This window comes from Zeus faber (assembly GCF_960531495.2).
Source record: "Zeus faber genome assembly, chromosome: 17".
NCBI classification, from domain to species: Eukaryota; Metazoa; Chordata; class Actinopteri; order Zeiformes; family Zeidae; genus Zeus; species Zeus faber.
In genome coordinates, this window is record NC_137204.1 from 7426947 (window position 1) to 7499035 (window position 72089).

Here is a 72089-nt window from a genome sequence, read left to right on the forward strand (position 1 = left end):
TACTCGAGGGGTAGAAACTTGACGTCCACCAGGAAATCATCCGCCACTTTGAGTTCCCGGGAGCGCATTCTGTAGGTGTTTAACTGCACCTTTCCCTTCACTCTCATGAAGCTCTTGTTCTAAATGCACGTGCAGAGGGTAATGAGTTGAAAAATTAAAAATATTCTTAATATTGTATTCTAAATATTCTTCTCCATTCTTAATTGTTTCAAATGAATCCATACATTAATCGTAGCGTCGTCGATAATATCTTTAATCATTTTCTTCTTCTCATAGTCTGCCTCGACTCCCACTTGTCCAGACACAGATGATCCCTTGGCTTTAGACTGCTCGGTGGGGCTGAACTTGAAGGAGAGTTCAGCCTTAAGGCTAAAAGTGCTTTCCCTGAGAATTTCATTGAGCAGGCTGTGCGTGTTCTCGTAGATTTCTCTGGAAACAGTTTCCTCTACCAGGGTCTTGGAAAAACATGGGAGTTGAACATTTTTTTAAATGCAAACAGGGAATCAGAAAGCCTGTGTGAAATGTGTATTTCAGCAAAGAAATGTTACACACACATGCACTTCTTACCTCGTAATTAAACACGGCGACATTCCAGGGAAGTCTGTCCAAGTTCCCGCTGCTTGGGTTGCGCACACGTTCACACCTCCCATTAAAGAAATCATTGTTGAAGGGGATCATCCGAGGATCTGAGCCCAAGATGTTGATTCTGGTGCATGTAAATAATATAACATTATAATATACATATGTAATACATAGATAGATAATAAAGACAAATAATAAACCAAGAAAAAAACATTGAACAATAACAATTTAGCAACATACACAAAACCTAAAATTAACTAGAAGGTAGAAAAGATTCATATACATCCACAGGCCATATACGAAAAAACTAACAACAAATTTTGATTTGATTTATTAAACATGTGAAGAATATTGACAGGTCAGGTCAATATTCTTCTTCCGTGACAAATAAATGTTAATTGAAAATGTCCAGGATAACACAATAATGTTAAAGGATAACTTATTTATATTTTGGTCCTCTTTCCAGGAAGACAAAGATAGCAGGTCAAGTCACAGATGACCTGGTACCCTGTACCATTACATACAGTAGGCTACATTAAAAATAATATTACCTTAAATGTAAAACTCCAAAGCAAAGACAAAAGAAAATAAATATCTCTCTATCTACGTTTATTTTATTGTTTTTTTTTGTCCATCTATAGGTCTATATTTGTTTTTTATCCATCAGTTCATTGTATATTATCATTTTTTTACTGTTCATTGTATAGTTTTCGGGGTATTTTATTGTTAACTTCTTACTTTTATTGTACATGGCAAATATATCCATCTAGTTAGTGTTCGGATGTATGTACATCTATCTATCTATCTATCTATATATATATCAATATGCATACATCAACACACTTTCTGTACATACACACTTACATACATACCTACACACTTTCCCAAATAATTACACCGCTATATATGCACAAAAATACTTACACACATTCCTCCTGACATACACCCACATACATTTTGAATTCATTCTCTCATTTGGTCAAATAACCATTTCCCAAAATCATGTTGTGGCAGGCCAAGAGGTCGTGGTCAAGCCGCCGCGGCAGACAGGCGGTAATAGCCATATCCCTAACCAGCATAAAATAATTCTTAAAATACCATGGACCATTGCAGTACCTTGCAAGATCTAATGTGCAAGTCTCAATTTCAGCTTTGTTGCCCTATTTTCTATTTTAAACCATTTTAGTTCTTTGAATTGGGAAGGAGAAACGTGAGTCAAAGGGATAAAGTTCAATACCACCACTAGTTTATTCTGAGCTATTTGAAGTTTAGTTTTAATTCCTTTGGCAGTGCTACTGTACTGTACCATGTAGTACAGGCAGGGTCAAAGTGAGACTGAATTAAAACTGATGCTGGCATTTTCAGGGTTTCCTTATCCAAAAATTTAGCCTTACGCGGCAGACAATTTGATTTTCAGGTTCACCTTGTTAATAACTTTTTGTCCTGCAATCTCTCCACTCTGGGATCTGTCCAAATCAGAGCCAAAGTATTAAACACATGTTTTGACAGCAATCAGAGTATTACAGTCTCCCACTATTTTTTTGAACCAAATAATATATATTCAGTTTTCTAAAGATGCAAAGTCTGTTTGTTTTCAGACAGCCAGTGCAGTACTGATGTTTTTCAATTCGTCACTTAACTAGCTCTCAACAACGTTGTTGTCCTTGTGGGAGACCAAAAAAGCTGAGTCGTGTGCCTATAGAAAGAGACTAAATTTGCAAACAGATTTCATGTCATTAGAGTCCCTGTAAAGTGAATTCCCTAAACACATTATACATGTTAGAAAGTAATTTCTGAAAACACGTGAAATGACTGAACAATGTCGTACGGTGGTGACGGTGGTGGTGCAGGACGTCGAGTGGGCCGTCAAGTAACCAGAGGTTTCCTAATTTGATCCCCGGCTCTTCCTGGCAGCACGTCGAAGTATCCTTGAACAACACACTGAACCCTTTGCGGCTCTCGATGGCCTGGTGTGCCCCGGTTGCCGCTGCCGTCGATGTATGAATGGGTGAATGTGAGGCATGCACTGTAAAGCGCTTTGAGTGGTCGCAAGATTAGAAAAGTGCAATATGAATGCCGTCCATTTACTATTTACCATTAACTGAATTGTGGACCGTAAAACTGTTGGTACGTGGTACGGGTTTTTTGGGCTAAATCATGAATCGATGACATGGAGCGGTCAGACTCGCCATGGCCCATCCATGGTCACATTTGGGATAAAACGTTGTTTTGGGAATAAACACCTGGAGTCAGGGAGACCGTCAACGCATCCCAGAGACGCCCAGAACAAAAAAGAACCGCCCCGTTGGTTTGTTTATATATTATCACACAGTGAATGCGATTGCGCGTATTTATCACACGTCACCAGGTGTTCTAAATAGAATCTTCCTCCATCTGTGCACGCCTGGAGTGCGACCAGACCCACTAGCATCGGAGCTAAGAGATAATTATGGGAACCACAGAGACCAGCACAAATCTTTTAAAAGAAAGAGGTTAATACTGACTGTGAAAATACTGCAGACGCTGGAAATGTAAGTATTTGCTGTGTGTTTCTTTCTTTGTGTGTGTGTGTGTGTGTGTGTGTGTGTGTTGTGTGTGTGTGTGTGTGTGTGTGTGTGTGTGTGTGTGTGTGTGTGTGTGTGTGTGTGTGTGAGTGTGTGTTTGTGTTTGTGTTTGTGTTTGTGTTTGTGTTTGTGTATGTGATTGTGTTTGTGTATGTTTCTTTCTGTGTGTATGTGTATGTGCTTGTCTGCGGTAGGTTGACTGTACTGTAGGAACAAACTTTTAAATTAAGCCTTGTAGATCTTATATGAGTGAAGATTCAGCAACTGGATTGCTTATTACTCGTCTCAAATGCATTCAGAAGCAGATTTTAGTGTACTGATGAGGTTAAATCAGTTAAAGTTTACAGAGGGAATCCGGAGTAAAGCTCAAACCCTATTGCCTCACAGAACTAGGGGCCTCGGGAGGGTGGTTCCTCCCACTGAAACAGCCCGTTTTTAAATGTGGTGGATTGGAGGCATGTTAGAATGGATCTAATGCATAAAGTGAGTGGTATTTTCAGCAAAAAAAAGTTAAAAACATGTTTTGGGGACCTCAGAGACCATATTAACTTGGCGAAAAGGAGCATAATAAGTCCAGAAAGAACAAAGGACCTTGGCCCTGTGGCACACCACATTTGATTTCTCGGGCCTCAGATAAAGTGGCACTTTATACTTGGCACAGACACTTTGATACCTATCAGTCAAATATAACCGAATCCATTCACAAGCCATGCTATTGAAACCCACAGCTTTCAGTTTAGTGAGCAGAATCTGATGGTCAGCAGTGTCAAAGGCTTTCTGGAGGGCTAATAGTACCGTGCCACAGAATTTGCCCAAATCAATCTCTTTCCTAATAAAATCAGACATAAATAATAAACATGTATCTGTTGAGTGTGACTCTCCAAAACCAGAATGCATTTCATACAGCAAATCAGTTTTGCAAATGTAGCTGTTAATTTGCTCATGTATTAAGGAATCCAAAGTGGAAACTGGTCGATAATTTTCCCCTTCCAATTTGCTTCCTTCCTAATACGAAGGAATGACCCTGGCCAGTGTCAAATCTTGTGGGACCCTACCATACTCAGAAGAGAGATTAAAAACATGAGGGAGATATGGTGTAATATGTTCAGCAGCATTATTTAGAAATCTGGCAGGCATTAACAATTAACAATAAAAATAAATAAACCAGAAAAATAACCCCAAAAAATATATAAACAAGAAACAAGAAAAAAAAATGGCAATAATATCATATTATAATGATAAATAATACTAATACTAATAAATAATACTCATAATATAATATGGAAACACAATAAATATGTTCTCATCATACGGCAAAGGAGATATGAAAAAGCAGGAAAACTGTCGTGTTTTATCTGTTCGTCAATCACTTGATACATGGGGATGGGGGGGGTTGAAAAGTAGTCTATTGCACTTTCAAGCTTGTTATTGTCGTAGCTACAAATTGCATACTATTCTCACCCGTAACCTGCTGTCCTGCTCTGTTCGTTATTTTCTAGGACTTTGGCCTGGCACGGTGGCTGGGAAAGAGTTTCATCACACACCTCATCTGACTGGTCCTCACAGTCATAGTCCCCGTTGCATGACAGGCTACTCTTGATACAGGAACCTGGGGAGAGAGAAGAAAGGGAGAGCGGAGGGAGACGGGAAATATAACATATATAGACATTATACAATATACATCTCTGGTGTGGGGATGGTGTGGTTTGAGCAGTCACACCTGTCCTGGGTCTAGTTAATTGGGGCAGAGAGTGGCTGCATACCTGTTGCTCCTTGGTTGGTCTAACTCGCAGGTAACAGGTAAACTCTAACAGGTAAAACCCCCAAACCCCACACACTCAGGAGAGGAGCCCTTGTCATGACACATCTCCATCTGCTCCTGGGCTTATTCCAAGTAGCCCACTCTCTACAAAAAACGGGTGTGTCTACAACCCTGTCATCTCTGTCTCTGTGCCGGAAGGCCCTGTATACACCACTTGGCTAGCGTGTGGTAGGCAAAACTGCCACAACAATTTTTTCATATACAAGGAATCTGTTGTGGTAAGGATCCGTGCAATGCTGTATTTGCACGATTTGCATAAAAGCAACCTAGATCCGTCCATGAGATGGGTGCAATTTGGCCTTTTGATTTTCAGAATTATTAATAACAATGAATCATTTTCTTTGACATTTCATCATTAAATATATGTACTGTATATATATGTTAAACTTCCCAGAAAACATATTATCCCACCTCAGGCACAAAAAAATCATTTACATTGCACATGTATTCATTTTTAGAATTTCTTTAGAAACGCTTTTCCTATATTTACTTTCAATGACGTGGTGGATAGGTTATGATAGGTTATGGTGGTTAGGTTTTAATAACTTTTAAAGACTGTAATTAAAATAGGATCATTTATTTATGTTTTGCTCCTGTCATGTCCACTTATTTTCCCTCCAAAACGAATGAGCTGTTGCTTTAAGTGACAGCATAAAGAGGACGCAACATCGTTTAAGCCTTCAGAGGACAAGTATAACCTATCCACCCCGTCACTGATAATTGATATACTGTATAAAGCAGTTTTTAAATACATTCATTGTGATATTTATGGAAAAGAAATTGTTTGATGAAATGTTCCACCCTGTCACATTCCATCACAAGCATTGCATGTGTAATGGATGATAAAAAATAAGGCTTCTGTGCCTGAGGTGGGAAAATATGTTTTCTGGGAAGGTAAACATGTACATTAAATTATGAAATGTAAAAAAATAATCTTTGCTATTAAAGATTCTGATAATGGAAAGGCCAAATGGCACCTGTCAGAACAGTGTTTTTTTCAAATAGGGGTATTCGTACCCTAGAGATAGTTTGAGGTACTGCAGGGGATACTCTGAAATAAAAATAAATATGTTAAGAATATTAGTTATACGTTTAAAAAACACATACTACTGTTAATTTTTTTTTATTTTTTCTACAAATGCCAATGAAGGGGGTACTCAGCGGAAAAAAAGATCTGCGTACGTAAAAAAAAATTACGTTTGAGAACCACTGTTTTAGAACATGGCAATAACATTTAGTGAAAATACGTATTTACCTGATTTGTAAAAGAATAAAACTCTGTACCTGATTCACACTGGAACTGTGTGGCAGAGCACACAGGGGGTGGCTGCTGCTCGCACGGTGCGTCCGTCCTGCACAAGTCACTTTGCCCCAGCGCACCGGTGCAGGCCTCACCCCGAAACTGGCCAAACGCCTCAATTCCCCGAGAACGTCTCTGGGTGAGATACGATCAGATCAGATCAGATCAGATCAGTTCAGGTGAGACAATGCTGCTATTCAATCAACCACTTACAAGCATACGTACTGATATTATTAATTGATACAAATTACAAAACTGATTCTATTTGCTTGGACCCCAAAATGTAACCACCACCACCAACAACCAAATCCTGATGTAATTTGAATGCTTTTTTTGTAAGATACTCTTGTTGTTATTTTTATTTTTTATCAAAACTTATAAAAACTCACTTTTTTCAGTGCTTCTGTACATACATTTTGGTCTCTGATGGGCCTACTAACACACAAACTGAAATACTGTAAGACAACCCAGTCAGGTTTTGTTTTTTATTTTTTGTTTGTTTTTTCACTTTTTCTGCCCCAATCTCCCAAGCCTACGTCGCGTTGATGGGTCTCCTTAGAATTAGAAACGCACCCCATCCACCTACGTCTTGAGCGTCCCCGCGAGCAGGTCTGGTGGCTAAGAGCTAAGCATGAGAAGTGCTCTGTTGTTGGCTGCACAGACCAACACAAATCTTTTCCAAAAAGTGTAATTAATACCAACTGTTTGTGACAAAACTGCAGACGATGGAAATGTAAGTATTTAAAAAATAATTGTGTTTTATTGGTAACGTTGATCTGTTGTGCGGATTTCTCAATGTCAGAACAACTTTTAAATGAGGCCTTGTAGATCTAATATCAGTGAAGCTTCAGCAACTGGATTGTACATTTTTCAACTCAAGTTTGTTCTGAAACTGATTTTGGTGGACTGATTGGACTGAAGGTGGATTCAGTGAAAGTTTAGGTAACTTCATACAACTGACCCTGGAACTCGTTCTCAAATCCTATTGGCTCACAGAACTAAGAGCCCCAGGAGTGAGGCACCACCCCCAGAAACAGACTGTCAGGAACACGATGGATTTAGAGGTGTGTAAGAATGGCAAGAATACATAATTTGAGTGGTATTTTTAGCTAAATAATGTGTGTACTTTGGGGAGCAGGGTCTCCTCTCGCGCTCTGGGACTGCTATATGCTCCTCGGGGCTGTGCCTTGGTGTTTCTCCACAGGCTCCTGGCTTCTCTGGGAGCTGGGGGGTCTTCTGTGGCTGCAGAGCATGGTGCTCAGAGCTTTCATGTGGTCGTGGAGTGTCTATACGGCTGCAGCACTCTGGGGTGGCTGTGGAGGCCTTTTCTGCTGCTTGGAGGTGATAAAATTCAGACCTCATACTCCAGAACTAATAGGGACAAGTCCCTTGCTCACACACACACCACCAGCACCTGCTTTAAACACACCCCCGAAAACCCTCCTGATTACATCCTTCACGTGCCGAATTGCTGTCCCAGTTTTCCTGGACTTAATTAACTCTGTTTTGTCAATAGATGTTGTCGCCTGATGTTTCCATGTTCACGTTTTTCCATGTAGATGTTGTTTTGTTGTTTTGTTTGTTGTTTTGTTTGTTGTTGTTTTGTTTATTTGTTGTTTCTACGTTTATTTGATGTTTCTGGCTTTATTTTCCTCACCCGTTGTGACTCTCCCCCTCTAGGAGTAGTAATGATGATTAGTTGTTTAAAAACAAAACATGGTAAGATCATTCTCCAAAGAGGGGGATTGGTGGTGGTATTGTCTAATAAAAAGTGTTGCTCTTGTCATCCAACAGGTCCTCCACAGGACAGAGTTGTTGCAGCAGTTCTTGATGATTAATGAATATAGTGGCATTGCAGGTTGAGAAGTTGAACTTCACTTGCAGACTACGACAGATTTAGTCTACAAGTGGAGTTCAACTTCTCAACATACTGTATGTATGTGACAAATAATCTCTTGAACTTGAACCTGCAATGCCACTCTTTATTCATATGCACATATGCACATACGCACATACATATAACTCCGCTAGTTTTAAAATTGTAATTATTAATTATTATCATTATTTTTTATTGTTATTAGTATTGTAATTATTATTGTATAGTATATTTATGATTTTCTCATATGTATTTATTTAGTATTATATATAATTTCATATTTAATTCAGAATTTATTGCCAAGACTCACCTTGGTCTTGGTGCATGGATCACATGGGCTCCACTCCGACCAGCGGCTCCATTGACAATCTATACCCACTGGATCAGGCAACTGGACCCCCCTAAATATCAGAATATGAAATAAGGTTTGAAAAATAAAGTTGTCCTCTTTCTCCTCAATTCAGTCATACTGTAAATAACACACACACACACACACACATACAAACACACACACACACACACACACATATATATATATATATATATATATATATATATAGCCTACTTACATGCCTACATCAAAGAGAGTCACAATAAGAGACAAGCCACATAAGGCTATTTGTAAAATAATCTCAGTCCTCATGTTGAAGCTGTAGAAAGAAAATGATCAAAATGATGAGGTAAAACTGTCTCTGCTGCCTATACACGGTTGCTCTGTTATTTATTATCTAATTTACAGAGGCCTTTGTTTGACTTAAAAATCAGTTGCGTGATCAATCAGGTGAAGCAATATTGACACATTCTCTGGAAACTCTCAAATCAGAATTGAAACCTGTTTTCTTCAAATGATATGAATAGAATAGAAGTTTGAGTTCTGAGACTATTTCGGTATTCCCAGTGTTATGCAATGTGACAAATATTCTCAACTTGAACTTGAACTTGAACTTGAACTTGGAGTAATCAGAATGGAATTACGTGAATACAAGGCAAATATTGCGGGACGTAGATCATGTTCGTCAAGTTTGTCGAGTTTACAGCAAGTCAAGGATTAGTTGATCGGTTTATTTTAGCTTGTTAATGATTAATTTCAATAGCACCCCATGGTGGATTTGCTAAAGAGTTTTTTCATATAATTTTATTTCCTTGTTTGTTTGCTCTTGAAGGTATATTAAAAGCAAAGCAAGCTCGTGCAGCAATTAAAAACAACAAACTTCAAATATATATAATATATAAATACAGCATGTAGCTTCTTTTTACAAAAAAAATGGACCTAGCTAGATAGAAAATGTTAAACCACTTAATGGAGCATTATGGAATGTTGTTTTTTTTTTTTTACTTTAGCTCAAAATGACCTCCATTCTAGCCTCTTCGCACCTATTTCGTAATGGTATTTGATAGTCGGATCCTCCACCTAGTGGCTGTACAACAAAATATTTCAATGAAATCGATAGTTAACTTACTCTAACTCAAGTTCTATGATCATAAGCGAAGCCAGTAAACTGGCCAACCGATATGCATAATAACTCCAAAATATAACAGAGCAGTGGGAAACAGCGTTATATTCAAACACGGTTTCCACTTTAAAATATCATGTTGACTCATCTCAACAGGGAATGTCTGCGATATATCTTGAACAGTGCTTGAAGTGGTCTGGTACTCACCAGTACGCAGTACCCAAACTCCTATGTTTTACTCTTTGGCGTACCAGAATGTTTTCTTGTGCACCAGCACTTCTCACAAGCTGCCGGTAATCGTTCTGCTCTCTCAAGTGGAAAAATCAAGTGGACATAATGAAAGATTTCATATTTTATCAAGCCGGAGCGCACTATTTTATATTATCATAATGGACAAGCTGCGAGCTCCGGCCATCGCATCATTGACCATATATGGACACGGATGGGATATTTCTTTAGATTGTGGGCGTAGTTGTTTGCGTTTTCGTTAACTTTTTGATGTAAACAGCTGGTTTCACTTATTATCTATTCCAGCAGTTCTGTTCCATCATTGGAAAGGCTGCTGCCTGTGCTCTGGCTCAGGTGGATAAGAACCTCCAAGTTTGCATCAGGTCGAGAGGCAGCAGGAAGTGATGCTGTGTTCCATGGGAACTTGGAAATCTGTCATTCAAGTCTATGGTCCCCATGTTAACATAACATAAGAACTATAGTAGTTCAAAATTATAGTGGATGTGTTTTAATATCCATCCAAAGGAAACGTTGTTCACCATCAGCGGTGCATGCCACCATTTTGTTGTGGCGTCAGGTGTGTTATCTTGGTAAACTGGGGTGCAAGCGTTCGGCTCTGAAAGTCCAACATAAATATCACAACTTTATACAAATATCGCCCGACGTTAGGGATTAAAACAGGAGGCCGGCAAGTCACTGTTCGAGGGGTTTTGACGGGCATTTATGACGACACAAAGGACACTGACGACGGGGAACCGAGAAGGCAGAAAAGGGGAGGGATGATCAGAGCCCACGAAGGGGCGGTGACAGTGACGGACGGCTCCTCCCAGGAGGGCAGTTCCGATGACGACGCAGAGGACGAGGAAACTTAAGGTGTTAAGGGAAATAGCGGACTTGGAAAAAAAGACGTCGCACAAACACATGCCCACCACGCGACCCGACGAAAGTGATACCACCCGACGACAGGCCGAACATGGCTCTTACCCGACATCAAACCGGGGGAGCGACCAGTCCGGTCCACACTCGTACCGGACTACCCTACGGGCCCGAAGGCCCACAGTCCCGCTTAATGTTACCCCTAATGCAGGAAAGTGGGATCGTACGGGCTTAGTGACCTCCAGGCCCTAGCGGACAAATTACCGCCGATATACGAGGGCGACATGGTGTGGCTGGAAAAATTAAGCGGCCTAACGGCAGGCCACACCCTGGCCCTGGGCGATTACCGCGGGGTGGCATCTTGGTGTATGACTCCAGGGGAGGCGCGAGAGATTGAACACGACGCCGAAACCACGCTCACGGCTGATCAGGTACCGTTACACATGATTGCCCTACCACTTAATGACGCCATAGGCAAGCGGTTTCCCCCTACTGTGGCCTTCACCATCCCTAAGTTTCCCTGGAAGGAAGGACGGTCCCCCAGAGAGCACCTGACGGCATGTAAGGACGAATGGACCCGTTTAACCGGTAGTCATCCTGAAAAGGAACGAACATCGATCGAATGGTATCGGAGGGCGGTGTTAGAGGGGGCCCCGGGGACAGTAAAGGATGCCATGATGGCCAATCCTGACATCCCGGGATGCCCCTCCATGACCTGGGAAAGACATTTTGTACACCAAATGCAGAGAGCGCTCGACTCCAAGGAGGAGGAGGCCTCCGCGGTCAAGGACCTGCAGCTCCAACTACTAAAATTAGAACTAGAAAAGGCCCGACGGACTGCGACCGATAAAAAGAAGGCGGGGGCTGCCAAACAAATGTCCGCGCAGGCCGGCCCACCGGGTCCAGCCACTCCAGATTTGTACCCGATCCCACTATGGGAGGAACAGGGCCCCTACCCTCCAGGGCCTCAAGGGCGTGGGTGGGGCCAGGGGCGGGGCTATAGGGCTCGACCATGGGGACAGCGAGGTATGAGAGGGGGACCTCCGGGGCGTCCGATGCAAGGCAGATGCTACGCGTGTGGAGAGGGGGGCCATCAGGCAAGGAGATGTCCCTACCAAGGGCAGGAGCCCCAACACCCGCGGGGAATGCGTGGGTCCAGAGGACCTTACCAAGGGGGTTGAGTGGCCCCTAACCCCCATCTGGCACCTGGCCCTTCGGCAGGAGCCTTCCCGATCCGGGACTACGGATGGGAAGACCCTGAGCACCAGCAGTGACACACACCACAGAGAAAGCCGGCGGCAGGGGGACAGGCAGACCCAATGCTCCCAATGGGAGTGCTCGGCGAATCGCTGCCTTTCTTGGTAGAGACAGGGGCCACCCATTCGACTATTGATATATGAGCCTTTTATAGGACGTTTATAAATTTAATTGATACAGGACATCTATACATTTGATAAAACATATATGAGAAACGAGGAACTTGGCCTTTTTGTCCGCGTTGCGGAGGATTGGGGGTCTCTCGTTTGCGCGTGCCTGCGGGCGTAGCACGGATGTATGGTTGGACTTGGCCTTTTTGTCCGCATTGCAGAGAATATGGGGTCTCTCAAACCTCGGCCGGGTGACTATATTAAATAAGCAGGCGTAGGACTGTAAAAATTTGGATTAAATAATCAGGCCTAGGACTGTAAAATTTGGATTAAATAAGCAGGCCTAGGACTGTAAAATTTGGATTAAATAAGACAGGCGGCGGACTGTCACAATTAGGATTAAATAAAACAGGTGGTGAACTGTTAAATAAGACAGGCGGCCGTGTGTCTGTGTGGCGATCGAGTGCGTGTGTGTGGGTGGAGGACCCCTGGTTTTCTGTGGAGAGGATAAAAAAGGTTAAGTTTAACACAGTTTTATTTGGATGTTTCTGAAAAAAGGGGGCGTGGCAAATGCTGCCCTTTTTTCAGAAAAAGGGGGAGATACACTAGTCCTATGTCACAGCTCCAACTGAACTCAGTAGAAAAGGCCAACCGCCACGCACATGATTTGCAGCTGCAGTAGCAAAAGCATTAACGAAAACAGCCCACATGGTTATGTGACTAGTATAATTGGAATGGGTATAACAATAATGATTATAATAATTGGAATAATAAAAATAATTATAGCGGATCATATGGATTTAAATTGTCTAAAGTCAAAGAAATTCTGATTCTTTCTTTACCCCTAGAAAGGGCAAATAGTACAATTAAGGCCAAATTGGCCAGGATTTGTGCGGACTCAAAGCTAACTAGGGTAGAAGCCCTTCCGATAGCTCTTATGTCAATAAGGGCATCCACTAACAGCGACACAGGTTTCTCCTTTTGAATTATGCACAGGAAGGAGGTTCGAGAGTCTGGCCACGGTGGGTCTGAGGGGGACGCCCCTGGATCTCACCCATAACCTAACTGTTCTGGAAGTCTCTCTCTCGCTCTCTCCTCAAAAACACAGGACAACGCTGGAGAAGCGAATCAACCCATCGTCGGGTAAGGCTGTAAGAGTCTCCGACTGGGTCTGGTTGAAAGCGGTGAAAAAGATGTGGACGGAGGCCAGGTGGACCGGACCGTTATGATTAACCAATGTGTTGCTGCGAGCTCGTTTCCAGTTTTGTCTCACAGGTGGAGGAGACGAGGGGAGGCCCGGGTAACTCCGAACTACCCACGGCCGAGTGGGTCTTGCTGAGGGAAAGTAGGCGGACCCCCGGTGGACGGGACCACATCGGGTCACCGAGCGCACCTCCCGCGTCGTTCGGCTCGAGGAAGAAGGGGACAAACGGTATCACTGGAGTCAGTGCGCCACAGCCTCTAACCCCGACTGCCAATGACCAGATCTTTACAGCACCACGACACGCCCGACCCATGAGGAACGGGTGGCAGCCGCCGATTCAGGGCACTCACTGTTAGCTGCGAGGGTGAATGTGCTAGTAACCTCTCCCCTCTAGGTCATAGAGGAGCGAGGCGGGACGATCACCATTCCCCGCCCAGAAGCAGACTGTCCACCTCGACGGGACCCAAGGCGTTACCCTCCTGATTTGTTTATGGTTTATTTTAGATGATTATCTGGGAAGAAGTTCAATGTTTTATATTTTATTTTTCGTGTTAGGGTAAGATTCAATTAGGTAGGGAAAGGTCCAGCTATAGGAACCGGTGGGTTGACCAGTCTGTGTTGGACACTTTTATGTTTTAGTTACCTTCTTCCCCTTTAACTGTTTTAGCTCATCTAGTTGACCAGGGTTCAAGAGAGAAAGATCAAAACAGCTGAGTAAGCACACCTTGCATGAGGTAAAGAGCAGAAAAGCTGCAAGATCCAGTATCACACCCAGGGAGACACTGCTCCTAAGAAATCACCCTGTACTTTTGTTTGCTCAAAATTTTTATGTTTAGTATAAGGTTTAAAAAAAGTTTAAGTTTAGTATAAGGTTAATAAATGTTTAAGTTTGGTAGACGGTTAATAAATGTTTAAGTTTAGTATAAGGTGTAAAAAAAAAAAAAGTTTGTTTAAGTATAAGGTTAGTAATGGTTAAGTTTAAGTTTAAGGTTAGAAATGGTTAAGTTTAGTATAAAGATAGTACTGGTTAAGTAAAAGGTTAGAGAGAGTTAGGTCTGTGCAGTTTGTTGACGATTTTGTTATTGTTAATGGTCCAGGTGGTGAGTGAATGCCATCCTCACGTTCAGTAATACGGATGTTGGTAGGTTTTCCCGCTAAAAACAAATGGGGTTTTTCCGGCCAATCAGTCCTGGTCCAATGCACTGTCAAGAATTGTTTATTGTTGGTTTTATGTTTCATTTACCTTCCCCTTGATTAATATATGTTGTGATAACTGTTTTAGAGTGACCTCATATTTGATAAGGTCAAAAGGGGGATTGTTGGATGTAGTATAGCGCTCAAAATGGCGCCTGATAGCAATGACAGGGCGTTTTGCTCCAAATAAAGCAGTTTGGAGGTCTGTCTGAGCCTTGATGCCAGTGGCAGAACTTGACCAGTTTTCGTGTCGGCTTATGAGATGTCGTGACATAACCAATGAGAAAGCCGCTGTTTGACAGAGGTTTTTTTTTTTTGTAACCTAGGGAAACATACAGCTGAGTTGTGCTCCTCCTTGCCACTGTATGCCGGACATATGTATCCAGAGCATGAATAGGGCATAAAAGATGGAACATTGGTCCTGCATACATCTAAGGAGATAAATGGAGATATGACTGGAGATAGGGAAGTATGAGTTCCACACGGCATGAGGTGGGAATGACATTCTGTCCTTCGCCCCAGTGAGATTTCCACTTCTCACCAGTGAGATCTCCACTTCTCAGCATAGAGTCTAGGTAGAAGCTGCCCTGGTACTCTGTATCATATGAACTATCGCAGATTGTAGCCGCTCAAGGCCGAGAATAGGACGCTGTTTTATCATCTTGTGCCTGAGACATGGTACCCAGGAACCATGGTTCGTCGGCAAAGTAACTGGACCACCGAAAGCAAGGTATGGACATGTGCTCTGGGGCTACTAGAACGAGGCACCCTCTCTCTGCTCTCACCCTTGTTGGCAGGTGGTCTACGAGGTGGATCGGAGGGAGTCGTTTGCGGGCCAGGGGGCGTGGGCGAAAGCATCCACTCCCAGGGGCGGTTTGTCCTCACAGTGAATGGAGAGCCAGAATGGGCACTGAGTTTTCTCCCTGGTTGCAAACAGGTCCACTTGCGCTTCTCCAAAGCAGAGCCAGATCTGCCGAACTATGCCCGGGTTCAGGCGCCACTCACTCTCCGATTGTCCCCCACGGGACATCAGAACGACCCCTACATTCTGTATTCCGGGAATGTAGAGTGCTCTCAGGTTCATCGACCTCCGTCTGCCCTGTCAGTTGATATAAGCCACTGCTGATTGATTGTTTATCCTCACTAGAACATTGCGGTTCCTTAAAAAGGAGGGGAACTGTTGTAGCACCAGGAGGTCTGCGTTCCATTCCAACACAAAAAAAGACTGCTCTTCTTCCAGTTGATGGCGAAACCCAGGTGGAAGAGATGCATCACCAGGGACTTGGTGTGTGCTCTCCCTACCCCTGGGAAGTGAGACAGCACAAGAATAACATCTCAAAAGAACAGTATTCTCATATCCCTCTCTCCCATCGTTCACTGGATTTAACTCACACATTAAGTCGGGCAAATCAATGACTCCTTTTGCTCAGTGACTGTCAAGAACCAAATCTCACCAGTTGCCGCTTGCGGAAACCATACACCCCTCGTGAACAATTTACAATTTCCTGCCCTGTTGATGTTTGTTTTTATCTTGCTTATGGTGATACTATACCACTGCAGTTGACAACAACTGATTGCCCTTATAATTCATGAAGATTTCATTCATTGCTGTGTCATTTTTTCTTGATGAGATTGTGCCTCACCTAAATTTCTGTATTTTTTATGTGCAAACTAAAGCGCTCCTTTACTAAAAGTCTTATTATTGTTATTGTTACTAGAGGCTGAATATTATTATGGTCAACTACAAATTATTTTGCCTGTATTTTATTTGTCAAAACCTGTGCAATTTCCTCTCAATATACATATAACTGGAGAAAAAAAAAAAAAAAAAAAAAAAAAAATATATATATATATATATATATATATATATATATATATATATATATATATACACAGTATAATACAGTATAATGATAAAAATGCACACGTGTGTGTCTGTGTGAACGTGCGTGCGTGCGTGCGTGTTTATGACAATAAAACTGCTGTTCAGGACGTCACAAAGCACTATGTCCACTAGAGGGCGACTCCATACTATTAAAGCAGGACAATTGGAAACGAAGCGACGACTAAGACATGGCCACAGTTTATATCTGCACATTGTCGTTTGTCTGACATGGAAAAAACGACACTCATCTTCAAATGACAATTACCAAGTAACTGTGTGATTGTTTCCCTTTCATGCGTAGCACGGAATTCCACATTAAAGCAGGCGTTGCACAATGTCCAGGAAGTGCCGGACCGTTGTACTTAAAACAGCTTGCCATGTGATTGTGGTGCTGAGTCTGCATTATGTCTAACTTCAAAAGGAGGAAGTGCAGTCCCAATAAGTTGGCCAAAGGGGAAAACAAGAACACATTGTAAAGGATAGAGTGCAGAAGAAAACAAACAGCACTCCAGATAAAATTCCAGATCACAAATAAAATGTTTCTGCATCCAAATCTGGAGTCACTGCTGAGGAAGTAAATTGCACGACAGAGAGGCTTTCAAGTTCGAAATAATACCTAAATGACTTTTTGACATATTTTAGTGATAGAACATATAGATTAACGCTATCTCCAGAATGCAGTAGCCCCGAGATATAACAGCGCTGCAGTTATTTGGTCACGTCCCGCTTGCGGGGCTAACTATGTGCTGAGGTCATGTTTTTGAACGTTTGGCAGTTTCCTCCCGACTTCTCTCTCAGGAAACTGGAGGGGGTGCTGAGGTCCTTGGCTAATATTTCTCCTGACTAGAAAGACTTCCTGTTTTTGAGGGATGATGGAACTGCATGTGGGCTATACTTCTGTGACAGGCTACAAGCCTTGGTCCACGCCGCTTGACAAATAATTACCAGAACGCTCCCGTCACATGGCGTAGGACCAGGCCTGTGTTTGGCATTAACATGTTGTCTTCAATGTTCTTATTTATTTATTACAAAGGTAAACATTATATGTGTATACAGACAGACAGACAGATTCAAGATTCTAAGTTCAAGAGGTTTATTCGTCACTTACATATACATACTTTCATACATATATGCAGTGAAATGTAATTCAACGCACCCGGTGATAAGACACAATATGTCCTAGGGAAAAATTTCTTCAATAGACCAACTAACTGATTCCTAAAACGTAATACAGTAAGTCGAAAAACACTTATAGTATAAAATAAAAATATATAGTATAAAATAAAATAAAATAGATAAAGGGAATATGCTTATGTATATGGAATAGGCAATTATGTATATACAGATATGTGCATTAAAGTGGCATGTGAATGAAGTGAGGTAGCGTTAGTGGGATAATACAGCACAGTATACAACAGTACGGCGCAGCAATACGGCATCACCGAACAATGACAGTATGCGGTACAGTATGCTAAATACAGTACAGTAGGGTAGTGGAGCCTATGTGTGTGGCTCAGTGAGGACCCCTGGTGAGGTCAGCATTGACAGTTCTAATGGCTTGCGGGAAAAAATTCCGTCTCAGTCTTTCTGTTCTCGCTGTGTGACTGCGGAGGCGCTTGCCTGACCGCAGCAGCTGGAACAGTCCGTTATTGGGGTGATGAGGATCCTTCAGATCCTGCGGGCTCTGCTACTACACCTCCTGGTGTATAAGTCCCGCAGGGAGGGGAGTGTAGTTCCGGTGGTACGTTCAGCTGAACGCACCACCCTCTGCAGGGCCAGCCTGTCCTGAGCAGTGCAGTTCCCAAACCAGGCAGTGATGTTGCCTGTCAGGATGCTCTCCACTGCTCCACAGTAGAAGGACTTTTCGTGTGTATGTAGAAAGACTACATACACATACGGTCGTACATATATGCAGTGAAATGTCATGACACCTGGTGATTATGCACAAGCTCTACAAGGGGCGGCGCCACAATCGCGATTCTGGGTTCTATAATTATATAATAGGTTTAATTGTCTGTGTTGTATTAAATATACATCTAAATCCTCCTAAATGAAACTTTCCCATAACTTACCTCCAGAGTTGAAGATGTTGAGAGTTTCATTGGGAGTGACAAGGATGAGGATCCTCACCGAGACCCGGAATTTCCTCAGCTGCCTGAGGTGGTAAAGACGCTGACCTTTCTCACCAGAGTGTCTGTTTGTAAAGTCCATGTTAAGTCCTCTGTGATGTGGACTCCCAGGTACTTGAAGCTGCTCACCCTGTCAACAGAAGTCCCATTAATCACCAAGGGCGTGAGCGTCCTCGATTGTAATCCTCGCCTAAAGTCCACAATCAGCTCCTTAGTTTTGCTGACATTCAGGTGGAGGCTGTTGTCCTGGCACCAGTGACAGGTCAGTAACCTCCTCGCGGTAGGCCTTCTCGTCACAGTCGGTGATCAGGCCCAGAGACAACGGTGTCGTCAGCAAACTTGATGGTGTTGAGCTGGACCTGGCCACACAGTTGTGTGTGTACAGGGAGTACAGTAGGAGGCTGAGGACTCAGCCCTGGGGGGGGGGATCCTGTATTCAGGGTGAGGGAGCTGGACATGTGCTTCCCCACCCTAGTACTCGTCAGAGACCCCGTCCATCTCCACGTCCTCCGCTAAATGGGCCACGTGATCCTCATCAGAGTAGTTGGAGACCCCGTCCATCTCCTCATCCTCCGCTAAATGGGCCACGTCCTCATCAGAGGAGGGACCCCCAGGGTCGACATCCTCCGCCTCTGATGCATCGCTGGAGGACGCAGACAAAAGAGGTGGTGGGGTCTGCAGTCGGGAGGTTTGACCCGGTCTGGAGGGCTGGTCAGGATGGCGCTGATGGAACCTCCTGATGAGGGTGTGGTCCAGAATGTGCCTCGCAGGGACCCAGGACCTCTCCTCCGGGCCATAACCCTCCCAATCCACCAGGTACTGCAGGCCTCCTGGTGGAACGTAGGAGACGGCGGACAGAGAAGGCAGGACCCCCGTCAATGAAGCGCGGAGGAGGCGCCAAGGGGACCAGAGCACTCTCCTGGACTGGCTTGACCTTGGACACGTGGAAGGTGGGATGGACGTGCATGGACCTGGGGAGCTTGAGCCGCACTGCCACCGGGTTGACGACCTTCTCGATCTTGAATGGGCCGATGAACCGAGGAGCCAGCTTCTTAGAGTCCACCTTCAGGGGGAGGTCCCGGGAAAAGAGCCAGACCTTCTGGCCCGGCCGGTACTCCGGGGCCTGGGAGCGGCGACGGTTGGCGGCAGAGGCGTTGCGGCCAGCGGCTCGGAGGAGGGCGGCCCGGGCCCGGGTCCTGTGGCAGCAGCGAATGAAGGCCTGGACGGACGGGCAGGAAGCCTACTTCTCAAGGGCAGGGAACAGAGGCGGTTGGAAGCCGTAGGCGCACTGGAAGGGGGAGAGGCCTGTGGCCAAACTGGTCAGGGTGTTGTGGGCATATTCCACCCACAAAAGCTGCTCGGACCAGGACGACGGGTGTTGTGATGTCATGCAGCGAAGGGCCGTCTCCATCTCCTGGTTCTTCCGCTCCGTTTGGCTGTTGGACTGGGGGTGGTACCCTGAAGAGAGGCTGACAGTGGCCCCCAGGAGCGCACAGGATGCCATGGAGCTGGACGACGTGGTACAATAATAGCTTGGCGGTGCCCTTGGCTGACGGGAGCTTCGGTAGAGGCACGAAGTGAGCCATCTTGCTAAACCGGTCCACCATGGTCAGGATGGTAGTGTTGCCGCTAGACAGTGGCAGACCGGTAACGAAGTCCACGGAGATGTGAGACCAGGGGCGATGAGGAACCGGCAGTGGGTGTAGGAGACCAGCAGGAGCAAGAAGAGAGGGTTTGTGCTGGTTACAGGTGGGGCAGGCATTGACGAACCCTCGGACGTCCTCACCAAGGGAGGGCCACCAGAAGCGACGCTGGAGGACCTACTTCGTCCACTGGATCCCCGGGTGGCAGGTGAGTCGGGAGTTGTGGGCCCACTGGAGAACCTCAGACCGGAGGACTGTCCGCCCGACGAACAGACTGTCGGGCGGACATGCGCTGGGTCCAGGTTGGTCCTGGGCGGCGGCTCTGACCTTCTCTTCCACCTCCCAGGTCAGTGTGACAACTAGACGGGAGGACGGTAGAATGGTGTCAGGGTCAGCAGCGTCTTCCTCCTCCTCCTGGAACTGCCAGGACAGGGCGTCAGGTTTGATATTGCGTGACCCCGGCCGATAGGAGAGGGAGAAATTGAACCTTGTTAGGAAGAGCGCCCAACGGGCCTGACGGGAGTTCAGTCTCCTGGCGGACTGGATATACTCCAGGTTCTTGTGGTCGGTCCACACCAGGAATGGCAGCTGGGTTCCCTCTGGCCAGTGTCGCCACTCCTCCAGGGAACAATTTGACGGCGAGAAGCTCCCTATTCCCGATGTCGTAGTTCCTCTCGGCCGGGGTTAAACCCCTGGAGAAGAAGGCGCAGGGATGAAGCTTCTAGTCGGAGGCGGTTCTCTGGGACAGAACAGCTCCGACTCCCACGTCGGAGGCGTCCACTTCAACCACGAACTGCTGTTCGGGGTCAGGCAATACCAGAATGGGGGCTGAAGTGAACCGTGCCTTCAGGGCCAGGAAGGCGTCGTTGGCGGACCACCGAAACAGCACCTTGGAGGAAGTAAGGGCTGTGAGGGGGGCAGCCACGGTGCTGTAGCCTCGGATGAACCTCTGATAGAATTTGGCAAAACCGAGGAAGCGCTGGAGTTGTTTGCGGGTGTCCGGGGTAGGCCGGTGGTGACGGCGGAGACCTTAGTGAGTCCATCTGGATGGTCCCCCTCCCTACGACGTACCCCAGGAAGGAGACGGACGGGACGTGAAACTCACACTTCTCCGCCTTCACAAAGAGTGAGTTCTCCAGGAGGCACTGCAGGACCGTCTGGACGTGGTGGACGTGCTCAGCTTGGGATCGGGAGAAGATCAGGATGTTGTCGAGGTACACAAAGACGAATTTGTTGAGCATGTCCCTGAGCACGTCAGATATTCATAGTGACCGGAGGGAGTGTTGAACGCCGTCTTCCATTCGTCCCCCTCTCGAACCCGGACCAGATGGTAGGCGTTGCGTAGGTCGAGCTCGGTGAACACCATGGCCCCCTCCAGGAGTTCAAAGGCTGATGAGATGAGGGGCAGGGGATAGCGGTTCGTGACCCCAATGTCGTTGAGACTGCGATAGTCAATACAGGGGCGAAGCGACTTGTCCTTCTTCTCCACGAAGAAGAATCCCGCCCCCGCCGGGGATGAGGAGGGACGGATGATGCCCGCCGCCAGGGCATCGTTAATATAGGTGTCCATGGCCTCTCTCTCCGGGGCGGACAGGGAGTACAAGCCGCCTCTGGGGGGGGGGTGGAGCCAGGCTGGAGGTCGATGGCAATATTGTACGGCCTGTGCGGGGGAAGGGATGTCGCCTTGGCCTCGCTGAAGACCTCCCTGAAGTCGAGGTACTCGGCGGGGACCCCCAACATGTCGGGTGCGTAGCTGGAGCTGTTGGGTGGCTGAGGTGCGGCGGCTTGCTTCAGGCAGACCTGATGGCACGCAGGACTCCATCCCAGAATAGCCCCTGTGGTCCAGTCGGGGTGTGGGTTGTGACGCCGGAGCCAGGGGAACCCAAGGAGGAGAGGGTGACGAGGTGAGTGCAGGATGCAGAACTGTATTGTCTTGTGGTGGTTGCCGGACAGGAGCATGCGGATAAGCATTGTCTGATGGGTGACTGTCCCCAGGAGGCGGAACATCCAGGGCAGCGGCAGGTACCGGAGAAGGCAGGAGAACTCGACCAACACCCAGCTGCCGTGCTAGGTTATCGTCGATGATGTTAACATCGGAACCAGAGTCAATAAGTATGGCGAGGGAATGTGAGCCTTGCGGCAGGAGCAGCAGAGCCTGGCAGAGGGGGCGTAGGTTGGAGGGGGATTTGGAGGTGTGGCTCACCAGGACCTCCTCCCTCACTGGCGAGCCCGGCCCTTTTACCAGACACCCGGAATTGTAGTGTCCAGCTAGACCGTAGTAGAGGCAAAGGTTCCCCACCCCGCGTCTCTCCTTCTCCTCTGGGGTGAGGCTGGACCGGCCAACCCGCATGGGAGAGGCCTCACTCGTGGGTTGACGGGCCGGAAGAGCTGGCGGCCCGGAGGAACCTGGAAGACGGGTTGCTGGGCGGCACTCCACTTGCCTCTGATGCCTCTTGCTGGCGGGCCTGGATGCGTCGGTCGATACGGGAAGCAAGCTCAATGATGCCATCAAGAGAGGTGGGCAGGTCGTGGGAAACTAGCTCATCCTTCACGTACTCTGCTAATCCCATCAGGAACGCGTCAATCTGGGCTGCCGGGTTCCACTCGCTCAGTCGAGCCTGGGTGCGAAAGTCGATCGCGTAATTGACCACGCAGCGGGACCCTTGACTGAGACCCAGGAGACCCCCAGCAGCATCGGGACCTTGTGATGTCACCCCGAACAGCTTGCGGAGCTCGGCGGCGAAGGCGTGGAAGGAGGAGCAGGCTGGTGTGCGTCGTTCCCACTCGGCCGTTCCCCATAGCCGACCGCGGCCCGTCAGGTGATTTACGGTGAACGCCACCCTGGCTTCCTCGAAGGCGAAGGTGTGTGGCTGCAGAGCGAAGAGGATGGAACAGTTCGTAATGAACGGACTACAGCCATCTGTGTCTCCGGCGTAGCGTTCTGGAACCCCCACCCAGGGCTCCAAGGAGTACCCAGGCTGGGCCAGTGCCGGTGGGTCCGGGGAAGCAGGCGGCGGGATGAACTGACCAAGAGCGATGGCGAGCTGCTGCACCTGGGCAGCTAGCTTGGCGAGCCCTTGCTCCTGGCTAGCCGCTGCTAGCCGAACATCCGCTCAGGTTGAGGCTCGGACAGCCTCCTGGTGTTGGAGCTGTGACTCCACCCTTCCCAGGCGTGCCAGCAACTTGGGGTTGTGTGCTGGGTCCATTGTTGGCCGGATTGTACTGTAACGGGTGTGGTTAGGACCCAATTGCAGCACAAAGACAGGCAGGGATATTTAGTAATGTCTTTTATTTGTAGAACAGACGGAAGACAGGCAGGGGGCAGGCAGGATACATTGTCGGGGACAGGCAGGTTCGATAACGAGGAGCGCAGACAGAAGACAGGCGGGGGGGCGGGCAGGATACGTGGTCGGAGCGAGGCAGAGTCGGTAGCGGGGAATCAGTCCAGAGAACGCTGGAGAGTCTGGTGCAAGCATCAAAGACAATCTGGCAATGGGTGACTGGTGAGAGAGGCATATATAGGGGTTAGATTACAGATCGGGAACAGCTGTGTGCGCAGGTGAATAGAGTTGGGCTAATTGGACAGGTAAGGAGAGGGAGGGGAAAATAGAAGAAGGCGGAGATCATGACATAGATAGATAGATAGATAGATAGATAGATAGATAGATAGATAGATAGATAGATAGATAGATAGATAGATAGATAGATAGATAGATAGATAGATAGATAGATAGATAGATAGATAGGGCTTCTACTGGCTGGGCTCAGACTTGGCCCTCGGACTTGGCTCGGACTTGGCTGAGCTTGGCTCCTGGAGCCCAGGCTCAGACTTCGCGAACTGAGCCTGTACTTTTTGATTCTGCCTGACAATAAATATGACTAACTGCTAAATTTGTGATACATCCTCTGATTGACGCTAACAACCCATCAACGAGCATGCGGAGAACCTCGAAAGAAATTGTTATACTTGAATTGATCAACAGAAGTTTAGTAATTGATTAAAACAGGTCTTAATTGTTATCATACTTGAACTGACCAACAGAATAGAGTAATTGATCAAAACAGGTTTTAATTGTTCAATAAACAGAATAGAGTAATTGATTGAAAGAGGTTTCTACAACGGAACAACTGGGTGGTCCTCGAGGATATATTATTCTCCATCAATAGATAGATAGATCGATAGATAGATAGATAGATACAAATGGTGGCACAGTGCATTGCACTGTTGCCTCACAGCAAGAAGGCCATGGTTTCGATTCCCACCTGGGGCGCTTTTGGCACCGTGCTCTGGGTGGGTTATCTCCCAAATAGGAGCCTTTCTGTTTGTAGTTTGCATGTGTTCCCCGTGTTCACATGGGGTTTCCTCCACCTAACGTCAGTAAGGACCCCCACTGAAAACATGCACACATCATCGTCTGACCAGTGATGGACAATCGTCACCAGGTGTCCGGGCGTGTCAAAAATGCTGCCCACTGCTCCTGGCTGCCCCCCTGGAGGAAGGACAAGCCAGGATGGGTTAAATGCAGAGGCCTCATTTCACCGGGCACCATCCAAAGCATGTGCATGTGTGTGCATGTGTTGTACTGTGGTGTGGTGGGTTGTGTGGTAATTAAAGATTATTTTTCTGTGAGTGTGTGTGTGCACACCCTGAATGCACAAGAGTCTATTGAAGACACATCTTTACATTATATGATTCACACCTGCAGACAGCTGCAGTCTCCAATCATCCTGGTGCAGGATGACGCTCGTAGTAAACCCGCACCAACCCAACCCAAGACCAGACACTCACATAGACTATCCTATAATACTCCTATAATACTAATATGATTTGCAATTGAAAAAAAAGAGCACCTTTCTTCCCATTCATTTGTGTCGCCTCACAACCAATTCTCAACATCGGACCTAAAAATGATCAAAAGGTCCTTTGTCACAGCATTACAGTTTCTATCCGTCTACAGGCACTTTCTGTGGCCAGCGGGGGGTTAACGGAACAGGATGGACCAAAATGCAGGACTACCTCAATTACAGGCTGACGATAAGTGGCTGTGGAGACGGCCGGTGCCAGGATTCACGCCCCAAATGGCCACTCTTGGGACTGTGGCCTTTTCCTGACATAAACAGAGGAAAGGAAGCTTCCCCTTTGGATTTTCTCAGTCAGCAGTGCTTTTCCCCCTAAAAGCCAAACCAGTGTTGGCTTGCTGGCTACATTGCCCTGCACCCATCTGATCTAACAGAATAACCCTGTTTCTGGCTCTCATACAGTAGCTGGCCAAACTGGCATAGTTTGCCAAACATGCACTTAATTGGTATTGCAACCACGCGCTATCTGTGTGATGTGGAAGTGGTGATATTATACCTCCTAATAGCCAAGTGTGATGTTTTGGATGGGTGTGCCACTGCATGGTCTACGCAGATGGTGAATCACATTTGGGAGAGAGGGGAACAGCATGATTCATGTTGTGTTCATCAAATGCTTCGATTTTGGACTGCAGGTGATGATAAGGGTTAATAATGTATGGAGCCAGGATCCCTATATTATTTATATAAAATAATATAAAATATAAAATGTATAATAAAAAAAAACAACCTCTAAATATGAGTCTTTGCTTCCTTGTGTGTCATATGTTATGTCAGGTGGATTTACTGGATCCACTGAACCTGTGCACCTATTAGGCCACAACACTCACAATTTATACACTTCCCTTGGGCTATTTATTAAATCAAATATGTTATGAAAAGATGGTTAAAATGACAAATGTCATTAATTACAAACAGGAAGAAGTATTCCTCATCATGTCAATTCTCGGGATTGTGAAGGACTCATCTCCTAAATAACAAGCTCAGCAGAACGTCTGGTACAGTGCCAGGAAGGACATCCTTCCTCTCTCTCTCTCCCTTTCCCCCTCCATGTCTGTGTTTCTCAGCTCTGGACACATAGGCCGACACATCGGCCACAGGCTGTGGAAATTGTGGAATATTTTGCTTATGAAAATGACACACCCTAAATGTTGAGCTTACCAGAATTGGAATTTGAAAGAGAACATTTTCAAAAATGTGGAATGTGTCGTGGTGAGATTTTTTTGTTTGTTTGTTTGTTTTGTGGTTTTTCTACAGATAAGCACACAAAAAAGGCTGAAATAAATAAATAAATAAATAAATAAATAAATTACATTTATCAAAAACTTGACAGTCTGAATACTAAAATACAACAACAACAAAAATAATAAAAAAAATAAAATAAAATAAAAAAATAAAATAAAATAAAATAAAAATAATAATAATAATAATAAAACAGAGTAAAAAGTACAGTCAAATTTTAATACAATTTTTTATATAAATTTGCAAATACACGCAATAGCCAAAGAAAAAAGGAAAGCAATAGTGAAATTAAAAAATATAACTATATAATATACAAATGTGATTCTATGCGCAGGATAAATTATTGTCATGGCTATAAATTATAATTACAAATTTACAAAAAATATAAAGATTATAAAGAAAGAAAGAAAATGTACATATATACACAGCACCACATTTCCAGGCTATTCAAGTATTTTAATTCCCATGCCACTGAAATGTAAACACGCATCTCTGCTCTGCAAGTCAACTGCCCCCCAGGTATCCTCGAGTAAAATGCACGGATAACTCCAGTAAAACCTAACGCGTCAAAGCGTTTCCATATGGCCATAGCCTTGCATAACAACAAGGTTTAGGAAATAAGCATAATTATAATCTTAATATAATCCATATTATAAAAACAATATTATAATAATCTAAATGGAAACATAAAAAAAAAACAAAAATAATAATTAAAAAAAGAAATTATTAAAAAAAAAAAAAAAATGTTTTATACATTTATAAATGTAAAAAACATTATTTTGTGTGGTCACCGGTCTCGGCAGTCTACAGGGACCGCCCCCTTTTCCATTTAAAGACCATCACTTTCCACCTCTGCAGGGACTGAAGAGTTAAGTTGGGGAGGTACGGTGTGCGGCCGCTTCTCCGTCCAACACAGAAAAAACACACACACACACACACACACACAGCTTGTTTCCTGACAACTGGACATCTGCCTCGGAGCCACACAAACGCACGGACACACACACCGGGGCCGTTCTTACGGTAAGAACCACGTCGAAAACTTAGCAAACCCTCCAAACTTCACTTTATCGGCGTTACTCATGTGTGCGTGTGTCATTTTGGAACCACGGTTGAGATTGAGGGTTGGGGTACAGCGACGGGGCTCACCCCCCCCCCCCAAAAAACAACAACAACAACAACAACAACAACAACAACAACAACAACAAAAACACAACAGTCTTGAAGTTATTTTGGAGTTTCCAGAAAGGAAAAAAAAAAAAAAAAAGGTGAGAGAGAGAGAGAGAGAGAGAGAGAGAGAGAGAGAGAGAGAGAGAGACAGAGAGAGATTGATTTTTTTATTTTTTATTTTTTTTTTCCTGGTTTACTTTCGGATGAAAAGTTTGACAACGCAACGACACCTTGTTGCGGTGTGTATGTTGCTGGGGGAGGTCACCGGTGCGCTTCGGAACTGAAACGCGTTGTGCTCCGCAGCGGTGCGGTGTGCTGTGGTATGCTGCGCGCACTGGCTCTGCGTTGTTTCACCATCTCGGTCCCACTGAGTCACTAATTTCCTCCAGATGTGTTTCAGTTAAGTTTCCTGACCAGGCAGCGGTGACATATTCCTCTCTTTCCACAGTGCTTTGCTGTCAGACAACAACAACAACAAAAAAAACGTTTATACATTTAATTATGCAATGTGTCTATGACACGAAACGACTCAAGTAAAAGTGATGGTAGCACACACGTACCTTTTTACTTAAGTAAAAGTATCCAAGTACTTGCTCTTAAATGTACTTAAAGCATTAAAAGTAGTACTTGCCATATCCAGTGCCATGATACAATGGACTTTTAATACTGCATGAAAGTGCATTTATTAATTAATTAATTAATTTAATATCCTGATTACAATAACAACAGTACGAAAATAGAAAAACCGTACAGCTGATGTCAGTTATTTACAGGGATATGGACGTCAAGACGTAATGAATCACTGATGAGCCATCCCGAATCTGCAGATTATTTGGCTTGATTTTCATCTGTATATTTAAAGATAACTTAAAATATGTAGATATTGGGCTTGAAATGTGTTCATTCAAAACTCATAACTGAATGTACCTAAGTCAGTGTGGATACTTGAAGAAAATGTACTTAGAAAAAGTGCGGTAACACTGCTAAATATTTGTATTTAGTTACTTTCCTCCACTGTGTTGGGAACTGCTAATCCAAATAACTTGGTTAGTTAGGTATTAAAATGCGTCGCTTTTAGCTGAAACGTCCGATTTTTCCGATTTTTACGAGCTTCTCCTCCAGCTGCTGACACAGTCGACTCTGGCACCATGGTAGTTACTGGACAACCAGGGTCACATGTGTCATTCCAAAAGCCCTTGAATGCATATCTCATGGTGTGGAAAAACTGCAAGTGTCGTTGTGTAACATGAGATTTACTTTTAATAGTTTAACTGCTTTGCTTATCAAGGAAGCCGTATCATTGCAGCAATACCCAATTTGAACGTGTCCGGCCATAAACAAAGTTGCTGGATTCAGTGTGGGACTCGAGGGGGGGGGGGGTCTCTCTTGTTGTTATTGACACACCTTTGCACTGTCTAATGAACTTGGTGACTTCAAAGGTGTGTGTGTGTGTGTGTGTGTGTGTGTGTGTGTGTGTGTGTGTGTGTGTGTGTGTGTGTGTGTGTGTGTGTGTGTGTGTGTGTGTGTGTGTGTGTGTGTGTGTGTGTGTGTGTGTGTGTGTGTGTGCTTCCTGTGTAAATTCACCTCATAGCCGATTGCGATGCTCTGGTTATAGCGATTGACTACTGAATATCTCCTTATCTGTTGCGTAAAGGAAAACATCCCACTTTACATGCTTGATGTTGTAGTGACCCCTATGGTGACAAATCCCCAAGAAGACATTCATGCTAATGTTAATATGCAAATCACAATATTGCAAGGATGGCGTGAGTTCCATCTGGACATTTTGAGTTGACTTTGTTTTTGAGAGTGGATCAGCCAGGCATCACGGGATCTTACCTCAAACTAGCACAAGATTAACTCCATTTCATTGTTCAACCTTTGCTCACTTCCAACCTTTGGTCCGCCTGACGAGTCATGGCAAACCCTTCACTCTGGCCAGAGTAGCACGACTAAGAAGAGCATTTCCCATTGCTATTTGTCAGCAAGTGAACAGACAGTTCTTGAAGTTGATGTGTTGGAAGCAGGAAAAATGGACAAGCGTAAGGATCTGAGTGACTGACAAGGGCCAAATCTTGTGGGGTGTTCCCGGTATGCAGTGGTTAGTACCTACCAAAAGTGGTCCAAGGCAGGACAACTGGTGAACCGGCGACAGGGTCATGGGCGCCCATGGGCTTAATGATGCACTTGGGTAGTGAAAGCTAGACCGACCAAATTGCTGAAAAAGTTAATGTTGCTATGATAGAAAGGTGTCTGAACACGCAGTGCATCGCAGCTTGCTGTGTATGGGGCTGCGTAGCTGCAGACCTGTCAGAATGTCCATGCTGACCCCTATCTACCACCGAAAGCACCTACAATGGGCATGTGAGGATAAGAACTTGACCATTGAGCAATGGAAGAAGGTGGCCTAGTCTGATGAATCACTTTTTCTTTTTTCTATTTTTTACATCATAGGAGTTTATTCACAGTAGGAACATTTTTATAGTTCTAAGAACTTTTGGAGGAACCTCCCTTTTTTTTGTCTGCATTACAGGAACTAGGAACAATCATAGTTCTCAACACCATTTTGAAGGACTTTTTTTAGCTCCTACTCCAGGGCAGGGACTAACCGGCATAAGAGGAACCTTCAGTGATGTAAGCCACGGTCCCTCACCCCTGGTGCACCGAGGACAGTCCGTCCTGGTCGAGTCACAGCGCTCTGGGCAGGGCCAGCCCACGTACACTCGGAGGTTTAAAAATAAATAAATAAATAAATAAATAAATAAATAAATAATAATAATTTAAAAAAAAAATTATATATATATATATATATATATATAATTTTTTTTATTGTAGATTTATTTATTTTATTTTCCCACATAAATTTAATGAAATAAAATGTGCGTGTGGTGTCCTGATGTGTACTCTTGCCTTATGAAAGTCGGACCAAACTTTTAAATTACACCTTTTAGATCTAATATGAGTGAAGATTCAGCAACTGGATTTGAGAACTCAAATTTGCTCAGAAACAGATTTTGGTGGACTGATAAGGTGAAATAAGGTGACTGTTTACAGACTAGTACCACACGGAACATGGAAATCGTGCTGAAATCCCACTGGCCTACGTCACTTCAGCGTCATTTCAGAGTTCCTTCTGGCGGTGCAAATTCAACCAGAAAATATGTCCTTGACAGTATTTTGTTCTTGGGGGACCTCCCCAATTCCTAGCTCCCTTCAGGGAGTCCCAGGAACTGTTTGATCCAAAAGCACTAGGTGTGCTGGCCAGGTGCTTGTGCGTCTTTTACCTGGGGAAGAGATGGCACCAGGATGCACATTGGGAAGAGGTCAAGCCAGCAGGGCAGTGTGATGCTCTGGTCAATGTTCTGCTGTGAAACTTTGGGTCCTGACATTCATGTGATTGTTATTTTGACACTTACCACCTACCTTAACATTGTCGCAGACCAAGTTCACCCCTTCATGTCAACAGCATTCCCTGATGGCAGTGGCCTCTTATAGCAGCATAATGCGTCCTACCACACTGCAAAAAATGTTCAGGAATGTTTTGAGGAACATGACAAAGAGTTCAAGGTGTTGACTTGGCTTCCAAATTCCCCAGATCTCGGTCTGATGGAGCATCTGTGGGATGTACTGGAACAACAAGCCCGATCCATGGGGGCCCCACCTCACAATTTACAGGACTTAAAGGATCTGCTGCTAACGTCTTGGTGCCAGATACCACAGGACACCTTCAGAGGTCTTGTAGAGTCCATGCTTAGATGGGTCAGAGCTGTTTTGGTGGCGTCAGGGGGGGTCTACACAATATTAGGCAGGTGGTTTTAATGTTATTGCTGATACAATATTGTAATCTTATGTCTTGCTTTGATTTAAGCAAACTTGTCTAATGTATTCAGACAATGGTGAAGTGGTACAACCTCAATTCTAATATCTCTTTGTTCCATAGCTTACAATGAAATCCCATGCAATGAAACACATGTCTCAAATCCTGCTGAATTCGTCTTGAGATTTGTGCACAGGCAGCTGATTCGGAACCCAAAGTTGTGTCATTCCTGCTCTGAGTGGAAATATCAGTCAATTGTTTGCATTAATTTCGTAGATAGAACTCTGTGTGAGATTGTGTTGTTTTTATTGAAAAAATATTAGAAAAAGCTTCTATGAAGACATGGGTAGTCACCATGGTGTGGTACAAGCTTTGTATGGGGTCATGGTTTCGGTAATAATTCGAAGTGTGTGTGTGTGTCACAGAAAATCCTTCTGCGTCTCTTTTTGAATGATTAAACCAAGAAACTGATTTTGTGTTTTGATGTTGTATATTGAACAGGCACTTTCTCTCTTCCCTTGTACGTTCTAACTTCTGTTGCAGACAAATAATCCAGACGAGGATGTACGATTGCTGATTCAACTTCCCCCTTACCTCCCCTGGAAAAAAAAGGGAGCTGTTTTCTGGCACGAACCGGGTCTCCGCTTGTCCCGTGAGGCTAAACACCCCCCCCCCCCCCCCCCCCCAAAAAAAAACATGTCGGCAGAAGTAGAGAACAGCATCCCCGCTGCGGTTGCTGCCACCGCCACCACTTTTCCAGCCTCCGCCAGCCCTCCCACACCCCCTGCTACGGCCCTGTCCAAGGCCACCTTCAAGAAAGAGAAGAAGAAAGGTGAGAAGCACAGTTTGTTCCAGGCAATGTAAATGTATATTTAACTTTCCCCTTTTCAATTTTGAGTCTCTTCTCCTTTTAGAATGAGCTCCTAAACCAAGGTCCAGAAAGCCGTAAAATTGAGCCCTAAATGATGGTGCATCTTTTACTTTATTTAATTTTAAATAGATGTATTCTTCATATTGATTATTATAGATTTACACCTGTACCACATTCACTCTTTCCACTGGTACTGGTTTATTGTTATTGTTGTTACTGCTTTGGCCATCCCCAGAAGGGACAATCTATGCAGTTATGCCTTTTGTTCTGTTTAAATGAGCTTTGTTTTGCGATGGAATTTCACTAAGTCAAACCGTCGAACCTTATTTATTTCCAGTCTCAGACAAGACAGATGAGTACCTGCTGGCCAGGTTCCAAGGAGACGGCGTCAGGTACAAGGCCAAGCTGATCGGCGTCGACGACGTCCCGCAACCCAGAGGAGACAAGATGAGCCAAGACTCTATGATGAAGCTCAAGGTGCCGCGAGTTAAATCTGATCAAAGATGGAGGGAATATTTCCTCTAACATTGAATAACTGTATGAGATCAAAAATATTAAATTATCAGGTAAACCTGAAAAGACATCTGGCCAAATCCGAAAACACATGACAGTCGGATCCCTCCCTAGTGGCTGCCAGATGAACTGCGACTGGGTTTCGCATCACAAAATGCCAAGCTCGTTTTTTTTTCCAGTTCAACAGTGAGGAGTGTGCTCAACTGGACATTTTCTATGAATTAAAGTTAAAAAATCCTTTGATATCATGTATGCAAAGTGTGAAAAATACACACAATTCACTTATATAAAAATAGATTTATTGATAGTGAATATCGTGACAGCCGACATTAATAATGTCATTATTTCATATGAAACGTGACTTATTTATTTCGTTTTTAAGCCCAGCTCCAATAAAATACTTAACTGACGCAACTTCCGGTCATAGTGTCGGACGGAAAATTCACTTTTAGCTTGGGCTAATAGCTTTTTGTTATCAGAATCCAACTCTCCGTAGGAATGAATGGACTTCTGCTTTGATGTTGTCATTTGTCCGATTCGGTTTAAAGCTGGCTTAAGCCTTTCCCATTCATCTGTTTTCTATCACGGATCTTCACGTCCAGGGCATGGCTGCAGCCGCTCGGTCCCAAGGCAAACACAAGCAGCGGATCTGGGTCAACATCTCCATGTCAGGCATCAAGATCATCGACGAGAAGTCTGGAGTGAGTTCAGTCGTCCTTCTATTGATCCATAATCATAAATATCATCTTATCCTGTTTTCCAGTTAATAAAAAAAACAAACAAAAAAATAAATTTTATATATATATATATATATATATATATATATATCATACATATAATATTATTCTGGTTTATTGTCAGGTATATTCTCTATCTCTATCTAATATTATATTATTTCCCTTTAGGTGATTGAACATGAGCACGTGGTGAACAAGATCTCCTTCATTGCCAGAGACGTGACAGACAACCGGGCATTTGGTTACGTATGCGGTGCTGAAGGGCAGCACCAGTTCTTTGCAATAAAGACCGCTCAACAGGTATTGCAACACACACACACATGCATTTCCTGTTAAATACATAGATAAAAAAAATCATCGTGGCTTCTTATTGATAATTGCTACTTGGTCTCACCGTACAGGCAGAGCCTCTGGTCATTGATCTAAAGGATCTATTCCAAGTCATCTTCAATATGAGAAAGAAAGAGGCTGATGCCACACATAAGGTAAAAAAAAATGGTAAATGGTTGGTTGTCAATACTTGATGACCTCAGTAAGAAAAAGTGGCTATTCAGTAATCGCTATCGTCCACAGGGTGAATTTGGAAGCGTAGTAGAGGTAAGTGTTTGTATTGAGGTTTATGCCCAATATTTTATTTGACCTTTTTCTTTATTTTTATTTTTTTATTTTTTTACCTGTTTTGTATATGATTTTCAGAATGGAGGGGATGCTCTACTAAGCGTCGGCGGTGAAACCCAAACTGCAAAGGTAAGAGTTATCGAGTGCACGCATCTTATTGATACGAAAGTCTAAAAAATTGCAATTATTGCCGAGTTACATAAATTCACTGCGATTACGTGGCGTTAAATCTCTCTAAATCTCTCTAACTAAATCTCTATAACTTTCAGCCTGTGGATCAGCTGGATCTTTTCGGTGACATGTCGACTCCGCCCGACATTCATTCTCCGACAGTAAGTGTCTTGGTAAAATTTCATTATCCTTATCAATTATACCAGTGGTAGTGTTGGATCGGCTTGCATTTATTTATATATTGTTTAATTCCTAAGCTTTTGTTCTCGTCTACTATGTTGTCACTGATGTTTATGTGACTATCAAGATCATCTGATGAAAGGTATATCGATGGCCGATAGGTGTTTCTGGCTTTCTAAAACCCCATTTTTAGAAATCAACTGGTTATTTTTATTTTTATTTTTATTTTTTTGAGGATAAATCCACTTTTTGATCATTTGTGTCTTTCTGGGAAACCATGGCTCCATCACATAACCCTACAGCCACTCTGAATCAATTAACATGTTCTAAGATCCCAAACTCAAATCTATAAAGAATCTTCTGTTGTTGATGTTTGCTGAAGTTAAAGGCTGATCTGCTTTTATTTCTCCATTTATTCTAAAACCTTTATAAGAATTGAGTTTCGGATCCCCATTTATTGATCAAAACCACGTTAATTAACTGCTGCCATTGTCATATCTTCTCACTACATGTGATTAATTGTGCATTTTGTTAACATGTTAATTTTACTGATTTATAAATCTCTCTTCTCTTTTCCCCCTCCACTCCCATTTCCTTCTCGTGGTAACCAGGAATCTAATGATATTCTCTTGCTGGACTTGTCTGCTGAAGTTGACAGCAATCAGAATTGTATCAAGGGAAACCCTTTTGTCACTTCCTGCGCCCCTAACCCTTGGGCATCCTTGCACACAGAGAATCCCTTTTCCTCGTCATTTGGCTTCTTCCCAGCGCCAGACAGTGACCCTTTCAGAGATGACCCTCTTTCGAAATCACCCACGGACCCCCGCAATCCACACATCTCACTCTGTAGCACGAATTGCAACCGTGAGTGCACTGTCCCCATGGTTGGCGAGACAATCTCGAACTGTGGCCTGAACGGAGACTCTGGCCACATAAGTCGGCAGATGGCCGGGTTGTCCAATGACGCCGTGATCCAAGCGCTCAATAAAGGCCTGTGGCCACTAGGGGGTGTGATGCCCTTGGCGGAGAGTTGGGAATACGACGGTGGAGGGGATTCGGGAAAAAAAGTGTCAGTCCAAAACCCTTTCCTCGACGTCCCCCATGCTAATGGTACAAAATGTGAGCTGCAGCCCCTCGCGACGCATTGCAAGGACTCCGTTGTCCTTAGCCCGCCTCCACAGAATGCTAAGGCTGGACGAGGCCGAAGATGCGTCAAGGTGAAACTTCAGAGCAGGATGCGGTATTGTTGCATGTCCGAAGGATAAGAATGACTTTCTCTTTTGTTGTTGTTTTTTTTTTTTTTTTTTTTTTTAATTTAGTCACGGTGTTCTAACATCTCCCTCTCCTTTCTGGGTGCTGGGATGGTTTCTGAGGATGTGTGTACCAGGGGGCTGCAATGGGTTTGAATGAGAGCATAGGCTTTAGAGTATTTATGAAGGCGTGTTGTGCAATTTGTTCCTTTCATAGCCTCTCATTCATACATGAATGGTATTCTAATTGCATGCACTGGTGATTGCAAGTTTCTTTAACAAGTTTGGAATGTTGGACTGCTGTGCTTAACAATGATTTCTATCCCCTTGTCATCTCTGCTCATAAGCGATTTTAACTTTAGTGATAACACTTCAGTGATAAAGATGGGACCTTTATCCTCGTTCAACTTATACTGAAAGCTTTTCTTAGCTCTTGGCACAAATAGTTTTGGCTGAAATTGGGTTTGCGGTGTGTGGTGTTGCCTGTAGATTTTGTGCATGCCCAATGTAGAAAAAATCCTATTTGTTTCCTTTCATGTAGTGAATGTAGTTGACACCCTTAGGTCTAATTTTTCATCAACAGGCCGTATCCAATGACATGTTTGGAGCAGAAGTGTTTGCCGCTCCGATCCAGACGGAGGGACCCTCCAGTTCAGCCGACCTTTTTAACAGTTCACCTGCACCTCCCAACAATGTCTCCTCAATAGCCGCTCTGGGTAAGATGGTTCATCCTCATTTTGAAGATGATGATTTATTACCGACATATTATACCATACCGCCTTTAGAACAATGGTACAAAAGTCTTTTGTACTGGTCTTTGAGGGTCATTGCCAAAGTATATGAACTAATTTTCCTTTTTCTTCCAACTCCAGGGAATCTTCAGCTAGGTCCTCCAGCGACCAGCCCTGTACCCGGCACAGGAATCTGGGGGGCCCCCACACCAGTATACTCCATGTTCTCTATTCCCGGCAGTGTCCCTCAAATGCCACTCCCTGGCCCTCAGCCCACCTTCCCCCAGCCGTCCGCATTCGGCGCTCTACCCATACCACCGACGGCTTGGGGCCAACAGGTACCGGCTCAGTTCGGAGCCTCGCCCGTTTCAACGACCACCTGGGGTCAGCCTCCCCAGGCTTGTCCTGTCGGAGCTCCCGGTTGGGGCCAGCCGCCAATGACCAATCCGTTCCAGGCCAGTCCCTTCCCAAGAATGGGTGATCAGCAGGGTCCTCCACGGCCGCCTCCCAGGCCGCCCATCAAAGAAAACCCGCCCAGGGTGGAGAACAGCGCTTTCACAGCCCTGGACCCTCTCGGTGAGAAGGAGAAAAGAACTGGAAAAGATATGTTTAAGGACTTCCAAATCGCCAAGCCCCCCGCCATCCCGGCGAGGAAAGGGGAACAGGTGACCAACGCCGCTCAGGCCTCCAGCACCAATGGAGGGGAGGCGTTTGATCAGTACTTCTCCAGTAAAGTGGGACTTCCCCAGGACGCTGCCGATCAAGACGACTTTGACATCAACCAAATCTCAGTCGGTACCAATGGTAAAAACAAGATGGAGATGTTGCAATTATTGTTTTTTTAACACATCTTTTGCCTTGTCAGTGTGCAAGATTATTAATGTCACTTAATCTAACCCATATCATATGCATATTTAGAGGCTCCTAAACCAGTTCCAAGCCCCAACCCTGGCCTTCTGGATGCTGCCTTCTCCTCCGGTCCGGTAGCAGCCTCAGGACAGGGGCCAAGCCTGAACATTTTCGATGATGCCTTTGGGGCTGAAAATGCCAGTCTTTTTGGACCACCACCCATAGCTATGGTAGAGGCGGTAATACGTTACACAATATCAAGGCCTTCTTGTGGTGATGCTTTAGAAACCCTGTAGTCAGTAACCATCTGTTGTGCTAACGTTTATTTGTCCTTCTTGGCTGTTTTAAAGCAAAGCGCCCCCATCATTCAGTCTTCTGGCTCTTCAGATGCCTTTGGAGACCCGTTTGGAAACCCCTTCGCATAACTTTTCTCACATGTGAGTGCAACTATTGACAATTCTTTTTTTGGACAATAAATACATACATTGTACTGAACTTTTAATTTGGTCATAATATTTCTTTCTCTCTGACATAGGGCACTTTGAACTGAGTAGTAGGCATCGGGACGGTCAACATCCTCGAACCAGCTGCTACGACTTACACAGGAGATTCTGAATGACCGAATCCTCCCACCTTCGCATCTACAACCACAACGACTACAATTCTTTGAAATCCTATTTTAACACCTCCGACTGCAAAAACCAAAAAAAAAAAAAACCAAAAAAAAAAAAGTTTTGCCCTATTCTCAATTGAATCAGTAATTTGTTTTGGTAAGATCTTTTGAATACCACTGAATGGAAATGTAAAAAAAGGAAATATGTCACAATCTGCTGATGGATGAAGAAAGAAACTCATTGTGGGACTTCAAAAAAAAAAAAAAGGATGTGCAATGCTCATGCTGTCTATAAAGAATTTAAATGCAAAATTTTGATGGGATTGTGGTGGATTTTTTTTCACAGTGGGTACTTTTCAGACTAATTAATTTAATTAAGCAAGATAACATATGGTGAAAGTTTTCAAAATAATAAAGAAAGTTGTATCTGACCTTTGACCCTTTTATCTGACCCTTGAGCATCTGAATCCGGATCAAATATATATTTTATTTTATTATTTCTTTTTACAAATATATAGGATAGATACTCTATTCATCCCCGGATGGAAAGAGCAATGTCCCAGCAGCTTGCATCAAAAAACAATAGGCAGTGATACTTACAAACGATAGAATGAAGGATAAAAATGAGAAATATCGAGATTCAAGATTTAAGAGGTCTGTGTGGAGTTTGCATGTTCTCCCTGTGCTCACATGGGGTTTCCTCCATCTAACATCAGTAAGGACCCCCACCAAAAAAACATGCACACATCATCTGACCAACAATGGACATATGGAACCAGGTCCCCGGGGGCAAATACAGAGGCCACATTTCACTGGCCACCATCCAAAGGATGTGCATGTGTGTGTGTATGCATGTGTTGTAGTGTGCTGTGTCGCGTGAGCATTAAAGATTCTTCTGATTCTTCTAATACACAATGCAGTGAAATGTCAATACAACGCACCCGGTGATTACGCACAATATGTTCTAGACTGGACACAATAGCTACCTAAAAATTTCTACTTGACTAACTAACTGATTCCTAAAATGTAATGCAGCAAGTCAAATAAAATAAAATAAAGAACTCAAAGGTAATGCAGGGTGGGGGTACAAAATAGAAATAAAGGGAATAGACTTACGTATATGGGATAGGCTATTATGTATATACAGATATGTGCATTAAGGTGCAATGTGAATAAAATGAGGTAGTGTGTGTAGAAATATACAATACAGTAGACAACAGTATCTGGGGAAAATGTGAAATGTGAAAATGTGAAATATACAATGAGCCTCACAGTAAGCAATACAATATAGAAGGATGATTGAAAATAAAACGGGTTATAAGGTGGGTTTAATGGAGATGGATGCCTGTCGCTAGCGTTTGTTGCAATTATACCTTTATTTTGAACGCGAACGTATGGATGCCGTTCCAACTACATCTCCCACAATTCCTGTCACCTACGTCGAATCGCGTCACGCAAACCTCGGGGTCTTACGCCGGGTCCAAGGTGCGTCTAACGCCGTATTCTATGAAATCAAGACACATTCTTACAGACGACGGCTCCACGTCCTCAAGATACATCGTTGTTTTTAAACATAACGAATAAAACATTGTCGATAGTAGTGAGCGGACGACGCCCTGTGGAGCTTTGGGGCTTGCTTCCGGTTTGTGCTAAAAGAGAGGCCATAGTGACATCTGGTGGTCAGCACGAGTTATAGCCGCCACGTAATACGTGCGCCACCTCAACGGCCTGTTGCTTTAAATGTCTTCTGTGGTTTAGTACCTGTCAAGTTGTTTGTTTCAGCGGGGGGCAAACGGTATGAAGTGCAGCGCAAGGCGTGACCAATCGGACCACGTAGTGACTGCTTCTACAGATTAGAATATTTGCTATAAATGTGAAACGCCGGTTTGTATTTAGGAAAAGTATTCGGAAGCAGAACGAAATGCCCTGTGGACGATAGTCGACGTGAGTTTACTGGTATTTGTCCGGCAAATTTCCTACTCAAAAAAGGGTTCCCAAGTGTTTTGCATAAGGCATAGAGAGCAAAGAGAAAAGGAATTCAAAATAAATAAGTGCAATTTAAAACAGGCCTGCGCGCACACACACACACACACACACACAGACAAATACGTAAATAACGGCAGATATTCATGCACGTTCTTCTTCTGCTAATTCCTCCCCCACCGTTCAGGCCGCTTCCGTTTCCGGTGAATCGGTGACGTCACGGTCACGTGGTTGCCGTAATTCGACGCACGACCCGACACGCCGTGGAAGCCGTGACTCCAGCGGGGGAAGCCAGCGTCGCGGCGCCTCCGCAAGGTGTGTCTTTTTTTGGGGTTTTTTTTTAAACAATAAAAGATTGTCTGCAGGAGCTGGAAATAACAGTGCGACTCCACTGCGTCTCTGAGTTCCCCCCCCCCCCAAAAAACGCGAATAATCAGGGCGGGACGCCGCGGAGACGGAGAAATACGTTTGGAGTGTCACGCAAGTTTGTCTTCGATATTTGCTGCATTCGGGTTACGATTTATTGTTTGAAAGAGTCCCCCCCCCCACACACACTCATTTCAAGTATTCTGATTTAAATACTATACTTTACATTTGGACGTTATCGTTCCAATGAGGCTCCGTCCATGGTGTCTGTTCGTAGAATTTTCGCCGACACTTACAGGCAGAATTGTAGCTTTACAATCGCACAGACCGCCCGTTAATCGCCATCGCGATTATAAAGTATTGCGATCATCCCGTTTCTGCGATTCATTCAACTGTGTGTGAACACGTGTTCAATTGTGTTTACTTCAGAAGCATTCGGACCTTCATTCAACAGAGAATATACTCGGCATGAGTCAGAGGCCGAGTCTGTAAAAAAAACAAAACAATGGATTCTTACAAGTTTTACTTCGGGTTTTCACCTTATTGAAGCCAAGAAACAGCAGTTTAATCAAGTACTAGATTTATTTATACAATACGACTATACATGTATAAGCTAGCATATTTACTAGTACTATCATTGCATATGTTTCCTGTGTACTGTTATATACTATCTGTAGGTTCACAAGTTAGCATAGTGCTACTCCCTGGTATCTATCTTCTGTGTGTTTCTAGTGTTTTTACTCGTCACTTAACGACCGAGTTCGGTTCCTAGGCCCAAATCGTTAGGTGAATTGGTCGATAAGCGAGGACCCGTGTTATTACACGGTAAGGGGGCGTGGCCATTGCGAACGCTCGTGTAGTGAATTCTGACAGACTGCGGAACGAGACTGAGAACGGTGACGAGGTGTATAAAGTGTAGTGTATAAAGGGTGATGCGCTAGCTGGTCGTAAGTCCGAACGGTCGTTGAACAGGTAGGTCGTTAAGTGAGGAGTACCTGTATTGTACAGGTACTCCTGACTTAATGACCGAGTTTCCTTCCTAGGACCAGGTCGTCGAGTACCTGTATTTTTATCATCTTTACCTGCGCTCTCCTTTCCCGTTCTGCTGCTCCAACGCCGTAATTTCCTCTCCCTGGGGATTACGTGTTATCTTCTCTTCTCTTACATTAATAGTGGTGTGTATTGTGAGGACTTTTTAAATTGATCATTTTTGATCAATTTCCCGCTTTTCTGTTGTATAGTATAAATGGCCAGAGGTGATATGACTACTTGCAGCCTCAAAGTAACCTTTCTTTACCCAGGAAATATATCAAATGGCTTGCGCTTCAGTCTCGTAATTGCTTTTTCAAACCATTTTAGGCATTTCACAGTTGCACTCTTGAATTATCATACACTTTTTATCATGTTTGTAATGGTTATGTGTGTTTTTTTTTCTTTCATTGTTTCTGTTCATTGTTGCTGATTCTTATCAAGTGGATCAACAGTTTGGATTGCTGACAAGAGCCCCTGACACCAAATCCCATCTCTAGTTTTAATTGACCACACGACAAATAACAATTACACTGTTAATGTCTTGTATTCCTTGTGCTGGATGCTGGTTTTAAAGGTGAAAACATTAATATTTTATTTTCTTTGTTGCGCAAATTTGATGCACGGGTTAGAAAATGTTGTTGATCAGTCCACTGTTTCCTTGATGGCTGCCGGGTAGGGGTGAAACCATATACTTTGTTTATAGTACGGTGTGATGGTACTGTAGAGGATTTATCGTTCGATACTGGAATGATATTTTAAACAAAGTTTGAATGGAAAAAAATTATGACTGTAGAAGAATCCTTCATTCAATGTGCAAAAACAATGAAGTCAGATGTAACAATTTCGAGTTTTTAACTATTTGTTTCTTCTATTAGTTTTTCTACTTAACTAAACATGTCAATGCAAATAATCCAATGTCTATTATGAAATGAATCTGCTTTTAAAAGTATATGCCTGTCTAAATGAACTTCAATCATTTTAAATTTGTTATGCCTTTTGCCCGCTGACTCGTCTGCTGTTGTTTTTGACTAATTAAACAGCCGGCAATTGCAAGCTTTTCATCTCTTTCAGTCTCTGCTGCTTTCCATTTTCCTGCCGTTATGATATACCTATGGCTGCTATTTGTTTCTTGGCGCTACACATCCACCTCCTGAGTGAATATCGGCGCTGTCAACCTATGTTTTGGATTTCTATATCCATATGTGACCCATGGCATACTTTAGGGTCACATTTTGAGATTTTATGTCTTTGTTTGTTTGTAGACTTTAAAGTTTTTAGTAGCATTTCCAAACTTTTGGCCCACAAAATACACAATTAGAAACACAATTTGTGTTTTAAATTGTTACATTTGGTTAATGCTGTACTCCTTCAATGAGATAATGTTGTATGTGTTTTTCTAAAATCTTTGACTTATACATTTTTTTGAAATGTTGAAAAATACATAATTCAAGTTAATCCTTTAATTTTAAGTAAAATTGTTTTCATCCTATGTTCATTACTTCATTATAGGGTTCACTATACTAGCATGGCCCCTCTATTATTCTGTATCTTCTAAACATTCCCATTTCCTGCATTTATTGTTTTATAACAATGTTAATTTTAAGAAAGTGGCACTTTTCGGATCGCCCACATGTAATCAGGGGCCAGGGGTCAATAATTCCCAGAACGCAACTGGTGAGGGCCTCCCTGCCATTTGCATTATGGGAACCCAGCGGGGTGGCCCAGCGGGGCACCCCGCTGGGCCACCTCGTGCTGCCAGTTTTGTGATTATAATTGAGCTTCTGCCGCAATCTTCTTGTATTCCATAACAACACAGAGATTCGGTTTTCATGGAGAATTGAAATTTCTTGCTTTTGGTGTTAATTTGTTGTTGCGTTAAACATTGCTTACGTAAGTGACGTCAGCTATTCGTGTCCTCTGAGGCGCCGTCAGCGCAACAGTTTTTTATCACATGAAGTGATAAGTTAACTTAGAACCTAATTTTATTAAAACGGTTTCACTTTGTGACTTAACATCACTCGGAATACCGAAGGATGATCTTGATCTGCCTGTTTGCACCAAAGGGAACTGTAATATCGCCGTTGGCGCTCTTTTGCGAGTTCAGTGAGTTGTTGAATTAATTGTTTTCTCCCGTGAAATGCTGATGGATCTAAGTAGCCTCGACTTTGTAATGTTTATATAAAATGTAGAAAACAAACTCAGTTTTGAAAATACTTAGAGAGATAGAAAACAATTTAAGGAATATAAATCTGCTTAATCTCATTTTGGACAAAAAAGGAATTTCTGATGTTTTTCACGTCCAGCCAAAAGTAGGCTGCCCCGAAATGGGCTGGGTTAGGATGTGGTGGGTCACATATTTATGATTCTGCCCTCAGATATTGAAAGTTTGTTGATATTCAGCTCCACGATTAATTTTGTGCCACGATGGATTGTCACACCGCCACTGCTGTGATTTCAATCAGTCAAACCAGGCACTTTGCACTGTTTAAGAGAAACCTCCACTCAATCCCCACTTCAAGCACTAGGCTGCTTATATCCCCAAACTTGCTTCATTTGAGTTTGCAGTAGTTTAGACGAACATTCATCGACCAGTTGACCCATGCATCTTTATAGGAGACAGCTAAAAGTGTAAAGCATTCAGACAGAGTTTGTAATGGCCCACTAAGAGGACTAAAACTAGCTGGCGTTCTTTTTCCAGGTGAGCATGCTTCGTAGGTCAAGGTTGAGTGTCCGACCAAACGTTGGGGCAGCAGGAAGGACTGGGGCCTTGGCGACGCTCTCGGACGCCCCTCCACTGAATCCGAAAGCCGCCGAGTCGCCTGCAGACACGAAGGAGGGTAATGAGGCCAGAGCAGCCATTTTGACAACCACGCCTCAAGAGTGAGTGGCAACCTACATCATTGTACGCGTTCCTGCTATATTAGTCTATTATTGCTATTAATGCTTTGTTATTGAACCTTATTTCCTCTTTGGTCCTTTGCAGGGATGCTAATGAAAATGATGGCGAAGGCCCAGTTTCCTCAGCTTCTGTTCAGAGAAGGAAGCGTTTTTCGATCAAACCAAAAGTTGCTCAGTCCACCAATCGCGCAGTTGTTCGTTCTTCAAAGACCCCCGTCAAGGAAGTTTCCGAATGTCCCGTTCAAGTGCCTCCTGCAGACCCTCCGGGCCACGCAGCTTCCACAGCCTCTTGGGATTGCCAGTCCCCAGGGCGACAAGGGCCCGCCGGAGAGAGTGGAGAGCCCCCAACCAGCCTCCTGCCCAGCACCACCCCAGCTCCTCCTCCAGACACGCCGCCAGAAGTGGCCTCGGCGGAGGAAGCCCAAAGACCGGAGTACCCACTGGCCAGTCAAGGAAAAGAAGTTCCTCCCAAACCGCCAGAAAAAGTGCCCCCTTCTCTCCCGGAAAAAGAGACGATGGAGGTATCTGAGAGAGCCAAGACCCTGGTGTCGAGGTCTGTCAAGGGCGGGGAGTTGATGCCGCGGTCACAGTTTTACCTGAGCCAGCTGCTAAACAACCAGTCAGATTTGCAGAGACTGGCCAAGGCACGCAAGCTCAGAGAACTTCTCAGACAGGAGATGCACAAGGAAAAGGTGAGCGTCCATCTGCCAGCCCAGGATTTTAGCTTTTATTAGGTTTATCTCTATTTTTACCAGTGTCGTTAAAGTACATTGTCGTTCTATGCCCCTGCAGAGACATAACAAGTCCAAGGCCCGTGCGAAGGAATATACCCTAGATCCTGCTAAAATGACCATGAGAGACCTTATCTATTATATACCTGTGTCAAACCCCATGTCGTAAGTATCCTGTATCTACTCGTTTTGGCTGGAAAATAGGATAATGGATATTGTTACTGTTGTATTTTAATGAAGAACACACTCACTAAACGTTGCACTCACTAATCAAATCTTCTGCTTTGTCCAGATCCTACTTGGAAGAGCCTGGGCAGGAAAATGAGACTGTGCTCCCGCCTTCTCCAGCAAGAGAGGAGTAAGGCTTAAACATGTCCGCTCCTTTCACTCACTAAATCTCACGTTGTGTATTCCAAATATGACATGTTTTTGTTGACATTGCTCCTAAATTCAGATTAAAAATTCCTATCAAAGAAGCCAGAATTACAGCGACAGGTCACAATCATTTTCAAAATAGAAATGTAATTTTAGTCTGCACAATGGCAGATTAACGAAAACGGGTATATCAACAAATGACCATGTAGTTTTTGCCGTTGACCCATACCAGTGGTTTCGGTTATTGTTCCAGTACCAGTTGTGATTCAAATTACTTTGGCACCTGTGTAAGATATTTGTAAATAGAACAATATCCTTTCATTTCATGTGCCTTCTTTCTGGGACACTAAACGAAGCAGGCAAAGTAATCTTAGAAATACGCTCTTGAACATGCAGTGTTTTTATTTTTTCTTTACACACCTTGCTGTAAAAAATAATACGATTAAATGGCCTTGCTATTGCTTTGCCACCACTCACATTTAGCATTGGAGATGTTTGCCACTGCCTATTTTAGGTGTGTGTGTGTGTGTGTGTGTGTGTGTGTGTGTGTGTGTGTGTGTGTGTGTGTGTGTGTGTGTGTGTGTGTGTGTGTGTGTGTGTGTGTGTGTGTTTAACTACTGGTTCTCACTACGTCGGCAGGGTACCGGAGATGGCTCAGAAGCCTGAGGAGTCTCCAGCCACGGAAAGCCAGGCTGACGACGAGGCGATGGCAGACGGGGATCAGGAGGAGGCGCTGATGGTGCCCAGAGTTAAAGTGGCAGAGGACGGCTCCCTCATTATCGATGAGGCAAGGTTAGTGGAAGCCAGATCGACACTGTGATAAAGTAACCAATGTCCTCTTCGTTGAACTCCTTTCCTGTGGATTCCTGTGGAAATTATTTTGGTTTGCAGCTTGACCGTAGAAGTCCTAAGAGCAAAGGGGCCGAACCTAGTAGAGGGCCGAGACCCCATCTTCGAGCGAGGCTCCACCACTACCTACTCAAGCTTCAGGAAGAAGACCTACACCAAGTCCTGGTCTGCTGAAGGTGCAACAAACATGGACAGCAAAGCGGGATTGTAATGATTTTTTATTTTTTTTTTTACATGTAATGTTCATTTTTACTTATTTCTGTATTTCTTCTTTCTTCAGAGACAGACATGTTCTTTTTGGCGGTCAGCATGGTCGGAACGGATTTCTCCATGATCTGTCAGTTGTTCCCCCACAGAGCTCGATCGGAAATCAAGGTTCATCCCGTCTTTGAAATGCACTGAATAATTCTGTAATATGCTACTAAGATACTCAGAAACCAGTACTCAACTGTTACAATGTTTTCATTTTATAGAACAAATTCAAGAAAGAAGAACGAGAGAATGCCTGGAGGATTGACAAAGCCTTCAGTAAGTATCTTTATATCTACTGAAATATTTGATACAGATTATAAGCAACCTGCCATAAACTGGCTGTATTGCAGTATGTCATGTAAATGAAATGTCTTTGTTCAATACTTATTTTGGTATCAAGTTTGAAATTTCTTGAAATTACTATCTTCTGTGGATTATCTTCGGGGTTCTTACCAGGTCCTTGAAGTACTTGAGTCCTCACTGTGTGTTTTGTGCTGAAGTGCTTTAAAAAGTCCTTGGAAAAAAAAGAAACTGATATTCCCCATGGTTTTGTTATTCAACTGGTAACGTAATAAACATTTTCCAGAATCGTAATAATGGACATATAGATATGCATCAGTCAGTCATAACATAAAAAAATCACTGACAGGTGAAGTGAATAACATTGCTCAACTCATTCCAATGAGTTATATTAGGCAGCAAGTGAACAGTGTGTTGGAAGCAGGAAAAATGGGCAAGCGTAAGGATCTGAGCGACTTTGACAAGGACCAAACTGTGATGGCTAGACGACTGGGTCAGAGCATCTCCAAAACAAGCAGGTCTGGTGGGGTGTTTTCCGGTACAACAAGTCTACAAAGTCTAGCCTGTCTGGTTTAATCCCACAGAAGAGCTACTGTAGCACAAATTGCTGAAAAAGTTAATGCTGCCTATGATAGAAAGGTGTCAGAACACACAGTGCATCGCAGCTTGCTGCGTATGGGGCTGTGAAGAAGTTGGCCTAGTCTGATGAATCACGTTTTTAAATCATGTGGCTGGCCATGTGCGTGTGCGTTGTTTACCTGGAGAAGAGGTGGCACAAGGATGCACTATAGGAAGAAGGCACGCTGCTGAGGCAGTGTGATACAATGTTCTGCTAGCAAACCTTGGGTCCTGGCATTCATGTGGTTGTTACTTTGACACATACCACCTACCTAAACATTGTTGCAGACAAAGTACATCCCTTCATGGCATGGCAATGGTATTTCCTAATGGCAGTGGCTTCTTTCAGCAGGATAATGCGTCCTACCACACTGCAAAAAATGTTCAGGAATGGTTTAAGGAACATTACAAAGAGTTCAAGGTGTTGACTTGGCCTCCAAACTCTCCAGATCTCAATCCGATCGAGCATCTGTGGGATGTACTGGAACAACAACCCTGATTCATGGGGGCCCCACCTCACAACTTACAGAACTGAAAGGATCTGCTGCTAACATCTTGGTGCCAGATACCACAGGACACCTTCAGAGGTCTTGTGGAGTCCATGCCTCGACGGGTCACAGCTGTTTTGACAGCACAAGAGGGGTCTACACACCAGTCAACGACAACAATAAAACCTCCTGCATATGTTCTAAATTGATTAATAAAGATCAAATTAAAATTTGATTCATATTTGGTTTGTGTGAATAAGTAAAAAATGTCTTGAATTTCATTACATTTCGTCATTTAGCAGACGCTTTTATCCAAAGCGACTTACAATTATTCAAACACCGACGGACGCAGCCATCAGGAGCAATGAGGGGTTAAGTGTCTTGCTCAAGGACACTACAGCATGCTAGCAGGAGGAGCCTGGGATCGAACCAGCAACCTTTAGATTACTAGACGACCAGCTCTACCTCCTGAGCTACCCGTTGCATTTTGTAATGCAAGAATGAACACTGATTACCATAAATGAGCTGTTTTCTGTATTTTTTTTTTCTGATCGATGATGCTTCTAACGCCGGATGCTGAATTTATTTCAGGAGAACGGCGCAAACTGGATCTTAAGTTTTTTTCTAAGCTTTTAGAAAAGATTATGGAGATTCGGAAAAAGAGAAGCGGGAAATCCAAGGCCCTCAGTGAGAAGAAGGCCACGAGGAAACCCAGGAAAAAGGCGGCGGGTAAATGGATGAACTGGCTGTGTGGGGTCAGAGCAATTCATACTATATGGGCATTTTTGGCTTGAATGGATCCGTCACTTTCACCACAGAGAGGACGAAGAAGCAGCTGAGTGATGTGGAAGAGGAGCTGAAGGATGAAGATGTTGATGAGGAGGGCCAGCTTGAAGCTAGTGACGGTGTTGACTGTGAGGATGACATCATGGAAATATCGGAGGGACGTGCTGCCGCTTCCCTGCCAGAGAAAACGACCGGGAATAAAAGTGGGAAACAAAAGGACAAAGAGGTGGAAAGCTCCAAAAATGAACAAGGTAGCAGCGTTTCCTGGTCCCCATATATAATTAATTTCAAAATGGAACATGAACTATAACCTATGTTTTGCATTTTCTTGCTGTAATATACTTAGGGGAGGCGTGTGTACCTGCAGATGCAGAAGCAGCACTGCCAGAGGATCATTCCACTGACAATGGGTGAGTCCTAATTGATTTGTTTTTTCCAGTTCCAGGCCCACAATCCAATCTATGGCTTGACTCATTATTAGTACCAGGTACTTCCTTTTCTACTGCCGATAATAACCATAGCGGCGCCGCATGTAACTGCTAATTACTTGGTTGGGTTGCCATTAAATTGAATAGTCCAGTGGAAGGAAAATATATATAATGCGGCAGCTATATTAGCTTGTCTATTTACAAATGGCAGATTTGTGCAAAGTGTCCCATGTCGTGCAGTCATTATGCACTGACGCAGTGACGATTCTGTGACCAATCAGTAGTCTGCATTGTTTTCATCTGAACTTTTGGTATCGGCTCAGCTCACTTGGAACGGCGACAGAGGAAATAGTAAAAAAGAATCAGGTGCTATCTACAACTTTTGCCCCATGGGAAAATCAAAAGAGTAGAGTTGAGCCGGTACCATATTGTAGAAAAGCGCCATAAATTAACGCATTTTAATATTCAGGGCTGAAAAGATGGAACCCTCGACGCCTGCGAGGGACTCTGTTATCAAGCCCGCCCAGCTTTCACGGTGCAGAGCCCCCAAACCCCTTCTTGCACTCGGCCGCAAGTGGGGGAAAAGAGCACCTGTCACAAAATCCAAAGATGCTGCCCCCGACGAAAAGGAAACGCGTTCCAGCGAAGTGGTCTCCGAAGAGCCGGTGAGAGCGTGAACTTCGTTTCGGTTGGGGAATCGGTTGCCGATTTCCACTCGTTCTAATTGAAGGTTAACCCTGCCCATGTAGGTCAAGAAAGATTTATCTGCTTCAACACAAACAAAGAAAAGGAAGCTAGATGACCGCGATGATGAAACATCCTCGAAAGATGAAGGAAACAGTACTGTTACAGTTTCCAAACCTACAAGGTATAGCGGCTCCCTTGGTTTCATACATCATTTCATACACTTCCCATTTTTTAATCTGGAATTGCAGCCTTATAAAGAAATTATTTTTCATAGACCAAATGATTAAGCGGTGGTTTCGCGGACACAGATTAGGCCAGATGTTTTGACTAAATCACACTTTTAATCTGGACTAACTGTGAAATGGTCTTTCTCAATCAAAATTGAGAAATAGTCTTGGTTTAAAATTCTAATTTCCAGAAGGAAGAGTAGAACTAACCTTGGTATAAGTGAAGGCTCAAATAAAATCTTTGGATTAATAGATGTTGCCTCATCTGGTCTTAGACCAGCACCAAGACCAGAGAGACGGAGCCAACTCAGACTAGTCCTTCAATACCTTAGTTCTAGGACTTCCTTATGTAAAACTAATTAATTTTAAATTGAGCAACATCTAAGGCATTTTTAAATTCAGGATTAATTTAACTAGGTTTAGCTTAGTCCTGATTTAGATTAAACCCTGTCTACGAAACCGACCCTAAATGTTTCTAACCAATGTGTGAATTATATGGCTCAGGTATGGAAGGATGCCCAAACCCATTCAGCACTTGAACTACCCCGCCAAGGAGGACTCCGCTTCCCGTGCGTCCGCAGCCACATCCGAAGCCCCACCCTCTGCAGAGCCGCCCGCCGTGTCCGCCACAAGGCCCAAGTGCCCACCGAGGAGAGCTAAATCCTCAAAGACCTCTGTGGTCCAGGGGTCCAAGAAGTCCAAACTGGTCACCCTCAGGGCTTCTCAGTTGGACTACAGTGACGACGAGGACGACAAGCAGAAGGAGGCGGAGGAGCTGGAAGAGCAGCAACATCCCTCTAACTCTGCAAACGACAGCAGTGCTCCTGTTTTTGTCCCTGTTGGCCTGCGCTCCCCGCAGCCCGTAGTTTCGGAGGTGGAAGAGACTATGGAAGAGGTATGAGAGATGTGGTTTCCCCACTTTTATATTTTCTTCATACTTTGTTTGGCAGTTTGCCCTTCATCATGTTTGCCTTTTATCATTTCATGGCACCGTACTTGTATGACTGCATCTGACTTGCAAAGAATCTTTGTGTAGTTTTTTTGGTCCAAAATTCTCTGTCACAGTGAACTTGTACTTGTAATTCTGTTTCCGTTTCTGTATGCATTATTTTTTGTTTGGTGACCCATATCCCATATTGTGTTTCCATGTTCCATGCACAGCTTGATATTTTAGTTGACGTGTCTGATGCACTGGACATCTCCCAAGATGTCCTCACTCAGGATGCCTCATGTTTGCATGCACCAGATGAGATGGACACAGTTCCATGTGAGCATCCATTGGACCTGCTGGCTGTAAGTGCCTCTGCACACGTGTGGTTTTCACCGATGTAACACAAAACTAATACTTATACTTTCACTTAATGGGGATTCTGAAATATAGTCGCAAAATCTGCTCTGTGACTACACGGGTTTGCAATTTCAGAAGATGCTCCTATAAGTCATGCTTCATCCTTATCATTCATATCTCATTGTCCACTCAGTTGATCCAATTCCACTCTGTGTTCTCTCATTTTTACAGCTCACTTGTAGGCGGCTGTCACCCATTACATCAAAAAGCCAAATTTACGTAGATAATTCTATATAAATAATAAAAAGGGCCCAATATTAGGATTTTGTAAACCACTTCCAATCGGTTTTTCATTTATGATTCGAATTCTCATATTTGCTTGCCTTTCAGGATGTCATAGACTTCATGGCTCCCGAACACATGGAAGGTATGTTAAACATGGTGGGGTGGTAGCTCAGGAGGTAGAGCTGGTCGTCTAGTAATCTAAAGGTTGCTGGTTTGATCCAACGCTCCTCCTGCTAGCATGCTGTAGTGTCCTTGAGCAAGACACTTAACCCCTAATTGCTCCTGATGGCTGCGTCCGTCAGTATTCAAATAATAGTAAGTCGCTTTGGATAAAAGCGTCTGCTAAATGTATTGTAATGTAATGTAAACAGGTATCTATAATGGTACATGTGTAAAAAAAAAAAAAAAAAAAGTGTGTTTTTGTTTTTTTTTTAGAGATGATTCAAAATACAAATTTTTGTGTTTCAGTGTCTGAGGAAGCGAGCTATAATGAGGCTGCGCAAACACTGTTGACCATTGGTAACCTTGCCCATCTCTCTCAGCTGGTACCGAATCATACACCTGACCATATAACAGGTTAGGCAGAGAAGCCTTGAACAGTCTTTTTATTTCAGTGTTTTTGTTATTGTTCTCCATTTATAAATAAACTAAGATTTAATTAGTTTTAGTTTGTCATTTTAAACCTATGTCATTGCAGGTCTGCCCAAAGATGGTGAAACTGGCAACCAAAAAGAAGATGATGCCCTCAATCCCTTTGGAAAAGTACAAAGCAGCAACACTCCCCCTCTAACCTCAGAGGCAGTAAATACAAACATACTGGAAGGTGTCAACAGCACAATAAATGATGATCTTGCAACTGAGAATGCTATTAACGAATCAAATAGCAGTCAGATTGCTCCTGTCATTATAGGTGCTGTTACTAAAAAAGGATCAAACCCAGAATCCTCGGAGATGAATAGTCCCCCTAAAAAAAGAAGCAGATTGCCAAAGCCCAAACCCAATCTTGCCCAGTCCAGTAGAGCTTCACAGTCAAAACAACAAACTATGGCGTTACAAACTGAAAAGAACACGACGTGTGAGGAGGCCAGCATATGTTCATCTGAAATCAAACCATCACTACCAACTGCAGGAGAGCCGTTGTCAATCCTTACAGGCTGTGAGCCACAGTCCATAGCTGAAGATATACCAAGTACTGGAATTGAACTCACAGAAGAGCCATTGGTTGTTAGGAAAAAGGCCGCTGGTGTAGGACCTATCCTCGAAGTAGATTTGGGATCGGAGTCATCTGAGAAGAGCAGTACTGCCAAAGGACAGTCGTCAGACTTTGAGGAAAAAGGAAGTGAAGTTAAACCTACAGCTCAGACTGGGAAGAAACGCTTCTTGAGAGTAAAACCCAAACCCAACCTAGAAAAGAGATCTAGAACCGTACAGTCGGAAGCCAAGGCCGTAGACGCTACACTGGGTAGGCCTTCCGAGAATTCCCCATGCCTTACTGTCCTTAACCCCCCAGAAGAAGCCTCTACGTGTGAAGAGAGAGCAGCAGGTGATGGTATTACATGTTATATGGAGTCTCCCAGAAGTACTCAGTCACAGCTACATACAATGGAGGTTAAGAACATTGTCTCAATTCCAGTTGATCACGTGACCACTTCAAATCCATGCTCAGAACAACACGTTGCTAAAGGCAATCACACACAGTCTGGAGCCACAGAGTCAGAAAGTACTGGTAACAGCTCCACTGATCTGGTCATCACAGAGATGTCATTGCTCCACGACAATCCATTAATCGTGGCCACTGCTCCTCTTGAAAGTCAGAGCAATGAAAAATCCAACCGAGGAAAGAGGTCTAGAACCGTACAGTCGGAGGCCGAGGCCGTAGACGCCACACTGGGTGGGCCTGCTGAGAATTCCCCATGCCTTGCTGTCCTTAACCCCCCAGAAGAAGCCTCTACATGTGAAGAGAAAGCGGCAGGTGATGGTCTTACATGTTATATGGAGTCTCCCAGAGGTACTCAGTCACAGCTCCATACAATGGAGGATAAGAATATTGTCTCAAATCCAGTTGATCACATGACCACTTCAAATCCATGCTCAGAACAACACGTTGCTAAAGGCATTCAGACACAGTCTGGAGCCACAGAGTCAGAAAGTACTGGTAACAGCTCCACTGATCTGGTCATCACAGAGATGTCATTGCTCCACGACAATCCATTAATTGTGGCCGCTGCTCCTCTTGAAAGTCGGAGCAATGAAAAATCCAACCTAGGAAAGAGGTCTAGAACCGTACAGTCGGAGGCCGAGGCCGTAGACGCCACACTGGGTGGGCCTGCTGAGAATTCCCCATGCCTTGCTGTCCTTAACCCCCCAGAAGAAGCCTCTACATGTGAAGAGAAAGCGGCAGGTGATGGTCTTACATGTTATATGGAGTCTCCCAGAGGTACTCAGTCACAGCTCCATACAATGGAGGATAAGAATATTGTCTCAAATCCAGTTGATCACATGACCACTTCATATCCAGGCTCAGAACAACATGTTACTCAAGGCAATCGCACACAGTCTGGAGCCACAGAGTCAGAAAGTACTGGTAACAGCTCCACTGATCTGGTCATCACAGAGATGTCATTGCTCCACGACAATCCATTAATCGTGGCCGCTGCTCCTCTTGAAAGTCAGAGCAATGAAAAATCCAACCGAGGAAAGAGGTCTAGAACCGTACAGTCGGAGGCCGAGGCCGTAGATGCCACACTGGGTGGGCCTGCTGAGAATTCCCCATGCCTTGCTGTCCTTAACCCCCCAGAAGAAGCCTCTACATGTGAAGAGAAAGCGGCAGGTGATGGTCTTACATGTTATATGGAGTCTCCCAGAGGTACTCAGTCACAGCTCCATACAATGGAGGATAAGAATATTGTCTCAAATCCAGTTGATCACATGACCACTTCATATCCAGGCTCAGAACAACATGTTACTCAAGGCAATCGCACACAGTCTGGAGCCACAGAGTCAGAAAGTACTGGTAACAGCTCCACTGATCTGGTCATCACAGAGATGTCATTGCTCCACGACAATCCATTAATCGTGGCCGCTGCTCCTCTTGAAAGTCGGAGCAATGAAAAATCCAACCTAGGAAAGAGGTCTAGAACCGTACAGTCGGAGGCCGAGGCCGTAGACGCCACACTGGGTGGGCCTGCTGAGAATTCCCCATGCCTTGCTGTCCTTAACCCCCCAGAAGAAGCCTCTACATGTGAAGAAAAAGCGGCAGGTGATGGTCTTACATGTTATATGGAGTCTCCCAGAAGAACTCAGTCACAGCTACATACAATGGAGGATAAGAATATTGTCTCAAATCCAGTTGATCACATCACCACTTCATATCCAGGCTCAGAACAACATGTTACTCAAGGCAATCGCACACAGTCTGGAGCCACAGAGTCAGAAAGTACTGGTAACACCTCCACTGATCTGGTCATCACAGAGATGTCATTGCTCCACGACAATCCATTAATCGTGGCCGCTGCTCCTCTTGAAAGTCAGAGCAATGAAAAATCAGAAACTGAACGGAGATCTGTGCAGGACAACACCGCAAATCAGGCGAATGCATCCAAAGCAGCCTCAGAGTCCCAGATTGAATCAAGCGTCAAGCAGGACATCCCACCGGCCCAAAGACGGAAGCTTTTAAAAATAAAACCTAATCTCCGTCGGGCAACCAGAGCCACCGCCTCGAAACCACATCCCGCGGAAGAGACCACAAAAATCTCAAACACAAGTTCCGAAACGGGACCAGCCAAGGAATTACTCTCTGATTTCGAGCCTCAAATTGGTGGTGACGCCAGTGAACATGCAATGCCTTTACATGCCGCCTTGATTTCGGGGAATTCAAATTCTGCTATGCCAGCTACAACTGTGGCAACTAAGCAAACTACCAAGCACGATGAGACTGCGCTCCTTCTTGAGACGGCGAGGAGCTGCCTCTTAAAGGATGAAGAGAATCCAAGCCAGGGTGACGACAGCAGAACGTGTAAACCAAAAACGGTTGACGACGACCTCTCTCATGGAGACACTCGATCTGAAGCACACTCTGTCATGAATATCGCAAATGACTTCTCAAACCAGTTAACAGACTGTCTCGATCAGCATGCGTTGTCCCTGGACCCATTAGCCCACACCCAAGAATTAAGCTGCGAGACCGAGCATGGTGACCTTCACAATTCCTGGTTTATCGAAAATCCCTTTTTGACGATGACTTCAGAGGGAAGTGAGCTATTCCCTAAGCGGGTGGAACCCACCGTTGCACGGGGTAAAACGGAGGTGGACCCTTTCTCACCGAAGGACTACAGCCAACCATTGTCTTTCAGAGATGATTCCAATCCAGGAGAACGTGTCCAGCAGCCAGGGTCTGGGACTTCAGATGTTCCCCACACGGTTCACACAGAGTCGAAAGATCATGACGCTCTCCAAGAACACCTTTCTGGAAATTTGGGAGAAAGTCAAACAGAGGCTGATTCTCAGGGGTAAGATACCACTTTACTCATATTTAGTCTCTTTGTGTATCAGCATAAAGAAGTGAGAGTGCCTAGAAATGAATGATTGAAACGATCGGGCTGTATTTACTAAGGAGTGAGCCTTATTCTATCCTGAGCTGAACTTTAACCCTTAAGAATGTGGAGGTGCTCATATAGTGTCATCTCAGTAATACAGACTAACTAGAAATTCTAGCAGAGGACGTAAGCACAAACCACATGAAACTGAGGGAACCAAAACAACACAACAAAACAAACTTGGCATAATATACTGTGGAATAGTAACAGGTTCACGTAAGTGTAATACACTTTTGCGCCTTCACCAAACTCCTGAGCTATCGCACAGGTTGGTTGCTTGGCGGTGGTTGTTTTGGCTCTGGCAGGTGCATTAGCGATGCCAAGTACTGTTTAGTAAATGTGTAAAAGCAATATCGTGAACACATTTTCCCCCCTTCTATCATTAGTGCTTCAACACCGGAGCCTCTTAAGACCAGTCAAGCTTCCAAAGTGACTCCCCAGCATCCCGAGTCCATAACCAATCTGGAGCCCAGTCACCAACCCCTGAGCCAACAGGCTGTCCACAATGCAGCGCAGGCACAATCTGTGGCCTGCGTGACAGAAACATCCATAAACTCCACCAAGGTGAAGGGATATTATCCTAAATATTGAATGTATGAATCATTTTAGCTTTTACCTTTGTGTAAGGTGTCTTGACATCAATCCATAAAGGTGCAGGTCAGCGCAGATGTTGCTCCTGATGACTTAATGATTAAATATTCACAGGATGATTTGGTTCAAAGCGCGGCAGAAACTCAAAGTTATCCCATCCTCACGGCGATTCCAGGTAGGTTATTCATGGTTATGCATAGAGGCGCGTGTGTGTGTGTGTCTCAGAGTGCCAGAGCGTGATAGAGTTGAATATCATGCCCCAGATTGTACCAGACGGTGGTACAGACTCCCTTCATGTAATCTCACCCTTTTCGGTCCGACTCCTCTGTCTTGCTTCACTGCACCAGCGGCGCTCTCTGTGCTGCCAGAGCCGCCCCCCTCCGACCCCGACGAGCCCTTCTTCATCCTGTCTCTCACCGAGATCCCGACTTTTCCAATGGGAGAGGGGACGAGTGGCGCGTCCGAGCCCTTCCCATTTGTAACCCCTGCAGATACACCAGTACAGCTGCAGAGGTCGGTGCTCGCCCTTTATCAGTAAAGCCACCTCGCGTGAAGAGGCATGATGGGCTGTGTTGTGATTTAAGTCTTCCCGTCTTCTCCGACCCTCGGCAGTGGTCCCACAGGACCCGGAGCGAGTGAAGAAACACTGCCCTCTGTGGAGGAGGCTACAACCATTTTATTTCATCAACAGACCTACAACGTCGAGAAGCCGCAGGATGCATGCGGTACTTTGATTTGTCTGTTTGGCATCAATTCTTCTCAAAGTGTTCCTTTGGATGATCCAGTCATTTCCAATGTATGCTTTTTTTTAATTTTTAACTTTTATTTTTATCTGTACAGAACCTCCTGAGGCCGTAGCTGACACTCTGCTGAAGGAGCCTCTTTGTGAAAAGAAACGAAAACCAGTCAAAGCGAGAGTCGGTAGGAAGACATGCGCATAAATGTCATATATGGCCGTAGTAGTGTGCCGCCATTTTAAAATAGTCCCAAAAATGTCTAACTTGGTGCTTGATGCCTGTTTTAGCAACTCAAAACCTCAATAGAGTTACAAATACAACTTCTTGTGACTTATCCTTTCTCGGTCTTCCTCTTTAACATCCAGTTGAATTTTCACACTACCGAACACGCTGTCCCTCGCTACAACAACGTCAACAGCATTCCTTTTTCTGTTTGCTCCAGCCAAATCACAGCCGAAGTCCAAACCTGCAGGGAGGAAGCGGGGGAAGCAGCATTGTGGGGATGATGAAGGTGAAGGTCGGGAAGGAAGATTAGTTTTGACGAAGGTCAAGCTCAAGCCAGAGCTAAACCCCACACAGCCACAGCCACAGCCACAGCCACAGCCACAGACGAGCCTGGATCCACCAACCAGAAGTGCATGCAAGCCAGACGCCAAGGAGAGCTGCTTGGCAGTCACAGCAGAGACATTGCACGATGTCACTCGGCCTCCTAAAACCACTCCTCTGAACAGGTGAGTTCCATTTGGAAATCCTTTGAAATGTATTCCATCAAACTTGAAAAAGGGAGGTTGTAATCAAATTTTTCTTTCTCGATGCGATAACTATTTTATTTTATTTTTTCTAGACCTGGCCGGAAACCTAAAGGACTCCCCTCTTTCCCCTCGGATAGCTCCGCCCCCCCTTCCGCCTCCCCAACCCCTCCGGCGAAAGGCGCGTGTAAAGGGAAGCGGCGCGCCGCCGCTCCCATACCTACGGTCACCACAAACACACCCCCTGTGGTTTCCACGGCAACCGAGACCAAGTCGGCCCGATCCAAAGCGGATGCGCAACAGGCCTCTAGCGTGGGCCCCCGCATCCTCGAGCCGCCACCACCAAGAGCCTCCCAGGGTACTGCCGAGGTGAGGAAATGGGAAAGAGACTTATGGTAATGTTAATTAAAATTGATTAGATTTACCCTAACATGGTGTCCTCCATTGTCATAGGTGCCCGCCGCTCAACACAATGAGGCTTTGCAGAGAAATTCCACAGACGGGGAGCCCACCAACATTACGCAATACTTCTTCAATGACATTTTCACAGAAGTGGACGAAGGATGACCTCGCCACTAGATGGAGCAAAACGCTCTCACAAAGTAATTATTGTATCATATTGAAGATAGGTGCTTTTGTTTTGCAGGTCATTGCACTATAGGTTGCAATACATTTAATACATTAAGTCAGCTTTTCTAGATTTAAGGAAATCTTCCAATAATACTTCGACCCATATTTGGATTTTATAATGCTGTATCTTTTTTATTCCCTACTTGAATGTGTTTTAAAATTGATTTACAGCCATTGGTTTATAAAAGCTAAACAAAGTGATGGGATTAGATTATTATTTATTAGTTTGAAAGAAAAAATACAATTCTGTTGTTACTGTACTCAAAGCCTGGTGTTGTAGACTGGTTGTATGCTCAGGGAAGTATGTTCAACACTTGAACAGTAGCTGTGGTACAAATTTGTTTTGCATATATAGAAAAGTCATGCCTTCAGAATCAGTGTTAAAGGTCAACTACAACAAGCAAGATAAGAGCTACAGAGGGATTTAGTACTTATATTTATTTCATAACATTCCCTCTATACTTTTTATTTTCAATTTTTTTACAACTCTGTATACAATTTTGCAATATATGCTAATCTGTAGATATCTATCAAATATGATAAACTGAAATATTTGATCACATTACCCAGCCATGTACTTAATGCTCTGTAAAATATGTTAATAAACTTTTAAACCCTTTTCATGACTGTATTCAATGTATCTTAATAAAATTCTATTTTGTTTTTTATTTATTATATATATATATATATATATATATATATATATATATATATATATATATATATATATATATATATATATATAGTCTAGAGTTTATCCATATCTCCTTACAGATTAGCAGTTACATAAATAAAATGTTATTTAACATGTACAACACTCATTGAGCCTTTTACATTAAGAGTCTACTCAGTTACATTTTTACAGTAGTAATCATGATTTAAATTTGATCAGCACACAAGTCCCTTATTTACAATCTGCAGTGCATGTAAGGAAGTTCTGCACATTCTAAAATACATCATTGATTTCCTCTTTTGCCCCTTTTAACTACAAAAATAAACCCCTCTCACCCCCTTATAATTAACTTCAAGTAGGTTTTTCACAGTGTTGTGGCATAGTTTCACATTGAGCTTTCTCTTAGGGATTAGGATTCACCCTGATGAATGCTGTAATGAAGCTTTATCCTTAGCAGCACGCCCCCCCGTGCTGAGGTGTGGGAGTGTTTCCATCGCTGGTGGAGGACTACACCCACCCTTTGCTGGGAACTTCAAACTATTCTGAGCTCTGAGTCTGAGTGGAAAATGAACAGTGATAATAATCAGGTAAGTGAATTCCTTTTTTTAAGTTAATTTTTTATTTCACCTATTTTCCATTATGGATATTATGCATAAGATTTTAAATGTTACTCACATACATTTTACATTTGTACCTACATTTGAGAAAGTAATGCAGTGTTAATAGAGTTTTTTGAATGTAACACATTATAATGTGGCTGAAAATGTACAGTATATGTTGACAAAAGGAGCTAAAGGGTCCTCCAATAGAGTACCCAATAATGTTCATTTTGGAATGGAGGGTGTAAAATTATGTGATGAGGATGACATTTAATGTGTAGTTTCCTTTGGATTTAGTCACTGAGAATGATAAAACTGCACTACTGCGTTCATAAGAAGCTAAAAAGAAATCAAATCACTGTACATATTAGGATGGAGAAATATGTGTCCACTATTTTAATTCTTAAAATATCAGTCTGTCAGTCATATAAAATTTAAATGATGATCGGTCATTTGTCGTTTATTTAAGTGTTATAAAAATGAAATTTCCACTGCGTGTGATTATGGCACTTGTGCAATCAAATAACTTTTCTGATACTTTCAGATTACAATATTGAAATGTAAACCTTTAGAGTGTCCAGCCATGTGGCAGGACAGGAAGGACTTAACTTTAATGCTCAGCATTAAGTGCTATTAACACATGTGTTATGTAACAGGTCTGGATTGGTGTTTGGAACCAGACCAGGCATCAGCTGAGTATTTCAAGGCACATTAATCCACCTTTTTTTAAGTTAATTTATTAACAGCAATGTATTTATTTATTTATTGGAGAGGCATCCCAGTGTCACAACAGCTCACATCAAAAATAGGCAATAATGAAAGTAATAAGAATAAAAAAAAATTTAATAGCAATGATAAAATCGATAAAATCAATAGAATAAACCTCAAAATTTACTTAAAGATAAAAACACCTTAAATAATAAATAACTATAAACTATATAGAAACTTTACTTTTTTTTTACAAAATGCAATACAATAAATAATTAAATACATAAGTAGATACAAATACACACACACACACACACACACACACACACACACACACCATTAATACAACCACTAATATTATGTAGCTTCCCCTGGTGCCGCCAAAACAGCTCTGACCCGTCGAGGCATGGACTCCACAAGACCTCTGAAGGTGTCCTGTGGTATCTGGCACCAAGACGTTAGCAGCAGATCCTTTAAGTCCTGTGAGTTGTGAGGTGGGGCCTCCATGGATCAGCCTTGTTGTTCCAGCACATCCCACAGATGCTCGATCAGATCAGACCCTAACCCCGGGCCAGAAAATGAAAATAAAAAGTGATTCAGACCAGGCCACCTTCTTCCATTGTTTCATGGTCCAGTTCGGATGCTCGGTCTGCAGCTACTCAGCCCTATTCGCAGCAAGCTGCGATGCACTGTGTGTTCTGACACTTTTCTATCATAGCAGCATTAACTTTTTCAGCAACTTGTGCTACAGTAGCTCTTCTGTGGGATCGAACCAGACGGTCTAGACTTCGCTCCCCACGTGCATCAATAGGCCCATGGGCGCCCATGACCCTGTTGCTGGTTCAACCGTTGTCCTTCCTTGGACCACTTATGTATATGTATGTGACGAATAAACCTCTTGAATATTGATCTTGAATCTTGTGGTAGGTACTAACCACTGCACAACGGGAACACCCCACAAGACCTGTCGTTTTGGAGATGTTCTGACCCAGTCGTCTAGCCATTACAATTTGGTCCTTGTCAAAGTCGTACAGATCCTTACACTTGCCCATTTTTCCTGCTTCCAACACATCAACTTCAAGAACTTCTACCAGGAGACACTGGTCGTTTCTCAATACCAAGTACGCGAAGTCCGGACTTGCGGACTTGGTAGTTCAGACTTGGCAAGTTCGACTCAGGAGTACAGACTCCCGGGGACCATTACCACCGCTTGGTGCAAAATGCATTCTGGGATACTTTGCTGTCCCAAGTCCACACAAGTCACCACCGATGCATCCTCGATAAAATGGGCGGAGCAAGTCCACATCCGGACATTTGGACTGGACTTGGCTTGATGCGGACTTTGAATTGGAACAGTACTTGGGCTGTGACTGATGACGCTATAGAAGTCCACAAGAACAGAAGTACAGACAAGAACGCAGATTGAGAAAGGCCTACTGACTGGACACAGTCAGTGTCTCCTGGTAGAGTTCCTTGTTTTAAGTTTGTCCATTAAAGCCTTCTTTAGCTGCTTACCTCTTGTCTGTCAATGCCGGGAAGACCGTCTTAATTCCTTTTCACTGACTGGACTTACTCGCGATTTACAGCGCTTTTATTTTTACCCTCAATTAACTTATTGTACTCGGTATTTCGACATGTATATACAGTGCTGTGGAAAAAAGTACCCACCCCCCCTTCCCGAGTACCTCTATTATTGCATAATAGAGTCAGCACTGTTCCATGCGTGGAGTCCCAGAGCCTTAGAAATGTCTTTGTAACCCTTTCCTCACTGATGTATTTCGACATTTTGTTGTAAGCTATTAAGCTTCAGGGGGCAGTTCCTTTTACGCATTGGCGGGAGCAGCCGGAAGAAGAAGAAGAAGAAGAAGAAGAAGAAGAAGATATGGATGTTTGAATATCTTGTCCATTGAATACATGACATAATAATGTAAAATAATGTGTTTTGTATTTAATAGAAGTAGTCGGGAAGGGGGGCAAATACTTTCTCACAGCTCGGTTAAGTTCTCTTTTGTTGTCTTGTATGTGCATTTCTGACCAATGCCCTGACCTGTCCTTTTTCCCCGTATAACTTTCCCCAGGATGGAGAGGTGCAAAAGCAGATAGAGAGGGAGGTGCGGATGCGGGAGGGGGCCAGCAAGCTCCTGGCGGCCTGTTCTCAGAGAGAGCAGGCGCTGGAGGCGGCCAAGAGCCTGCTGACCTGCAACGCTCGTATCCTGGCGCTGCTCAGCCAGCTGCAGAGGATGAGGAAGACCCAGACCCTGCAGAGGATGGGGTCAGAGCACTGTTTTCCAACCACTCAGCCTGTGGAAATGTGTCAAATTCTACAAAAAAAAGACACCAATGATGGAAACTAGCTCTTGTGTTGCAAGATCAAAATTGCAAGGCTGCACTAATTCAGATAATTCATCGATGTCAGCCAGGATAGCAGCTCGGTGTTCATCAGAACGAGCTTAAGTTTCACACTGAAAGCGAAAAGTATCAATAGTGATGAAAGGTTTGACTCTTTTTTGAGATTTGGTTCTTGACGTGCCACTCAACGAAAAGAGTGGTTCAATTTTCCCAACTCTTCGTTCGCTTGATTCAGTTTGTGTTAAGCACGCAGAGCGAGAGAGGACCTCCTGGTCGATGAACGAGAGTCAGAAGTTGTTTAGTTGTGAATAGAATCCTGAAGATAGTGTCCAAATTATTTATTTTGGTGGAATGCAAATAGTACTCACTCGCTCACATTCAATACCTAGACCTTTTTTTTTGCGTTGGACTTTAAATTAGTCGAAGATGCACTCGCTCGCCCACTCTTTTGCTGGAGTGACTCTCGACTCCTTTTAAACGATTTGTTCGCTGCGACTGAATCGTCTGCTTGCCTTGCATCACCAACCATTACCATGCCATAATAATTAGTGCAGTTCTATGTGTTTTATGGGAAGAGCTTCAATAAATAAATGCATCAACCATGTAACTGAATCGCAGGTCTTCCGACGTTGATGAAAGACTGCCCTGCACGGGTAAATTAGCCATTTCAGGTAAGATCTTAAAAAAAGAAAAAAGCTCTTGTAATTCTCCTAGAATGCTCTGCCTTTGGCTCCATCATGCATGATGTCTAACTTTTTTTTTTTCACTACATAGACCTACGAATCCCTCTCATGTGGAAAGACTCCAAGTACTTCAAAAACAAAGGAGGCAAGTCGAGTGAAACCAATCCTCAGTAGAGCTCTCAACCATTTCCATAGAGATTTGAAAGATTAGAAATTAATGAAAGTCATGACTTCTTATGTTATATTTGACTATATTAGGACAATACTGTTATTTCTCTCTCTCTCTCTCTTTCTTTCTTTCTCTCTCTCTCTCTCTCTCCCTTTCCCCCCCAGATCTCAACCAATGTGCTGTGTTCTGCCTGCTCCACTGTGGAAACCAGATCTACGACACCAACCTGGTGATGGTGGACCGGACGCTGACAGACGTCTGCTTTGAGGACTCCATCCTGTTGTAGGTCTCACTCTGCTTTTTCTTTTGTTTTTTACAAAAATTATAAACATTGCTGTTAACAAAACATATACAGATCAGTGAAGATAATTAAATTATCTTCAAATTATCTTAAAGGCTGCTGTTAAAAATGTATATAAAATACACATATGGGAAGATAATAATAATAATAATATGAAAAAACAAAGAATATAAACTGTTAAATGTTAAAATGCAGTCTACTGCACATAATGTCTACTCTCTCGCTGTCTGTCTCTCTAATATAATGTTAAAAATAAAATAAAAATGTAAATATGCAAATGAGCTGAGAGCTGAGAAGAGCTATATATACTGTGTATATATATATACTGTATATATATATATATATATATATATAGCTTGTTTTTAAACCAAAATTGTAACATTTCTGTTACAGACCATATAAAGTGAAGCAAGATAACCAACAACATAAAACATTAAAACCACCACTCATATTGTGTTGCACACACACACACACACACATACACACACACACACCATTAATACAACCACTAATATTGTGGAGTTCCCCATCGTGTCGCCAGCTGTGACCTGTCCAGGCATGGACTCCACAAGACCTCTGAAGGTGTCCTGTGGTATGTGGCACCAAGACGTTAGCAGCAGATCCTTTAAGTCCTGTAAGTTGTGAGGTGGGGCCCCCATGGTTTGGCCCTAACCCCGGCCATCCACATGATGTAGAAGAAAATGTGATTCATCAGACCAGGCCACCTTCTTCCATTGTTTCCTGGTCCAGTTCTGATGCTCATGTGCCCATTGTAGGAGCTTTCGGTGGTGGACAGGGTTCAGCATAGACAGTCCGACCAGGGTGCAGCTACGCAGCCCAATACGCAGCAAGCAGCGATGCACTGTGTGTTCTGACACCTTTCTATCAAGATTCAAGATTCAAGAGGTTTATTCGTCACATGCATTTACATACTTTCATACTTATATGCAGTGAAATGTAATGCAACGTACCCGGTGATTACACACAATATGTCCATATCATCGCAGCATTAACTGTTTCAGCAATGTGTGCTACAGTAGCTCTTCTGTGGGATCGGACCAGACGGTCTAGCCTTCGCTCTCCATGCACATCAATGCGCACCTGGGCGCCCAAGAATCTGTTGCCGGTTCACTGGTTGTCCTTCCTTGGACCACTTTTATTAAGTACTAACCACTGCATACCGAACACTGAACACCCCACAAGACCTGTCGTTTTGGAGATGCTCTGACCCAGTCGTCTAGCATCACAATTTGGTCCTTGTCAAAGTGGCTCAGATCCTTACGCTTGCCCATCTTTCCTGCTTCCAACACACCAACCTTAAGAACTGACTGTTGACTTGCTGCCTAATATATCCCACCCCTTGACAGGTGCCACTGGAACGAGATGAGCAATGTTATTCACTTCACCTGTCAGTGGTTTTAATATTGTGGCTGATTGGTGTATATAATATGTGTGTGTGTGTGTATATATATGTATATATATTTAGCCTAGCCTTTAAATAGAAAAATATAAACTAAAAAATGTATACAAATGTACTTTGTATACTCTCCCTCTTTCTGTAATATATAGTGTATATCTGTCTAAATTATTGTCTATAGTTTGTCTGTAATGTGCCTGTAACTTATGCCGGCAGCCATGAGGTGGATCCTGGGTTCCAGCTCCAGGTGGAGCTCTACAGCAGCTCAGTGGAGGACGACCTGCTGACGGGCTCCTTGGGGCCGAGGAGGCTGAGCCGTCTTGGGGGCTCCCTGGGCCGGACCTCCGGTAAGAAGATCCGAGCCGCCCTTGAGTCGGCAGCAAGCTGCGGAAACAAGGGAGACCCGGCTGAAGGAAGCTCGTCACCACCGCCTTTACTCCCGCACCCTGTGTACGTTCTATGACAGTTATTATCTGAATATAATGAATAATAATAATAATAATAATAATAATAATAATAGTAGTAATAATGATAATGGCTGTAATAGAGCTAATGTGATTTTTCCTAATGGTTCCTCTCATAGGGGTCCAAAGTACCAGCTGCTGGCCCACACCACTCTGAGCATCGCGCATGTGAAGGACAGCTTCAAGACCCACGACTTGTCACTTGCAGCTACAGGTTTGTGATATTCATAATAATAAAAAGAGTCGTTTGATTTTCCGACTCTTTTTTCGTTCAATTCAGTCCGTGTAACATGAGCGAGATTACGTCAAATGCCTTGGCCTTTTTTTGCCTTGGACTTTAATTAAGTCCTCTGTTATTATTTTTTGGTTTGTGAGTAGAAGGTTCACTCGCTCACCCACTCTTTCACTGGAATGACTTCCGAATACTGAGTCATTTAAAAGATTTGTTCGCTACGAACGAATCATTTGCGACTCTCGCATCACAATTATCAGTCAGAAACATTAGTAAAGATGTTAACAGGTTAACATATGTAAGTTTGAGAGATTTCATTGGACCCTAAACTGAGATATTGACCTTTGAACCCTGACCAGAGGTCACATTTGAATCCCTATTTCTCATTAGTAATTAAAAGAGATACCACAATAAGGTGAACTGTTTTGGACAACTCTGGACATGTACTTTTAGATTTGTGGTAGTGTAAATAGAGGACACCACTTAAAACGGCCTCACATATAATTCATGGCTTTGCAGATAACATCTGTAAATTCTGACAATGTAGGTATATTCCCCGACAAAATTAACCCCTAGTAACACATAAATGTCATTTTTCACCCATACCTTCTTTGCCTATTTAGGTTTATAATAATATAACTTCTTTACCCATGAGGCAAGTGCATCAAGATGCAGAACAAGATTGTGCACAATTGTAGTTCATTTAAATTTAAATTTAAACCTATGTATATAAAATTTTATTACATCCATTTTTGGTTTCTCTTTATTTTTTATCATTAGGTTATTATATTGCAGATTTTCCATTGTCCATTGTTTATTTTTAGGTTTACTGTATGACACTTTTTATTGTTAGTTTTTTTTGGTTTACTGTATATGTACTTATTTTCTATCTTCTAGTTAATTTGTAGGTTTATTGTCTATTGGCAAATTTTCAGCAAATTCTTGTTTTTTTCTATTTGCATCTATCTATCTATCTATCTATCTATCTATCTATCTATCTATCTATCTATCTATCTATCTATCTATCTATCTGTCTGTCTGTCTGTCTGTCTGTCTGTCTGTCTGTCTGTCTGTCTGTCTGTCTGTCTGTCTGTCTGTCTGTCTGTCTGTCTGTCTGTCTGTCTGTCTGTCTATCTATCTATCTATCTATCTATCTATCTATCTATCTATCTATCTATCTATCTATCTATCTATCTATCTATCTATCTATCTGTCTGTCTGTCTGTCTGTCTGTCTGTCTGTCTGTCTATCTATCTATCTATCTATCTATCTATCTATCTATCTATCTATCTATCTATCTATCTGTCTATCTATCAATCAGAGGACAGTCCAGTTTGGTTGCCTCTGTACGGCAACATGTGTTGTCGTCTGGTCGCTCAGCCACTGTGCACGGTTCAGCAAGTTATCAGCGGGGAACTCAAACTTAAGGTCAGTATTCACAGAAGTAAGCCCTGTGATGTCTCTGTGTAATTAAAATGCATTTTATTTCTCAGTGCTAGTGTTGTCAGAATATTATGATCCCTTTCAGTTTACTGATGACACTGATAGCTGGGAAAATATCTACGGCGTCCTCAAAGGGACAAGTCTGTTCTGCTATCAAAGCGAGGAAGACTCGGGGTCTGAGAAGCCGCCGATGTTAAAAATCACCATCAACAAGGTTGGTGAAAGTGAATCTGGGACGATCTGGTTTTGGTGTAAGAAATGGAAACAAGACCATCTATCTCCCCGAAACGATTTATTTTAAGGTTTTGGATTGGTTTCCAAAACATAATGGATGTCCAAGAAACGCCTGTCCTCTACCTACATTATCATCTGGACCGCAGCCAAACTAATCCACCAAAGAGTTGCAATGCAGACTTCTGCAGTTACCGAGACCGGTTATTGTTCCTAACCTGTCTTGGCTCTTGTCAGGACACCATTGTGTGCGTGTCAGACAAAGAGCCGCTTCAATTCCAGGTTCTGTACATCAGCACACAATGCAGAGGGGAGGATCTGTCGTACACGTTGGCCTTTCACGCTCCTGAAGACACCCAGCGATGGATGGAGGTCCTCTGGCAGCACTTCTACAACATCAGTAAGTCCTGACTTCAAGTGCTCTTACATCGGTGTTTTCCGGCATTTGTTCTGCCACAGACCACATTTTACCATGAAATATTCCTAATGCCCCAAATTAGTCCCAATTTCTTATTTATTTTGCGATGCAAGACTCGCAAACGATTCGGTCGCAGCGAACACATCTTTGAGTTTGATGAATAAGTTTGAACAATGAGTTTGAAGTCTGGAGTCACTTCGGCAAAGCAGTGGGAGAGCGAGCGAATGTTTGAGTCACAAACTGAAAAGAATTACTGAGGACTAAATTAGTCCAAGGCAAAATAAGATTAAGCCCTTTGGCACAATTCATATATAATGTGACTGTGTCGATGTGTAAATGATTTTGACAGAATTAAATGATTCTTGGGGAAATTAAATTCAATACTTGGAGTCAAACCGGCTCTCGTTCATCGTTCAGGAAGTCCTCCCTCGCTCACTCTCACTGAATCAAACAAATAAGAGTCGGAAAAATTGAACGACTCTTTACTCTTTACTGAGTGACTGAATCGCAGGAAAGAGTTGAACCTTACATCACCACTAAAAGTTCTCACTATCATTGTGAAACTTAAGCTGGTTCTGATCAACACAGATCTGCTATTCAGGCTGGAACTGAAGAATAAGTACGGCCTTGCAATTTTGATCTTGCAACACAAGAGCTAGTTTCCACGATTTATGTATTTCAAGCGGAATCTGCTACATTTTCATGGCCCGCCTGGAGAGCTCCGACCCGGCACAGTGGTTGAAAAACATCAACCTTTGAACATCAACTATATTCGTTTCATCAAAAGACATACCAGAAATAGGTGTGATTTCAGTTTTTAACAATAGCAACAATAACAGTCATTGATCCTTCCTGGCCACATTTCTGTTATCTTCAGTGTGAGTAGTTTGGATATTCCCAGTAGATGGCGCTCATGCAGGGCCCTATCATGTACCTTTCTTACATTATTTGGAGCAAAGATGACTTGGTAATGCTTGGCAACTACTAGTTTGTTTAATTGTCAACATACCCCTAAACTACTAACTACTATAACACCCACTATAATGTGGATACTGACTCTGGTGTGCTGCCGTGTAGTACAAGTATGTTATCGCATGGCATTGACCATGTATGGCATCGGTAAAGAAGGTTTAGTTTGTTTTGAAATTTGTGTTTTGATCCTCTGCCAATAAAATGAAAAACAAATCCCTCTTGATAACAAATCCTCCCAGCAAAGCATGGCTCCTATTTGCTTTCAGCGCAACAGTTTGGTATTTAGTTGTGGATACTGGATACTGAGATATAATCACCGATGGAATGTCTCTCAGCCACGTGTGGTTAGGAATATTTATTATTCTTATTCTTCTTAATAATAATAATAATAATAATAATAATAATAATAATAGTGTATCATTTATTATTATTATTATTATTATTAATAATATTAATAATAGTAATAATAATAATAATAGTAATAATATTATTATTATTAGTAGTAGTAGTAGTAGTAGTATTTGTATACTCAGAAGTTTCAAACTACCAGCCCAGGTGCCACATGCGACATGTTTACAATACATTGCAAATTTTACATTTTTAAATCACAAAGCTTAATTAATCCAAGTGATCTTACCTAATGTTTTCAGAATATTAAACATAACAAAATTGAATACAACAAAGATTTTGTTTTATGATGACACACATACGGTATTATTGGGCATTAACTATAAAAAGAAAAATAAAAAACACGGGACACTTTATTTTTCCCTTGATGTTCAACATAATATTCAGAAGTCAGGAGAAACATAATATTATTATTAATGAAGCAGTTCTCTTATTAGCAAGTATGTTTAAAAAGGTGCTACTGAATAAGCAATGTGAAAAGAAATGTTCCCACTAGAGGCCACAAGTGAGTCATGCCTTGGGTCGCTGGCTACTAAACACGCCTAGAAATTAGGCTGCATAATATTCTTTGATGGAAAGATAGGAATGAAATAATGATATGGTCTCTATTCTGTTCTTTGCCGCAGGTCAGTGGAGACACTGTTGTGACAACGTCATGAAAATCGAAGAGCCGGCGAACAGGAAGGCCCTCAAAGTGAAGCAAGGCACGTTATATCATGAAATAGGTACAGTAATCAAAAAAAGACATATCTATCTATCTATCTATCTATCTATCTATCTATCTATCTATCTATCTATCTATCTATCTATCTATCTATCTATCTATCTATCTGCCTGCCTATCTTCCTGCCTGCCTGCCTGCCTGTCTGTCTGTCCGCCTACCTTCCAACAAACCTATCTATCCTTATATGAAATATCATATAAGGATAGATAGGTTGGTTGGTCAGTAGGTAAGTATCATAGTATATTGTTGTATTACACAGATTACATAAATCTGTGTATAGATTACACAGATTGATTTGTGTCACGCTACATTACCCAAAAGTGGTTTGGCCTTTGTGCTGCACATTCCTACACGTATCTGCCATAACACCAAATTTATTTTTACTTGTTCTCTGAAGGAAGTTGGTCGACACCCACTCCACATGCAGACTAACCGGTTTTGGGGCAAACGAAACGAAAGAACTGAAAGGAAATAAATAACTGCCTCTGACAGTGGGCTGAGACAACGGCCCAGACAGTGCCACAGTGAATAGGCTCATTATATTAAAACACCTGCCCTGTCACCGAAGTATAAACAGACATACTCCTGGATTTCCTGCTGTGAACTTTGGCGGCCGAAAATGCATAGATTCTTGTCATATTTTGAAGAAAATTTGAAATGTCTATTGAATTTATTGAGGCAAGAAAAACAGCACACGTGTGTATTCATAATAACTTCATTCATAACAAAAATGACGTCAACTAATATCAACTGAATTGATATAGCAGCACGTTAGATGCCCTGGGTAAACTAGTATCTAATATAATATCTAATATACAGTATATATAATATCTAATATAATATATATATAATATCTAATGCAAAATCGAATCTAATATATATATATAAAATATATAATAAAATATATATAATATGTAATATAATATATATACATAATATCTAATACAATATAAAATATAATATCTAATATAATATATATCATATCTAATATAATACATAAATGATATATATATATATGAAGACACTGCCATAGGCCTGTTATTAAAGGAAACGCACCTGTAAGACATGTGTTTTTATATGAGCTTCCACTGGTCCGGTGAAAGAAGGACGTGAGTACCAAAATATAAAAACCCTAACATTTCCAAAAATATCCCTTCCATTTATTATTTATTCATTTATTTATTTTTACCATAAGGAGATCTTTGTTATTTACTTAAATATATGTTTATGAGCTTTATGTTGCCAAGTGATTTATTTCATTGTTTAGCCATTCATGTATCTGTTTATATTCCTATTGTCTCTCAGTAACACCCTCCTCTGCTGAAGAAGGTCTAGTGATCCAGGATTTATCCACTGAAATCTGTGCCCTGCTGTCCACTTACTATAATGAGAGGTTGGTCGCCAGCAACTATCTATTTAATAATACAAAAAAAAGTATTTTGTATTTTTATTTCAGGAAGTTTTTACAGAGCAAAATACCTATTGGAGTTACGTCACTTTTTTATGGCGTTACGAGATTGAGATGTATTGAGACGAAATTCCATGTACGTTCTGTCACTTTTATATAATACTTTTGTTTTATTTATAATATTAAAAGTGACAAGTATTGATATTATTATTGATTTTATTATTAAAATGGTATATATACGATTATTAATAA

General features: G+C 43.3%; 3 protein-coding genes across 5 annotated transcripts in view; all 3 read left to right on the forward strand.

Annotated features, from left to right (window-relative positions):
• Positions 1–27150: 27150 nt before the first annotated feature.
• On the forward strand, positions 27151–38174 carry dab2 (DAB adaptor protein 2). 3 transcript variants are annotated; one of them, XM_080018485.1, is made up of 15 exons: positions 27151–27246; positions 31754–32042; positions 32419–32558; positions 33197–33295; positions 33500–33631; positions 33733–33816; positions 33905–33928; positions 34028–34078; positions 34219–34281; positions 34912–35517; positions 36134–36266; positions 36423–37085; positions 37200–37360; positions 37481–37567; positions 37666–38174. In XM_080018485.1, the coding sequence occupies exons 2-14, from the start codon at positions 31907–31909 to the stop codon at positions 37553–37555; spliced, it is 2367 nt and encodes a 788-aa protein (XP_079874611.1). In that variant the 5' UTR covers positions 27151–27246; positions 31754–31906; the 3' UTR covers positions 37556–37567; positions 37666–38174. The 3 variants fall into 3 exon arrangements, with proteins under 3 accessions (XP_079874611.1, XP_079874613.1, XP_079874612.1); XM_080018486.1 differs by lacking the exon at positions 27151–27246 and adding an exon at positions 27456–27491; XM_080018487.1 differs by lacking the exon at positions 34912–35517.
• Positions 38175–41643: 3469 nt separating this feature from the next.
• On the forward strand, positions 41644–59249 carry LOC307243507 (uncharacterized protein). The gene is made up of 28 exons (XM_080018337.1): positions 41644–41698; positions 43823–44004; positions 44108–44714; positions 44815–44918; positions 45046–45111; positions 45768–45920; positions 46020–46153; positions 46258–46352; positions 46451–46505; positions 48227–48364; positions 48454–48672; positions 48768–48831; positions 49319–49514; positions 49599–49717; positions 50268–50658; positions 50925–51056; positions 51442–51478; positions 51805–51912; positions 52034–52944; positions 53893–55844; positions 56318–56495; positions 56637–56697; positions 56870–57035; positions 57135–57247; positions 57363–57443; positions 57702–57990; positions 58104–58377; positions 58462–59249. The coding sequence occupies exons 1-28, from the start codon at positions 41684–41686 to the stop codon at positions 58573–58575; spliced, it is 6954 nt and encodes a 2317-aa protein (XP_079874463.1). The 5' UTR covers positions 41644–41683; the 3' UTR covers positions 58576–59249.
• Positions 59250–62699: 3450 nt separating this feature from the next.
• Positions 62700–72089, forward strand: part of LOC307243508 (rhotekin-like) — a gene marked incomplete at its 3' end in the record, with an annotated part of 9620 nt that continues 230 nt past the window's right edge. The window contains exons 1-11 of the mRNA XM_080018338.1: positions 62700–62890; positions 63586–63638; positions 63742–63804; positions 63984–64101; positions 65754–65987; positions 66121–66215; positions 67567–67661; positions 67762–67890; positions 68145–68307; positions 70332–70409; positions 71735–71822. Of these exons, the coding sequence (XP_079874464.1) occupies positions 62736–62890; positions 63586–63638; positions 63742–63804; positions 63984–64101; positions 65754–65987; positions 66121–66215; positions 67567–67661; positions 67762–67890; positions 68145–68307; positions 70332–70409; positions 71735–71822 (1271 nt within the window). The 5' untranslated portion in view covers positions 62700–62735. The remainder of the gene's footprint in view (positions 62891–63585; positions 63639–63741; positions 63805–63983; positions 64102–65753; positions 65988–66120; positions 66216–67566; positions 67662–67761; positions 67891–68144; positions 68308–70331; positions 70410–71734; positions 71823–72089) is intronic.

Coding starts and splice junctions, on each gene's coding strand:
- dab2 (XM_080018485.1), top strand. CDS start 31,907: ATGTCGGCAGAAGTAGAGAACAGCATCCCCGCTGCGGTTGCTGCCACC. Junction 33,929..34,027: donor AATTTGGAAGCGTAGTAGAG/GTAAGTGTTTGT, acceptor TATGATTTTCAG/AATGGAGGGGATGCTCTACT. Junction 36,267..36,422: donor CTCCTCAATAGCCGCTCTGG/GTAAGATGGTTC, acceptor TTCCAACTCCAG/GGAATCTTCAGCTAGGTCCT.
- LOC307243507 (XM_080018337.1), top strand. Junction 46,353..46,450: donor GAGCTCGATCGGAAATCAAG/GTTCATCCCGTC, acceptor TTCATTTTATAG/AACAAATTCAAGAAAGAAGA. Junction 48,365..48,453: donor ACCCAGGAAAAAGGCGGCGG/GTAAATGGATGA, acceptor CTTTCACCACAG/AGAGGACGAAGAAGCAGCTG.